This window comes from Delphinus delphis, chromosome 5 (assembly GCF_949987515.2).
Source record: "Delphinus delphis chromosome 5, mDelDel1.2, whole genome shotgun sequence".
NCBI classification, from domain to species: domain Eukaryota; kingdom Metazoa; phylum Chordata; class Mammalia; order Artiodactyla; family Delphinidae; genus Delphinus; species Delphinus delphis.
Window position 1 is genome coordinate 40,260,501 of NC_082687.1, and position 72,089 is coordinate 40,332,589.

The 72,089-nt window shown below is 39.7% G+C and overlaps 1 protein-coding gene across 5 annotated transcripts; it reads right to left on the reverse strand.

The window, feature by feature from the left end:
* Window positions 1–3,253: 3,253 nt before the first annotated feature.
* GPAT3 (glycerol-3-phosphate acyltransferase 3) lies at window positions 3,254–59,307 on the reverse strand. Of its 5 annotated transcripts, none has more exons than XM_060012235.1 (13): window positions 59,187–59,307; window positions 58,295–58,581; window positions 50,647–50,713; window positions 21,412–21,682; window positions 18,102–18,176; window positions 17,482–17,571; window positions 16,169–16,262; window positions 11,663–11,778; window positions 10,761–10,816; window positions 10,129–10,214; window positions 9,139–9,267; window positions 8,559–8,638; window positions 3,254–4,541 (listed from the first exon to the last, which is right to left on the reverse strand). In XM_060012235.1, exons 2-13 carry the CDS (start codon window positions 58,433–58,435, stop codon window positions 4,430–4,432), a joined length of 1,317 nt encoding a protein of 438 aa, XP_059868218.1. In that variant the 5' UTR covers window positions 58,436–58,581; window positions 59,187–59,307; the 3' UTR covers window positions 3,254–4,429. The 5 variants fall into 5 exon arrangements, with proteins under 5 accessions (XP_059868218.1, XP_059868217.1, XP_059868219.1 ...); XM_060012234.1 differs by having other exon boundaries at window positions 59,167–59,307; XM_060012236.1 differs by lacking the exon at window positions 59,187–59,307 and adding an exon at window positions 59,003–59,020.
* Between the last annotated feature and the right edge of the window lie 12,782 nt (window positions 59,308–72,089).

The window sequence follows — 72,089 nt, forward strand, 5'->3', positions numbered from 1 at the left end:
AAAAAATCAAATATAACTCATAGAAATGATATATATAAAAACTGAAATTAAAGACTCAATGATGGGACAGAACAGTAGATTAGAACTGAAGAATTAGTGAAATGGTACAATCATAAGATTGTCCAGAAAGAAGTCTAGCTAGAGGCAAAGAAATGGAAAATATGAAAAAGAGATTAAGAGACAGGTAGGATACAGTGAGAAAGTCTAATATTTGTTTAAGCAGACTTCTAGAAAGACAGGAGAGGGCAAATGGGAAAAAGACATTATTGAAAGGGATAACTGAAAATTGATGAAAAATACTAAACCACAGATGAGAAAACAACAAGTCACAAGGAAGATAAATAACAAGAAATCCACACCTAGATACATCATAGTGAAGTGGTAAAATAACAAAAACAAATAATCTTAAATACACTCAAAGAAATATTACCTTCAAAGAAGTAATATTTATGCCTGGTAGCTGACTTCTCAATAGAAACTATGGAATGACCCTTAATGTGTTTAGAGAAAAATAACTGTTGATATAAACATAAACTTCTATATCCAGCAACAACTTTCAAGAAGGTGTACAAAATAAATAAACTTTCAGAAAACAAAAACTGAATTTGCCACCAGCAGACTCTCAATAAGGAACGTGATCCCAGATGGAAGGATTGAGATAAAAGAGGTAAGGAATAAGAAAGAAAGTGGTCAACATGTGGGTAAACGCTGACTATATAAAATAACCAAAATGATGATGACAACAATGACTACGATATTTTGTGGGATTATATAAGTAATTAAAATGCATAATATCATATAAATTGGCAGGAGGAATGAATGACTGGAATTCAAGGTCCTTGTATTATTCAGGAGTATAAGGATAGTGATCAATTTTAGACTTTGATAAGTATGCAAGTTGAAATTTATAAGGTAACCACAGAATAAAAATAAATTAAGACCATTAGACTACAATTTAAGTAGAGAAAATGGATAAAGTAATAAATCCAGTAGAGGGCAAGAAGAAGAGAGAGATTTTTAAAAATGGAAGAAAGAGAAAGCACAAAACAAGATTAAAAATAAATCCAAATATGTTATTACACTAAATGTAAGTGTTGCTCTCATACACTGCTGCTAGGTTGTGTAAAATGGCACAACCTTTTTGGAAATGTTTGGCTGCTTCTATGCTAAAGGTGAAATGCTCATACCCTATCCTGGAGCAGCCTTAATTCCTACTATACAAACAACTAGGGAAACTCTTGCGCATACCTAAAAAGAGATATGCAAGCATATTTACAATAAGCTAAAAGGAACCCTACTGTCCATTGATGGTAAATGGAATAATAGTTTGTGATTTTTCATACCTTCCAGGATCCAGTCATGTTCTACTTATTGGCCTGGTAACAAGCATGCAGGTATCTATTTTTATCACTGCCCTTAAAGTGTACCTGCACACCTTCATATACATTTGTGTGTGTTCTAGAATTTCACAATAAATAGAAAGAAGACAAGTGAGAATCAGAGAAGTAAGTTGTCAAAGGCTGAAAAGCTGATGAGTGCTAGAGCCACAATTAGAAAATGTCTTTATGACTCTTTATCTCATCTTAACCATTACTCCAAAAAAACATCAAACACCAGTAGCGTCAATTCGCTAGAAACCAGTGTTAAAAAAAGACAAAAGCAATCATATAGCTTTTGTCAAGTTCCTAATAGGGCCCCTAGTTTTCGGTACCAATCCCAGATCCCATCCTCCCCGCCAGCCTCCCAGCACAAGCTACTCAGACCCAGCAAGAAGCAGGTTAGATCTGCAGTACCACGTTTAAGAAAGTACCATATTTCAGAAACAACGACTGAGAGCAACTCTGGTCAAGAGGCAGCCCTCATGACCACAGTAACTTTTCTGTAGTCACGAGAAACCAATAGCCCTTATCATATATTTGCAGGTATCAACAGAACAACCCAAACGCAGCATGTGCACCGAGGGGATAATGGCAAATCACTAAGACAAAGTTGAGTTGGCCTTGGAAAGTCTGCTTATACAAGAAAACTTTCCTTGCCACTGTTCTTTGTCCCAGGCTGTGATCTGGGACTATTCCCCCTACGCTCTGAGTGTATTTGCTGATTCAGACATGGCTGCTCTTCCAGTCCCGGAATATGCCAGGACATTTCAGAAACCCTTGGCATTCCTGAAACTCAATGTCTATAAATGTCACCAAGACAAAGGGTAGGACTAAAAAAAGGTAACCTCAAGGCTCAGTGAATGAATCTGTACAAGGGTTAGATGAAAGTTCTTACCTAATGGGATTTTTCTACTAAATCCTGCCTACCCTTGATATCCCAATACAGTTACAGAAGACTCAGGAATACACACAATATTTCGGGCACAATATTTCTAAAGTGGGTATAAAATAATATTAGGGAAGGCAAGTCCAAAGAAGGAGTATAAACTAAATCTGAGCAGTATTTGCTTTCTAAAAACATGTTTTCAGTAACACCGTAATTCCTAAAACAACCTGAAAACTAGTTGTGTAAGTCAAAGACCTACAAGAAGGTTCTGATTAAAATAGCATTAGATTTTCTAGTGAATACATGACAGCATTATTACTTTCACAGTGCCCTTGGAAAGATACATATTATCAGTGTCCAAACAAAACAGCTGTTAGTTGTTCTATCAGCTTTTCTGAGAACTGATCCAATTAATAAAATGGATTTATTAATTCAAGCTATATTGAATATGAAAAGGAAAACGGAAAAGGAAATCTTCTGAGAAAAAACAAATAAGACAAAGAGTCACCCCAACATACATATTTGGATTTGCTGATTTTCGGTCAAGTTCACCCTCAGGAGAGTTTTTGTTTGTTTTGGGTGGGGGCAAAGGTTAAAGCAAGAACAAAGGGAAAAGATGGGAGGAAGTGAGAAAAGAAGGGTAGTTGACCAAGATGGTCAACTGTTCCACAAATCTTCCCTTGGGATCAAACTCCTATAGCTTGATAAGAAGAATACTCACTGATAGCATTGGGGCAGGCCTACCTAGAGTCAGTTAAGAGAGAGTTGCCTGAGTTCACCTGCAAAAGAACGGAATCCAAGGGTCAGAGTCCAGACAACTAGGCTAATAAAAAAAAAAGAAAAAACACACCAAAACCAGCGGTTCATGTTTCTCATTTCCCAGATGTTCCAGCCCCAGAAAATCTAACTCTGTCATTGAAATGAAAAACAACAAACAATCCTTGTTTGTAATGGAAAAGAATTTAACTTACTCAAAATCAGAAGAGGGTAAGAGGGTAGAGGTGCAGGGAAAATAATGCAACAGACATTTAGAAATATAGAGTTTATTTATATTCACCGTAAGACAGTGTCACATTTTGTACATGGCTACCAGAAGAGGAATAACACTCTGATTGCACTAGATTGCTATCAATATTGCTTATTCTGCGGAGTCGGGAAACATGTATTTTCTCCTTTAAAAAACTTAAGGCTCAGTTTCCAAAAGGTAATTTTACCACTTATTTTCCTGTTTAAGGAACTGGGAAAGTTCTGAAATAAAGGACAAAGGGGTGGAGGAGGAAGGACAGTGCCACACACTTCACTCACTCCTACCCCCGCTGAAGACACTCAGTGTGATCTGTGGTTTTGTCAAAGGCTCCTCCTATCTGAAATGTGTTTAGTTACAAGATCAAACAAATCAGTAGATGGGAGAGGCCTTAGGTATATACCTTTAGTAAACAAACGGGAAAACTAAAAACTTCATCACTAGTTGCTGGCTAATGTATGTTTATTTGCAAGTTGCCTGCGGATAAGTGTGCACACATAGTCATGCGGACTCACTTTCCTTTGGTAAAGCTCACCAAACAGGATGTCTCTTCTAACACGCTAGTAAAAAATATTTAATTTCCTTTCAACTTTCAGATCAAGTGGCCACAAAGCTGTCCTTTCTCCTAAATACTGTCTTCCATTTTTCTTTTCAACCTTGTAGTAGAACAAAACCATGATAGTAACTCAAACTCGTGTGTAATCCCTGTTTCAGTGATTAAAGAGAGTGGGAGGAAAGAGCGTGAGAAAGCTAATCGTGAACAAAGTTTGGGGTATTTTCTTGAGAATTACCATATCAATGAGTTCTAAACACAACGAGTTCCCAAAGTGTTTTAGAAGCACATTTTCCTGTACAAATATTTCATTCAATCTACAATGACATAATCATTTTACAAAAGAGAATCTGTTCAAACTCTGTAAACTACCTTACAGTTCATGAGGCCAATGCTATAACAACAACAAAAGCCAAAAGGGCACCGTGGGTTCTGCCTCTGGCATCAAGAGGTAGAGACAATCACTGGGTAGAAAAGATTAACAATAAAAACGAAAACGGTAAAACAAAACAACACGCCCTCCCCCCAAAAAAATACTCCACCACATTCCATTTCTAAGGACTAGTTCTGGAAAGCCTGGGTGGCATTCAGTCTAATTCTGAGTTGAGAGATCCATTGCCCACAATCATCTTGCTGTAGTTCTTCTGCTGCTCTTCCTTAAAGGTGTCCTTCACCTTGGCTCTCTTCAGTCCTCCATCCCTGAGAACAGAAAGACAAATAAATAAAAGATACTCCCAGCAGCGATTTAAAAGTGTTACCTATTAATACACGCTGCACGGTGCCGTGACATTTAGCAGCTGGTCAGAGATTAGGCAAAAAAACACTGGATTTGGAAGCAGAAGGAACCAGATTTCAATCTCTGCTCTGCCACTCAATCAGACTTGTGTTACTTTAAGGCAGGAACAATCTCTCTGATGTTTGATTAACATAAAACAATCTCTCTGCTCAGTTTCTTTTTATAAGTTAGGGCTGCTATATTCAATATTTGGATACTGTATTAAAACTAGGATTGTTTACCTATCTTTTTCCCCAAGGAAAGTAAAGTACTAGGTATTTTTAATCTAAATCGACCTATATCTTACTAGAAAGCCATATGAAAAATTTTAAATAAACACACAAGAAATGGCGAGGATACTGAGTATGTGTGGGTAAATTCCTTAAAGAGAAATGGGTTCATCATTATTCAAATCTAATCCTATGTCTAACAAATCATGTTTTGATTCAAACCACTATATTTCAAGTACTATAATCTTCCATATTCCAAAACAGACTCAAAATAAAACAAGCAACAAAAACATAAACTGCATTCAACCAATAATAGTGCCTATGTAAGCAGCATTCCTTAATTCAGAGCCTGTGAATCTTTGAACTCTCTCCAGGGTGGAGAAAACAGACCTGCCTGGGTTATAAGTATTCTGTGCGCACTTCCTTCTTTAGACAACACAAAGAAACAACAAGCTGGAAGAGCTGGAAGGGGACTGGACTGTCAGGGCCACTCTCTCTCTCCTAATCTCATGTTTTAGATTTTAACTCCTAGGAGAGCATGGACCAAGAACTTGCTTACTTTATACTCTGCCTGTTTAATTTTAACCCAGCTAAGCATGAATGTTTACCAAGTGCTCTCTAATGATGATGAATGGATCATAGGTTAGCCAGTGAACTCAATGCCATGAAGACAGTGACCTACAAACAGACGGCCGCCTGAGACAACTGCCATGTCCTGGCCTCTAAAGTCAAAACTAAGACACGGCCCACCAGGAGGTCCTCAACTTAAAAATAGACTTCGGTCCACAAATCTTCCAGGGGGTCAGTTGTAGGAAATTTCCATGAAATAAGGTTATAAGTTGTCGTTAGGTCTCCAGAATTGTCCACAAGAGCCTCTTTTATCCACATGAGCTGCCTCTAACTATTCAGAGCATCTTTGTGAATTCTGAATAGTAAGAACTAGGGAAGGGAGGGAGAGACAGAAGAAAGGCCATTCCTCCTTTCCTGAGGTCCAGGCCAAAGCAGATAAAAATTCACAGTCAGCAACATTTGTCCTTGAGCATCCTGACATTATTTTTACACAATTCTCCCTCCCAAGCACTCCAGTAAACCTCATGCTGCTCTGAGCACCCCAGCTGTGACTTGCCACCCCCAGAGACTTTAAAGTTTTACCTAATTCCCCTTTGCAATGACAGCAGATCTTAGCTCTTAAGGAGGGCAGTAGCCATATATAAAAGCCACTTTAAGATGACACAATTAAATTCTCATTTAATCTAGGGGGAAAAAAAATCTAGACATGTTAATTCATATCCAAATGACAAACACATCTGGAAAGGCAGTGAGCCTATTTTCTTTTTAAAGAAGAGGCCAGGTAATTAAAAGTAACTTTTTATTATTAAACTGCAGATGGCCTGATAAAAGGAAATTTTAAAACTCTGAGGATCATTTGTGCCATTTTGTTCAAGCCAATCTGACTGGGAGTCTGTCCTGGAGCTAACTCCCTTAGGTTATTTTTGTTTCGAAAGGGTTTCTTCCTTTCCTTGGTATCTGAGACTATAGATCCAAAGCTCTAAGCTTTTCATAATGGCTTCAGGGCAGGAGCGGGGCTGGGATGTCAGGTAAGAGGAAGGGGGATAAAGAGTAGAGAACAATGAACAAGGAAGAGGAAGCCCATTACACATATGAACATGGGTGGGTCACTAGGACATCTGTAAATTAGGACATTGGTAAGCCTGTCATTTCATGATGGTAGGATGTCTGCAATTTAGTTTCACATATTCCAGTTTAGAGAGTGTAATACAAATATTAGTCTTAACCTGTCTTAACCCTAGTCTTGACTTTAGGGCCCTAAAGTGAGTTGCCCTAAATCAAGAACTCATACTCCCAGAGTGGTCAACTAGGCATTTAATCAGAAGGCCACCCTCCAGAGGTGCCACTATAAGGTTTCAGCTATCTTGATCTCCCATCAACCTCCCAAGCTTTGTTAATTAGCATAATGAATTTTAGAAATGGGTTTTCACTGTAGAAATTAGGAGTTTGTTCATTAGCATGACAGATGCCAGAGACAGGCTTTCCTAGGTGAAATTAGTTGTATTCAAGGTATGTGAATGGATAAAATATTTTAGAGACATTCCCCACCCTTGCATTAAAGCGTATATAAGAATCTAGCCAGCCCTTCTTCAGGAGGCTTAATCCCTAAATAGTCCTACGTTCCTCTGCGGGTTCAGAAGGCTTTGGTTGCCTGGCTGACAGCCTGACTTGGTGAGCCACATCCTGCTCCTACAACATTGCCAAAATTGCCTCCGATGAACTTTTCAAACACCAAAAAGACAGCAGGACTTTATTACACTTACAGGACTTGAAGTATGGACTATTTTGTGCCAGTTTGCAAATCCTATGTCTGTGTGTGTGTAAGAATCAATCTCCTATTATAACCCTCACTGATACAGACTAAATGTTTGTGTGCCCCCCAATATTCATGTACTGAAGCCCTAACTCCCAATAATATGGCATTTGGAGATGGAGCTTTTGGGAGCTAATTAGGTTTCAATGAGGTCATCAGGGTTGGGCCCTCAAGATGGGAATAGTACCCTTATAAGAAGACACACCAGGGCTTCCCTGGTGGCACAGTGGTTAAGAATCTGCCTGCCAATGCAGGGAACAAGGGTTCGAGCCCTGGTCCGGGAGGATCCCACATTCCGCGGAGCAAGTAAGCCCGCATGCCACAACTACTGAGCCTGCACTCTAGAGCCCGTGAGCCAAAACTGCTGAGCCCATGTGCCACAACTACTGAAGCCTGCACGCCTAGAGCCCGTGCTCCGCAACAAGAGAAGCCACCGCAACGAAGAGCAGCCCCCGCTCACTGCAACTAAAGAGAAAAGCCCGTGTGCAGCAACGAAGACCCAACGCAGCCAAAAATAAATAAATTAACTAATTAATTTTTTTAAAAAGACACAACAGAGAACTTCCAGCCTTCAGAACTGTGACAAAATAAATTTCTGTTGTTTAAGCCACCCAGTCTATAGTAGCTTGTTATGGCAGCCTGAGCAGACTAATACTCCCACCTACATTCAATCTTGCTCAAAGAAACAAAAAACTGAAGTCATAGATATCCATACCTAAAATATTTTGCTTATTTCCTGTCAAGTTTTTAAGTTTTCTTTAATATAGTTATAGCTGGAGTTAAATATGAACAAGTCTGTAAGTTGCCCCTTGCCTCCCAGGGCCCATTCCTCCAAATCCATTCTCACTTTCTTCTTCAGTGAAAGAACCCTAAATTTTAGCTTGACACGTGGCCATGCAGAACAAAGACTACATTTCCCAGATTCCTTTGCAGCAAGGTGTCAGTTCAAACAGATACAAGTGGAAGTGGCTTGTCCAATTTCCAGCCTGTACTCTTAAAGACATGAATGTGTCCTTCTTGTTTTAGTTCTTCCCTGCTAGCCATTTTGCTGTACTCACTGGGTAGAGGTGGAGCAGCCATCTTGGACCATAAAGTAGAAGCACACCAAGGATGGTAGACCAATACAGAATGAGCTGTTATAGCAGTCTAGACTGCTTATGTTTATGTATGGGAGATGAAATTCTCTCTTAGTTAAGCCATCGTTATGCTGTATGAGCCACTGTCAGTGTCAGCTAAATCTCCAGCTAACAAGCATAATAAATGACATTATTAAAATTGAGTTTTTTTAATTTAAAAAAAAGTGATAGTACTTCTGAAAAATTTCTTACCAGGGAAGCTCAGTCAACCCTCCTTGTATGGCAATAGCAGACTTAACCCGGTTAGCAAACTGGACTGCATCTTCTCCTTCCTGGAAAAAAACAATCACAAGTACTTTCTTAAGACAGAGTTTTCAAATAATGCTTTCAAATGTCTCACAATCATTTAGATTTGTTTTAAAGTATAAGATTCATATTTTAGCTCAAATATGCTCTATTCTGAATCATAGCAAGTATCATTTGTTCTATTAAGAAAATGCAGTGCTGTAATGTTTAATATTTTTATCACGTGTATATATGTTTATTATGCTCTATATTAGCCTTATTCAAGATACAAAATTCTACAATACCTGCAGGTTCAAGAAACCAATGGCAATTGTAAAAACTATTACGGAAAAGAGTCTCTGAATATAAAACCAGCTTGATTTTGAAGAGAGCTAGGTATATATACTTTTTAATGACTAATGCTGAGAAAGCAGAAAGTCCAACTGTAGCTAATGTGAGGAAGGGAGACACCCAGGTTTTCAGGTAAAGGTTTTCTTGCCTTTATCTGACTAGATAAAGCACCAAAGACCAGCTGTCTATGGCATACCTCTCTGGTCATGGGGGGCATGTACCACACATCACAGACAATTGCCCAGCTGGTCATCATTCGAAGCAGGTAGCTCACCATGTTGTATTTACTACTGTTCCAAAATGCATCACCAAACTGAGGATTATACTGAGAAAAGAGAAAAGAAAATGCATTCCAGTTAGGAATTAAGTGGCAGTTTCTCTTATCCATGTCAATGGATGATAAGCCAAACATCTCTATCAGACACCCCAAAAAAAAGAAGCTACTTTACTTGACAGAAAGGATCCAAAGAGCAAACTAGATGTAGAAAACAAATTTATGGTTACCAGGGGGTAAGAGGGGGAGAAAGAAATTGGAAGATTGGGGTTGACAGATATGCACTACTGTATATAAAAGAGTTAACTAATAAGGACCTACTGTATAGCACTGGGAACTCTACTCAATACTCTGTAATGACCTATATGGAAAAGGAATCTAAAAAAGAGTGGATATGTGTATTTGTGTAACTGATTCACTTTGCTATACACCTGAAACTAACACAACATTGTAAATCAACTATATTCCAATAAAAATTAAAAGAACAATTTAAAAAACTACACTCCATTAAAAATTTAAAAAACAAACAAACAAAAAACCCAAAGAGCAACCCAGGCCATATAACTGATCTGACTAGAGCCAGAGAGCACTGATACAGGAGGGTTATTGACATGACTCTTAAATATCTGTCTTCCCACTTAACTAGAAGGTGGGTGAAAGAAGGAACAGTATCTGTTTTGCTTATCATGGCGTCCTCAGTACTCAGACACTGGCCTGGCACACAGTACCACCCCACATATCTATATACATAACTCAGTAGAGAGAAAAAGTGATCAAGCAAATGGGGCAATTGGTCAATCTGAGTAAAGAGTCCACAAGTATTCCTTATTCTTGCAAATTTTAAGTTTGAAATTATATCAAAATGACATTACCAAGTCACTGCCCTCTTTTGGGGGGGTGAGGGCATTTTACCTTAATGGCAACTGGATATATGGTTCCTCCAATTTCAAAGCTTCCCTTTTTAAACATCATGACTGAAGTATTATTGATGCAAGTTCCTATAAGGAAATGGGAGAAGAGGGTGAATATTTTTTAAAGCAGCCATTTTTAAAATGAATCATTTTGATATAAAATAAGTTAAAATATTCAAGTCATATCAAATTACAGATTTTTTTAAAAAGAAAAAAAATTACAGATATTTTATTATCATTTTACAAATCAATTCCCGCTTAAGTAGTAGTAATTCGACAGTTCTAAGCAGGTTTAATAACGAACTTTTACTTTATTATTGGTTACTCTAAAGATACAATTTCCTCATGACAGGTGACAATTTCAGCACATCTTAAAATAAGGACTTTAAAAAGTTATGGACAATACCTTTCTAAGTTCATTACCCAGAAACAACTTCTAAGGTCAAAAAGGCACCAGGACTTCCATCAGATCTCAAAAGAAAGCAGGGAATTACTAGCTCAGAGGCCGTCCCATCCCTACAGGACAGCATAGATCTGAACTATGAATGCCAATTCTAGAACAATCCAATTCCTCATATACTTTCGGTACTTGTTAGCAACTATAGCGTGGTAATAAGCACTGTCCCTTCTTACCTTCAGGAAAGATTAATATGGGTAATTTTTTCTTATCAGCAATATGTTCTCTTAGTCTGTGAAGAAACAAAAAGGATCAAAATTATACCATAAAAAAGAGAGAGGTGGGAATCCTTTTTGGTATTCTTTACTCTCTACTAACACAGATATACTTGTAAAGCAATAAGGAGGAAAGAAATAAGATACAAGTAAAGAAAATAAACTCAAGTTGGTCCCTTTCTAAAAAATGTGTCAAGGTTGGTAAAGCTGAGATAGAGAGATTACAGCTGCCAGAGTATATACTGCTGCTCAGTAATCTCAAGATGGGGAACAGTTTTCTAACCTTAAAGAGATTTCAACAGGTACTTTCCATTTTACTTTTAAAAGCATGGCCCACCTTCATCTTTACAGCAATGATCAAGTGCCTTCAGTTAAAGGCCTCAGGTAAAAGCTGTTTCCAAACAAAGGTTTCTGGTAAGCAACTGTACCCCAAGCCCCAGGAGTTCCTTCTCCTGTTCCATAAATAGCATTAGCTCTGTCTGTCTCTACATGGATTTAAGTGATAACGGTCATTCAGCAAACACTTAATCCACCATCTATTTATTCAGCCAATGGTTACCAATTATTACCTTCAAGGTAGTAATTTTCAACTTTAAAAATTCAGTGACTGGACTATATCTAAGTCATGGCAATGTAAATGTATGGGCCTTCTAATCTCATCATGTATCCCACTATGATTACAGAATTCAAAAATTTTAAAATCTAGCTAAGACAGGTGATTCACCAGAAAAGGCCAACCACAAATAGAGCTCCATATGTTTTAGTTTTAACCTTTAGTACTGCTCTGCCTTCTTTGGCAGGAAGACCAAGGCTTGAAAGATTTTATGCTACCCCAATGGATACTGTGTAATGATGCTGCTTACCTCTTAGTAACCAGGTGTCGGTCCTTCATTTCTGAGCGTTCAAACCAGACATGTGGACAAGACTTGACCATAGCTCTCTGAATAATTCCCATCAATCCACCATGAACCTGGCCAACCTAGAAGGACCATGAGAAAAAAATGCAAAGGCATAGCTGTCCAAAGAAAGCCTTTTTTTCTTTTTAGTACCAGTAAGTTCCTATTCCCCACTCAGAGAAAAGATTGGCCTTCTTCTACTGATTGAAGTTCTTAGTCTGTTCAAAGGACATGACTGGCCAAATATTAGCACAAAGTATTCTTAGTAGCGCCTTTGAATTTTAAGCTATGTTGCTATACTAGCTTTACTCTAGCTTTAAAAAGTAGAGGTCTTTCAACTCAGCCAAGATAAGGGAAATACAAATTAAAACTACACTGAGGGACTTCCCTGGTGGTGCAGTGGTTAAGACTTCACACTCCCAAGGCAGGGGGCCCAGGTTCGATCCCTGGTCAGGGAACTAGATCCCACATGCATGCCTCAACCAAGAGTTCGCATGCCACAACTAAAGAGCCCAAGTGCTGCAACTAAGGAGCCCACCTGCTGCAACTAAGACCCGGCACTACCAAATAAATAAATAAATATTAAAAAAAAAAACTACACTGAAATATGATTTCTGACCATTCAAATCAACAAAGATTCAAAAGCTTGACAATGTGCTCTGAGCCAAGGTTGTGGGAAACAGGCACTCTCACACATTGCTTGGGATGAGGAGATTATAACACCCATAGCAGGAAATTTGGCAAATTTATCAAAACTACATATACATTTATCCTTCAACTCAATAATTCCAGTTCTAGGAATTTACCCTGAAGATATAGCTCCAACAAAATGGAAATATATATGCACAAAGTTATAACTGCATTATTTGTAATTGCGACATATTGGAAAATACCTAAATGTCCAAACATAAGAACTTAGATGAATAAACCATGGTACATGCACACAATGGAGTACTATACAGCTAGGAAAAGAATAAGGTTGATCTCTATGACTGATAAGGAGTGATTTCTAGGAGATATTGTTAAGTGAAAAAAGCAATTGCAAAAGAGCAAATAAAGTATGCCACTTTTTGTGTTAGATGGAAGGGGAAATATACACATGTATTTGTTTACCTCTACAAAAAGAAAACATATGCAAAACCAATGTAGTTGGAAACCTACAAGGATAGGAGGGAATGGGGTAGAATGGACATGGGTGGAGTGACTTCTATGAGTGTAGTTTTCTGTCTAGTTTTGACATTTCAAAACATATTAATGTCTCACAAATTTAAAAAATAAATCAAAAAGGATGCAACTAGCAAAATGAAAGCAAATTTAAACAAATGAACCCAACTGTATTTCAAATGAATAAAAGAACACTGAAGGAAGGGGGAGGAAAAAAAAAATCTAAGAAATTTACAAAGATAGTATTTGACCACATCTGCTCCATCTTGGGTGGGGTACCAAGAAATGCAAAATACCCTGATTCTTTTTACAACATATTTTTCTTTTTGTAGTAAAACAGGTGAAGCAATCCTGAAGCAATTTTAGATGTATTATAGGATTGAGAAAATGAGTAAACATGTTGATATTGTTGGGAAAAAGGGTATTCACTGTGAAGAAAAGGGAGATACAAATATAGGTTGCAGAAAACTAAGAAAGAACTTGATGAATTGAATGAATTGTTACAGACTCAGATTTCTAATATTATATTAGTATTACACATAAATATGACATATAAACATATTAAAAGTAGAAATATTTTACACACATTTTTACATAGAGAGAGAGAAAGCAGCACATGAGAATGTAAATAATAAAGCATGGCACAAAATGTTACCAACAGGTACATGTGGATAAAGGGCATATGGATGTTCCATGCAACATTCTTATTATTACAATTTCTCTCTAAGTTAGAAAATATTTCTAGATTTTAAAAAAAAAGTAGAGAGCTTTGTTTAGGAAGAAAAAAAAATTCTGAAAAGGCACTAAGAAGAGATCTTGATGTATAGTTTATATTTAGCCAAAAGAGGACAAATACAACCTCTGGAGGTTAGTTGTACAGTTCCTCCCACTTCTGCCCTCTGCTGCCTCTGATATAAATCTGGTTGGCTTAGAAAGGATGGAGATGGGGGGAAGGGGTTGTGGGACAAAATAGTTGAAGAGGATTAAGAGGTACAAACTTTCAATTATAAAATAAATAAGGAATGGTATGTAATATACAGCATAGAGAATATAGTCAATAATGTTGCAATAACTTTATATGGTGGCAGATGGTTACTAAACTTATAGTGGTGATTAATTCATAATGTATATGTGTTGAATCACTATGTTGTACGCCTGAAACTAACATGACATTGTACTCAACTACAATTAAAAAATTAAAACTAAAAAAATAAATAAATAAATCCAACTGGCTTTTGGTTTCTATCACTCAACCCATCAGAAAGTTCGCAGGTTCTATGCTTTTCTAAGCCTTGGCTAATACTGTAACTTATACAATTGTATACGGCACCTGTAATTGCAGTTATATATGATCAAGAAGCATGGAAAATGCTAACAAAATTCTGAGGCCTTCAGTCACAAATGAGTTATACTCAACTCTTTGTTGACCAGGACAGGGAATGAATATTGTATCAGAAACACAAAATCATGATTAGGCAAGTTGGTTAAGACGCTTGAACCTCTGCTTTCTCAACTACAACATCTCAGCCCTAACCCCTTTGGATTACAGGGAAGGTCAAACACAATGGATGTGAACGTGCTTGTCCACATAAATGCAAGGAATTATTATATACACCCAGAAATGGGTGGGGTCTATCCAGGATTGTTAACATGAGGGTTTCTGGACGGGCTTTCTGGCGTCTCTGGATGGGCTTTCTGGGATCCATAAACATCTTGAAATTATACACAAAATTTTGTTTGTATGATGCAAATGTATGTTGTTGTTTTTCTAAAAAAAGGATACATAAATATTAACTGATTGCTAACCTAAAAAAGGTTAAGAACTACCAATTCCCATTAAGTCTTTTCAGAGTGGTGGTTAAAGCTTCCTTAAATTCAGAAAGAGCTCCACAACTTAGAGAAATTTAATAACATGTTAAAATGTGTTTGCCCAAGAGTTATATATATGAACTTGTGTCTTAGATTAAATATCTGGCAATGAGCTAGGAGCTTTTACAAAGGTCTTCAAACCCCCCTCAATGACTTGTATAAGCCACAGATTGTCAGCTACCAACACACATGCCAGCACTCCCTACTTGCCTATCTGCAGCAGACCCTTAAATCAACAATGGCTCCCTTCATATGCCTTCCTTTCCAGGAAAGCACACCAGACCATGAGTATCAGTCATAGGAGGAGGGGACTCAGAGGTACAAACTACTATGTAGAAAATAAATAAGCTACAAAGATACATTGTACAGCACAGGGAATATAGCCAATATTTTATAATAACTATAAATGGAGTATAACATTTAAAAATTGTGAATCACTATGCTGTACACCCGAAACTTATATAATACTGTACATCAACTATACCTCAAAATAAATAAATAAATTAAATAACGGCTCCCTTCAAATGCCTTCCCAGGAAAGCACACCAGACTATGACTAACAGTCACTAGAGCTGACACGTGAAATAAAATCCATCTGTTCTCTCTGAAGCGCAAGCCACCACCATGAGATATGAAAAGAAGATTCCCCAGGATTCCTCTCTCATTATTCTATTCACACATCAGTTTAGGGCATATTTACCACCAGCAGGAAAGAACATCTTTAGTGATCCTCCAAATAAAAGAGAGGAAGAAAATCTTGACAAGTTCTTCAGGGTGACAGAAAACACCCTTTGAACTGAAAACATGCCAGAAATGCCACAAAAAGGTCTTGTGAGGTGTCTGATTTTTACTGTGGACTTTGTGGTTTGTTGATGGGTTTTTTTCCTTTTCTTTTCTTTTGCGGCTGTAGGCAAGAACTGAGAAAGGCAATGTGGTATATATATCTGCCTTCCTTGCTTGACCTTCATTAAAGGGACAGGGTTTTTTTCTTTAATTGCATATGACTCCCTGAAGGGAGACAGAACTAATTGGCTGGTAAGGGATTTGTACAGTTCTAAGGAGGAAGACTTTAACATCTCAAAGTGTCATTAAACATTGCAGGGATTTTTTTTTTAACTTTTTTTATTGCTTGTTAAACATTGCAGGGATTTTACAAGCAAGATGGCATCAACTTTATAAAGTCCAATCATGCTCAAGTATGTCTACATTTCATTAAGTTAATTTCTTACTACCTTAAATATAATGGCTGTTTTCCTTCTTTTTCTTGCACTATATATTCCTCATGTAAATATATTAATATTGATAACTTATATACTTACATAGTATAACACGTCACTTTCTAATATAAAACTAACTTTCTAATTTGTGCCAAAATAAAACAAAAGTTTGAACAATCCACAACACATGCAATTACTTGAAATATCAACGCGTTGTTCTTACCATAGCATAGCACCCATCCGTTGTCAAGATCAAAACATCTATCGGTGAAGTATGGTTGGCAACACAAATGCCTCCCTTCTGGGGTCTGTACTGCCTGCAATTACAAACAACGGTTAATACTAAATCTTGAAAAATGGGCACTATTTTGCAGAACAGCATGTAGAAATTCACGCTATTTTGTTTTTAAAAGTACACTAAAAAAATAAAGTTGCAAAGTATACGGGTTCATCTTAAAAAGGTTGTCTCCAGGCAGTATGATGGGAGGGGGCTAAGAGTATAGGAGGAGGGGCCCATGATTTTCCCTTTACATACATTTATATCACTTTTCTGTAATGATCATATTGTCCTTTTATGATGAAAAAATAATTTTAAAACATTAGACTGAATTACAAAGATTCCATAACTTTAATAAACTTTGTGATATGTAAGTTTTACTTATTTTACCATAAGTATTTTCACATTATTTCAATCTTCATAAGTATCACTTTCAGTGGCTTCAGGATGATCCAGAGTAAATTCACTGTAGTTTCCTCCCTCCTATCCCCCTAAAACAGAGGTTGGCAAACTCTTCTTATCACAGGCCAGAGAGTAAATACTTTAGGCTTTACAAGCCAGCCAATCCCTGTCAAAACTCCTGGACTCTGTGGTTTTGGCACAAAGGCAGTAACAGATAATACCTAAATGAATGAGCATGGCTGTGTTCCAATAAAACTTTATTTACAAAAATCAGATGGCAGGCCACATTTTGCCTACAAGCCCATAGTTTAGTGTGCCAACCTCTGTCCTAAAGTTCAAATGGTATTTCACACTAATGAAGCAAAGTGGTTTTCTTTGGACCCATACAGAGAAGAAAGCGAACCAAGTGCATAACAATGTTAGTATGTTTTCCTTAAAATTAGAAGTAATTCTACAATAAGTTGTGAACTCCTCTCCGTGTAATTAAAGCTCCTTTTCTGTAGAAGATGTTTCCTCTAATCATACTTTTCACAAAACATTTTCTTCTAATCCTCACCCCAAAACTAGCTATCTATTTTACATTTGGTAGTGTATATATGTCCATGCCACTCTCTCACTTCGTCCCAGAATGTCCTCAAGTCCATTCTCTACGTCTGCGTCTTTATTCCTGTCCTGGCCCTAGGTTCTTCACAACCTTGAAAAGTGTTTTTGTGCACTGTTATGTCTGTGACGCTCTAAGCAGTAGGGATGAACACGCTGAAAATACTCTTATTTCACCTGCTTCCTCCCACCCACTACTGTCAATCACATGCTGATTTACTTAGAGAAAGGCTGGCAGGAAGCCAGCAAATACTCACTTGTTATGATAATGAATGGTACCAGAGAGGGCACGAACACAGATCCTGCAGCAAGTCAGGTGCACCAGTTCACTCAGCCGGTTTCTGAGACTGAAGGAAAGAGAAAACATTTTATTGTGCAGCTCTGGGCACTCCTAAGAAACAATACAATAAAAGCTTCAATGTGCTCCTTGACAGCAGCATACAGTTCAATTCTCACTGTCTCGCTGAGGAATTTAGGACAAAACTCTAATGGAAAATAGCTTCCACCCTGACCAACGATAAATCCTGACCAAGGACTAGCATGATAAAATTCCTGCCCAAGAAAGCTGAAGCTTCTTTGGTCTCAGCCTCATTAGCTTGACAATACTACAAGACTCTCTGGCTTTCCTTGAGTCCCTCAGTCCATTTGCTTCCTTCTCTTCATTTCCCCTTTTGAAAAGCAACTTCTGTCAATTTAAATGTAAGCATCATGGGAAATCAAATAAGTACTATGAAGATGAAGTGAGTGGCATTTTAATACGCGTGCTGAGGCCATAAATTTGACGCAGTACATAGGAATCACACAAATATTCTCTTTGTGGACACAGCTAAGAAAACGGACAATCCTATTAATGGCTGGGAGGAAGGAAACAGTTCACCTGCTTTCTGGCAGCTGTCCAACCAGGGTAGTTCCTATAACCAAAAAACTGATCCCAATGAAAGCCAAGGTAACCCTGAAAAGGAAAAGAAACAGTAATGCAAAACCTAGTTGAACAGTAGGGGGAAAAGGGAAGGAATATAAAGTTCATAAAAAATTAAACTGTAAATAACTTGAGGAGCATCTACGCTATGCAATATGATGCAGCCATTCAAAGAATCGGGCAAATCTATAGATTCTGACATGGAAGAATGGTTCTTTGTACATTTTGAGAAAAAAAAAAAGAGCAAACTTCAAAATAATGTGTAGAGTATGATACCATTTTCAAAATAACACCAAGCACATAACCAGTCTATAGATGCATATAGCAGGCCTGGAAATTTGTTCACAAAACTGCCACGTTCAATCTATGCAATCATCAAAGGGTTAAGTGGGCTAGTGAAGAGAATAAAAGTCTTGCCCTTCTGCTTTTCTGAAGTATTTTTAAAAATTTTTAAAAATATACACATATTAACTTCTTTTTTTTTTTTTTTTTTATGCGGTATGCAGGCCTCTCACTGTTGTGGCCTCTCCTGCTGCGGAGCACAGGCTCCAGACGCGCAGGCCCAGAGGCCATGGCTCACGGGCCCAGCCGCTCCGCAGCATGTGGGATCTTCCCGGACCGGGGCACGAACCCGTGTCCCCTACATCGGCAGGCGGACTCTCAACCACTGCGCCACCAGGGAAGCCCTTAACTTCTTATATAATAAAAGAGTTTTATGCTGTATAAAGGAGTCATTTCAGGTTGAAAGTAGTTAACTTACTTTGTTTGAGATACTTTGGTGTGGCATGGTGAGGTTGTAAAAGGAAAATACCTTGCAAAGGTCTGAAAATAACTTGTTTTTCTATGCTTTTTAATGATGGGGGGAAAAGGGCACAATTCAAATTTTTCTCAAAGAAATTTATAGCAAATGACGAGAAAGTTTTACTTAAAGGCTCTTTCATAATAAGAGCACCAAGTTATATCACCATGTAGGAATCCTTCCATGCAAATCTAAGTGTGGTTCCTTTGTGTGGTTCTAGATAGCTCAGAAGTTAATAAACAAGGTGACAGACAATATCTCTCATTTCCACAGACACTTTCTCATTTTTGAAAAATGCTTTTACTTCCAAAAGGAAAGAGTCATTCTTAGAAATGTAAATAGAATTACTCAAAAAGAAAAAGCTGAGATTTTATACCTTTCAAAATAAATGGGGCTTCCTTATAAAGGCCTTGTTAAGTTGTTAAACCTTGTTAAAGTCTTGGTTTAACACCTTTTGACACAGCGATTTGAAGGTCTGATTCAGTTTTTCTTTGGATGCCATATTTTCATGTCAGTCACTAACGCAATAACTAAATGACTGCTTAATCTCATCCATCGATTACACAAAAGTTTTAAAAAAATGTTGTGCCATCTTGTCCTAATGAGAATCACTTGTTCCTACACATTAAATCAGAAGAGGTTATATATTTTAACATGTTTAACAACTGGGTTCAAAACTATTGAACATTTTTATTTGCTAAATTAACAGAAAATTCTGTTTTCCAGTCTCAGTGAGCCAACATGAGAGTTCTCACAGACGACACAAGTTTTCTGCCACAATCTGTGTTGCTTAAGAGCTTTACTGAGATACAATTCACATGTCATACAATTCACCATTTAAAGTGGCAATTCAATAGTTTTTGCCACATTCACAGAGTTATTCAACCATCAACACAATTTTAGCACAATCTGTTTTTTAAATGCTCACTTTGCAGCAACTGCTTCTTTTAGAAACATTTACAAAGCAATTCTTTCCCATGAAGAGTATGTACTAAGAGTAGGAGCCTCAATTCTGCCATTTTCTTCTTGTTCTTGGCTGCTTATATTACTGGATTATCCTAAATCTGTGGTTTCTTTGCAAGAATCTTTTATGTCACGTATCTATTTCATGAGCATTAATTTAAACTAGATAATAGAATCATATGACTATTTGGTGGGTACCCCCAGCAAGTGAAAGCTAAACATATGAGGGCATCTCAAGTACTCTGGGCTGTAAAATCCTCACTCTTTCTTCAGGTTGCCTTGGATACGGTGCCTGACCCATGGACCAAGTGAAGATGTAAGAGCTCATCTATATATTCAACTTTACTGAAATTTCATTTCTTTATAAGAATAAAAATAAAATCAATGGAAGCACTAATTATAAATAGACTAGAAACTTCTAATAAATAAAAGCTGAAACATTTCCCAAACACAACAATGGATAATCTTGTGCATCCCCAGAGTGCATGAACCCCACTTTGGGAACACTGGCTTAATGTTCAAGCAAGTGTGTCCTAATTTCACTTTGTTATCACAGCTGAAATGATTCTCCAAAGACATACCGCAACATCTACACAGTGGCAACATGAGCACAAGAAAAGAGAGAGAGCTTCTTAGAAATGTGCCTTTGCCTACACTTAAGCAATCTCTTTCCGCATAATAAATCGGAATGAGGCAAGGATAGGCCACCCTAGGGATGGTAAAGAGGTTTCAACTCATGTGCCAATTTTAGTCGGCTGGAAGCAATTGCCTGGAAGGCTGTATTGAGAGCACACCAAGGCCATGTCCAGGGAAATGAAGCAAGACAATCAACAGCAATATCATGCCTGGCACCCGTGCTACTACCTGCCATCACCACGCTAAACAGACCATAACCACTTCATCCCACTGCCCAGTGTCACCTCTTCAACTCACAATCCACACTGTGGCTCCAGTAAACTGGGCTTTGAGGCTACTTCCTCATGAGGGAGCACGCAAACTCAGAACCAAAACGGGGCCCAACTGGTGAACTTTTAATAAGAAAAGTGAGTGATCAAAATTGAACTAGGTGGAACAAATTCACCTTTCCAAATATCCCTCTCCTGTGTGGTAACCACTCTGAGGAATTTTTTTTCTCCTGTGCAGCTATGAATGGCTACAGACCAGCAAAGAGAGGCAGTCACAGTTTGGATGACACTCTGGTGAATGTGAAACTGTAAATACTCTCTCTTCTTTTTTCTAACTTCCTTTTTCTATCCATCCTCAAATTTTCCATGACTGAAAGAGCAACATGGATGCAGTTAACATATACTGGATTCTGAATACACACTTCCATTTGGGAAAAATGTGAGAGAATAATATGTTTTTGTGGAGGTCACGTTTAGTGGTGTTTTCTAAATGGGAAGGGGTGGGTTAGTATCATTAATACTCTCAGGTGGCCATTACATACATGATTTAAAAAGAAAGCTGAACCAACTGTACCATCAAGTTACTGGGCAGGAGACGTACCTCAGAGGTAGTAGGACACAGTAGCGCACTATGACGCCCAGCACCCACACCATGGTGAGCTTCGGACTGATGTACTGGAAATTTACATTGGTCCTTGTGAGGAGATTCCATGACACTAGCTCCTCTGAGGAGAACCTCTGGGTCACTTCGTCTTCCACAATGGCTTCCAATCCCTTCTTGGAGAAATAAAACACGTCAGACAGCTCAAAGTCCCTTCCTCGCAGACCAGACAGCCCTTTTTCCATGGGTGACTCATCTCTTTGGATAATACCTTAAAAGAAAGCATCAGGACATGAGAAAATGCCATAGGACAGAAGAACAACTGATCAAAGAGGCTACTTTAACTGTGCAGAAGACAAATAACTCTAATGGGTAACATGAAGCAGATTTCAGAAATAAAAGACAAGCAACTGAAGTGGGAAAAGAGGTAAAAATCCCTGAGTCTGCATGAAATGGCTTCTACCCAATGATTTCAATTCATTACAGAGGAATTTGGTCCTCAATAACCCTTTTGCTTGCATCTTCTCCCTACGAATCATTAGCAAAAGAACTCACAGAAACAAACTCTCCCCAAGTATAAATCTAGACTGTGTAGAAACAAATTTATGTTTTCCCCAGATAAAAACTATAAAGCCATAAAGCAACCAAAATGGCAGAAGGTATTATCACAAATAGCAAAAGTTTGATGTTTTTAATATGTAAAAATTATTTAATAAGAAAAACATAGGCTCCTGCAAAAAAGTAAGCAAAGTTCATGAACTGAATTCATAGAAAAAAGATAAATAGTTAATAAATATTTCAAAGCCTTTTTACTAGTAGTCAAAGAAACATGAATCAGACAGAGTGGCCTATTTGCATGATCAAATCAGCAACATGTTTCTTTAATGATAAAGTTCAAAGACAGAAATGACACAGGTACTCTCATACTCAATTTGTACGAGTGTGGAACTGGGAGCAATTTTGTCAAAATCTGTTTGGCATGAAGAAACTAAAAGTAGTTTTGCTGATGAGTCAATAATTCCAATTCTAGGAACCTGTCATAAGAAAATAATCAGAAACGCAGGCAAGAGTGTTCACTGTAGCATTTTCATTATAATAGATCCAGACAGGGACTTCCCTGGTGGCACAGTGGTTAAGAATCCGCCTGCCAATGCAGGGAACATGGGTTCGAGCCCTGGTCCGGGAAGATCCCCCATGCCGTGGAGCAACTAAGTCCAAGCACCAAAACTACTGAGCCTGTGCTCTAGAGCCCGCGAGTCACAGCTACTGAAGCCCGCATGCCTAGAGCCCGTGCTCCACAACAAGAGGAACCAACGCAATGAGAAGCCCTTGCTCACCGCAACTAGAGAAAGCCCGCTCGCAGCAATGAAGACCCAATGCAGCCAAAAGTTAATTAATTAATTTTAAAAAATAGACCCAGACAATGAGATATAGTATATCCATTAATAAAAACTATAATGTTAAGTGAAAAAAGTCAGGATCTAAAACTATGGTTTACTCTTAACTCTATGAAATATATATATAGTAAAAATGTCCAGAAGGAAACATTAAGTGGTTATCTCTGGGCAATAGGACTAGGTTTTCCTCTTTATACTGTTATTGTATTTTCCATAAAGAAAATAATTCAAAGATTTTTTTAAAGTAGCATAAGTTTAGTAGATTGAAAAATGACTACTGCCACCCAGTTCTACCCACTGAATAAAAATAATAGATGAGAAGATCTTCAAAATAAAAAGTAGCTATATACACAGTGACATGGCTATCCATTTGTCCCTATGGGGCATATCACAAATGAATTTACTTCTTACATTAATTAGAAAAGTCAAGAATTAAGACATTAAGTTCCCTGAAAGAAGATCCCCTTTGATTTTCTCATTTTTCAGTTTACTAGGAAATCAATGAGGAAAGTGGAGACAGCTATGTTATCTACCCTCTGGAGAACTTGGATGTGCCTCTGTAGGAGGAGCTGTATATACCCATTTTTTGAAGGAATGGCAGCATAATGCACTGGAGTAGAAAGTGAAGAGGATCTGGAATCCAAAGTCAAGTTCTGTTAGGACAACCACCAGCTTGCTCTATGACCAGGGGTAACCAATAAGTCACCTCACTTGGTGTCCTCCTTTATAAAATGGGGGACAGGGGGCTGGGAAAGTCCTTACAAAGGCTAAAGTTTTCTGATTTTACTTTTGAGTTTTTTGGTGGGTTTTGTTTGGTTTTGCCCACATGCAAAGCTAATACCTAACCACCTTAAGAAGGCCAGCACTAAAGTAAGTTCTTGAATGATCATTAGATTATCTTTTTCAGTAGTGTACTCCAAGTGGTTTAATCTCTCCTCATCTCTGCAAAGGGTTTAATCAGTATTAGAAAATAAACCAAATAGTTTTGCTACTGAATTACCCTCTTGCTCTGTAGGTAATGTAGTACCACTGAGAGCAGGTTACTCAATCCAAGCACTGGCCAATATTTAGCAGTGCAAGAGTTTCATTATTTAGCAATGTATAGACTTTTTTTTATTAAGTCTAGAAGGGAAGAGAAGAACAGTTACTTGGGAAATCGCTGAATGAAATACACTGGAGACAGGAGACTGTCCTTCTAAAAAAATAACCTTTTTCAGAAGGACCAGAGATAAAAATACAAGTTCAAGTTGCCTAATATTATTTAACTGAGCCAGGAGAGAAGAGATCTGTAAACAGAAGCCAACCCCTTAGCCACTACACATTTGATGTGCAATGTTTTCTCTGCCCTCTGACCTACTTTATTCTGCGTAACTCAAATAAAATATAACTCAATTTTATATTTTCCTTAAGCCTCTTTTGAAAAGTGTGTGGGTAACTGCAATGTGGGTAACTGACAAAGGATTCATTTCCAGAATATATTAACATACAAAAAATTAATAAGAAAAAGTCAAAGAACTCAGTTTAAAAAATGCTTAAGTATATGGCAAGGAATTCATAAAAAGAGTAAGCCTTAATGACTTACTTACTTTTAAATAAACATTTAAAACGATGTTCAGCTTCCCTATAATCAGAGAAATGCAAAAACCACAATGAGATACTATTTCATACCCATGAAGACCGATGGAAATTTTTAATTGAATAATATCAAGTGTTGGTAAAGACCTGGGACAATGGAATGTAATTAGCACAACCACACTAGAAAACAATTTGGCACTGTCTAGTAAATTTAAAGATATTCACAGCCCAAGACCCAGCAACTCTACTTCCAGGTACACCGCAGGAAGATCTGCGTTTAATAATTGCAAATATACAGAAAAACTGCAGTGATGGTTCACTTTACCCAGATCCACGAACTGCCAACGTTTTGTCACATTTGCTTTACTGTCATATCTCTGTATGTATAAAACAATACTATTTTCTGAACCACTTGAGAATAAATTGCAGACATCATGCCCCTTACCCCAAATATTTCAGCATAGATTTACTTAGGACATGGAGCTTCACTTACTTAACCACAGTACTTTTTTTTTTTTTTTTTGGCCTTGCCGCGGCGCTTGCGGGATCTTGATTCCCCAACCAGAGATTGAACCAGGGCCATGGCAGTGAAAGCACCAAGTCCTAACTGCTGGACCACCAGGGAACTCCCATAACCACTGTACAATTATCAAAATGAGGAAAGTTGACATTACTGCAACACTAGTATCTACAAACCTTATTCAAATTCTAACAATGGTACCAATATCTTTCACAGCACTTTTTTCCTAGTCCAGGATTCAACCCAGGATTGTACAATACCTTTACATGTCGTCTCTGTAGTCTCCTATTATATGAAAAGTTTCCTCAGCCTTTCTTTGTTTTTCAAGATACTGACATTTCTTAAGAGCACAAGCCATTTATTTTGTAGAATGTCTCAATCTGGGTTAACGTGATGTCTCTTCATGCTTAGATGCAGGTTGTACACTTTGGGCAGGAATACTATGTAAGTGATGCTGCATCCTTCTCAGTGCATCCCATGGGGAGGCACTGATGTCACTTTGTCCCATGATTTGTGACGTTTAATTTTGACCACTTGGTTTAAGGTAGTCAGTGCTTACAGGGTTCCCCCACTGTGAAGTTACTATTTTTCTCTTTTTGATTAATAAATGGATAATTATTACCTATAGGTATTTGAAACTACGGAAATATCCTGCTCCTCACACTTTCACCCCAAATAAATTGGTATTATGTCTCTTTTTTTTTTTTTTTTTTTTTTTTTGCGGTACGCGGGCCTCTCACTGCTGTGGCCTCTCCCGTTGCGGAGCACAGGCTCCGGACGCGCAGGCTCAGCGGCCATGGCTCACACGCCCAGCCGCTCTGCGGCATGTGGGATCTTCCCGGACCGGGGCACGAACCCGCGTCCCATGCATCGGCAGGCAGACTCTCAACCACTGCGCCACCAGGGAAGCCCTATGTGTCTTTTAAAATAGTATTTTCTCTCTCCTTCATTCCTTCCACATTTATTATTTGGTATTCCAGTTTAAGGAAGAGCTTTTCCTTATATTCTAGAGAGCTTCTTATAAAATTGTGCACAAACAGGCATATATAAGAACATCTTGCCACATTGTTTATAATAGCAAAATAGTGGAATCAATACGAAGGTTCATTCAATAGGTGGATATACAGCAATGTACACAAATATCGGGACTTCCCTGGAGGTCCAGTGGTTAAGACTCTGCGCTTCCACTGCAGGGGTCACGGGTTTGATCCCTGGTTGGGGAACTAAGATCCCACATGCCACCCACATGGCGTGGCCAAGAAAAATTTAATTTAATTTAATTTAAAAATATATATATACAAATATCGAATCATTATGTTGTACACCTGAAACTAATATAATGTTATATGTCAATTATACGTAAATAAATGGAAGCTCATATTTTTTAAAATGGATGTATGAAGTATATACTACACAGCAGTTAAAAGAAATTAACTAAAATTTACCAAATTAGATAATATGCAAATATCAGAAGGAACAAACATTTCAGAGTAATATGTGAAAGGTGATATTTTTATAGAGTTTGAATAATGCAAAACAATAAATACTATGTATTGTTTAAGAATACATACATGTATAGGGGAAGTATGAAAATATGCATAAAAATAATAAACATCAAAATCAGAGTAGTAGTTTCAGGTTTGGCAGGGCAATGGAATCAGGGAGGGATAAACAGGAGAATTTGTTTTGTAAAGCTTTATTTATTAAATTAGGTGGTGGCTACACATGTGCTATAACCAAGAAAAAGAAAAAGAAAAGTTACATGGAACTGACAGTTGTTCCCAAGATGAAGCTCTATATTGTAAGAGAGCAGGTACTAGCTTAAGAGCTCTTTAATAAGGCACACAAAATCTGAAATTAGGTATTATAAAATTAGATGTCAAAAGAAGCACTACTGAATTTATAATGTTACTTCCTTCTTAAATATTGACTACTGGAGGGTCAGAAATACTGACTGAATTCACCCTAAGTATGAACTTCTAACAGGAAAAAATATTCAATTCACTCCACATATAGGGGATACTCACTATGTATCAGGCATCAAAATACACCTTAGAAAAAGAGGAAATACTTCTTTTGACACCAAAAAATGATAATAAGTAGACCAAAAGTCTTCAAAATATAGATATAAGTACATATCAGGTTTAACTAGCACAGACAGTTTCTATACTGGTTTTATTGTCATTAAGGAAAACTCGTTATTATTAATAAATTAATCCTGATCCTTCAGAGCAACCCACAGATCTTAAATTGGTAAAACCCTGATTCTAGAAAATATTTCCTTTTGTTTCGCAAGTTAACCTCAAAAAGGGAAAGCCATAAACATTTGAACTTTGTCCTTAACCAGTGCTTTGGCCAACACGACAAGGTTCATGCTTGGATGAAAATAAAATTAGAACAATTATATCTAATGCAAGAGATGAATTGCACAAGCTGCCTGTGCCACCTGCCTTGAGCAAGTCACTGGTACATAAATAATACCAGCTATGAAAGGCCTGTTAAAAGAAATGGAGGCTGAAGTTAAAACCATCTCAAATATAATTAACTCTAAATTAGCTGAGTGAACTATTGGAATAACTGCCCATTTATAAATCACACTACTTTTTCCATCTTCCAGCTGTAAAGTATGCTTTCTAGGTCAGCAATTACGGAAAATCAGGGTCCACCACAGACCAAAGGTGGATACAGCAGGCTTATGTATAGAAGTTGATCCTTAACCTACCAATAGGCTATATTCCAAAAGTCAGAAGCTCAGAGTTTAAAACACACTCTCTCATGGAAACTTTGAATTAGTCTGTTTGAGCTAGAGTCCTATCCAATCATAAGCCTAATTAACCCAAAATATACGTGATCATATAGTAGCAGTACCATGAAATAGAAATCTCCTTTAGCACTATTTCCACAGGAAATTTAAAAATTAAATCTGGCTTGGAATCAACAAAAACAAAACAAAAAACTTCCTTGTCTTGTAGTGACTTAGAGGGGGCATTAGGGGCACTTTCTGGGACACTGTTAATGTTCTATTTCTTGATCTAGGTGAGAGGTCCATGAGTACATTTACTTTGGGAAATCCATCAAGTTGTACATTTATAATTTTATACTCTTGTCTATGTATATTATGCTTCAATTTTGTAAAAATTGTACTTGAGATCTGCTGTACAGTATGGCCTATAGTTAACAATACTGTATTGTACACTTAAAATTTTGTTGAGAGGGTAGATCTTATGTGAAGTGTTTTTACCACAATTTTAGAAAAAAAAAGAATTGAAGGAGACAATATCTGTTAATCCCCTATTTCCATGATTTACCTATTATAGGATTAAATAAATACTAAATAGTATTAAATAAATACTTAAATAAATACGTCCCTTAAAAAAAAAAGTTTACTCTATATCCCCCTACCCAATTATTAAGCAATTGGGCAGGAAGGAGTTTACCTGTCCCAGCTCCAACTAGTGGTGGCAAGGTCCTTTTTCTGCTATGAGAATCTCCTCTGAGGGTCTCCAGTTCTTGGCAAGAAAGCCAGACCTACATTCTTCCCTCCCATGCCCCAATATCCTTCCTGATCCATAAATGTGATTGGCCTGATTAAAGAGACCAGGGTAAAGTAACTGTAAAGATTAATTGTATGTGGGCTTCCCTGGTGGCGCAGTGGTTGACGGTCCTCCTGCCAATGCAGGGGACCTGGGTTCGAGCCCTGGTGCAAGAAGATCCCACATGCTGCGGAGTAACTAAGCCCGTGCGCCACAACTACTGACCCTGTGCTCTAGAGCCCGCAAGCCACAACTACTGAGCCCGTGCGCCACAACTACTGAAGCCCGTGCACCTAGAGCCCATGCTCTGCAACAAGAGAAGCCACCACAATGAGAAGTCCGTGCACCACAACGAAGAGTAGCCCCCGCTCGCCGCAACTAGAGAAAGCCAGCGTGCAGCAACAAAGACTCAACGCAGCCAAAAATAAGTAAATAAATTTATTTTTTAAAAAAAGATTAACTGTATGCGGTTGGGGCTGGGGAGTGGGGTGGATCAGAGCAGCTGGGATTAAAGAGCGGAAATATTCAGTGCCAGCCTCCGGAGAGATAAGACCCATGTTCAATCCCTTAGGCATAGTTCAAGGTCCTGATACAATTCTAACAAGCCAGAGCGAAGGACAGATCCCTGAACAGACCACTGAGCTCTGTCCTCATTCTTCTCCAGTTCATTAATCATCATAGATATTAACACACTAATGAACGCATCAACTACGCAGTCCCCCAACTACACAGGTTTCCAGTCCACTTTTTGCCACCTTTTTTCAAAATAATTTACCATCACAAGGCTAAGCTTGAGATATACCATGTGCAAAAAATTCCCTGGGCCGTTAGTCAAGTTACAATTTCCAGCACATAAATTAGGCGATTTGACTATGCTTATTTCACAGTGAATCCTTTGTGTTCCTGACTACCACTGTTCTCCTTCCTAAGTATTTTTTAAAAATCCAGTTTACTGTTATTAACTTAGTTAAGTGTAATAATGGTATCCAGATTATGTTTTTAAAAAGTCAGATTTTTGAGATGCATACTAAGGTACTTAGAGGCAAAATGACATAATATCTAGTTTTAAAATACTCCCACAAAAGGACATTCATTAAGGTGAGAGTACGGGGGATGGGGGTATGGGATGAATTGGGAGACTGGGGTTGACATATAACACTATTGATACTATGTGTAAAATAGATAACTAATGAGAATCTACTGTACAGCACAAGGAGCTCTACTCAGTGTTCTCTGGGTACCTAAATGGGAAGGAAATCCAAAAAAGAGGGGATACATGGGTATGTATAGCTGATTCACTTTGCTGTACAGTAGAAACTAACACAACATTGTAAAGCAACTATACTCCAATAAAAATTTTTAAAATGAGTCACTACAATTATACATTAAAATACATGACAGCACACACACAAAAAAGTGAGAATACAATGTTTCTGATTGCTTATCTGTATTCTCTGATTTTCGACATTGCTCACATACTACATCTGTAATTAAACTTTTAATTAAATAAAATACTTCCACAAAGAAAAAACTGAAAAAAAGGATAGCTAAAGCAAATTCTTGTTGAATTAGGGTGATGGCTATAAGGGAATTAACTGTACTATTCTCTTTACTTTTTAAAACTGAATACTGTATTTTCTTTTTAATCTGTTTAAGAAACTCATTTGAAATGTCAGTTTAGCTGGGAATCAATTTCCTCATCTAAATCTCATTCATTCGTTCATTCAGTCATTACAGAGAGAGTTCCAGGCCAGGCACTAAAATATTCAATACACAGATGGGAGAGGGAAAAACTCAGTAATTCTCAAGCATGGCTGCACATTAGAATATCTTTGGAATCTACAAAAGTAAAGACATCAGGGTCCAATCCCAAATCAACTAAATTAAAATAACTACACTTTTTAAAATATATAGGAATGGGGGAAAAACTATAAGGAAAGATATCAAAATATTAGGTCTTTTCTGGGTAATAGGATTTCATGTGGGTAACTTTTAATTTTCTTATACATCTGCAACGTCTAATTTTTCAGTAAAGTATATGTATTATTTTACATAGTGAGAGAAAAGTACTAAAAATGCTATTGTTAATAAACAAAACGAGGGCTTCCCTGGTGGCGCAGTGGTTGAGAGTCCGCCTGCCGATGCAGGGGACACGGGTTCGTGCCCCGGTCCGGGAGGATCCCACATGCCGCGGGGCGGCTGGGCCCACGAGCCATGGCCACTGAGCCTGCGCATCCGGAGCCTGTGCTCCGCAACAGGAGAGGCCACAACAGTGAGAGGCCCACGTACCGCAAAAAAAACCAAAAAACAAAAAAACCCAAAATGAGATATGTACTACTACTTACCCACCACATGGCTATAATTAAAAGGGCCAAAACTACCAAGCACTGAAGAGGCTATAGAATGCAGACACAGCTCTCAGAGTGTACAACCATTTTGGAATACCATTTAGCAGTTTCCAACAGTTAAACACACTTGTTTACCCTATGACCTGGCAATTCCGCTTCAAGGTATGTACCCAAGAAAAACAAGTAAACAGGTTCACAACAATGGTCATAGCAGTTTTATTCCTAACAGCTAAAAAATGTAAAATAACCCAAATGTCAATCAACACAATAATGGGTAAACAAATTTTTATGTATTTGTATAAAGAAATACTCCACAACAATTAAAAAAAAAATCCACTGATTCATGTAACACGGAGAAATCTCATAAACATTATGCTGCTTGAAAAAAACACAAAAGAGCCCATTCTATATGATTTCATTTATGTGAATTTCAAAAAAAAATAGGAAAAACTAATTGATAATGACAGAAATCAAAAGAGAGGTTACAATGAGGACTGAGGGATGAGTCACGCCTACTAGGCAGGGCCTGAGAGAACTGTGAGATCATGAATATGTTCGGCTGAATCTGGGTGGTAGTCACATTGGTTTACAAGTATGTAAAAATTCATCTTGTTGAACAGTTGATATTTGTGCAGTTTAATGTATGTTAATTATGCCTCAATTTTGGGGGGGAACCAGAAAACTGTTACAGGGACTTCCCTGGTGGTCCAGTGGGTAAGACTCCACGCTCCCAATGCAGGGGACCCAGGTTCAATCCCTGGTCAGGGAACTAGATCCCGCATGCTGCAACTAAGGGTCTGCCTGACGCAACAAAGATCCCGTGAGCCGCAACAAAGACCCAGTGCAGCCTAAATAAATAAATAATTTTTTTTTTTTAAAGAAAACTGTTACATTTAAGAATCTTCACAACTTTTAGCTATAATCCCAATTAGAGGCTCTAGCCAATCATACCTACCCTTCCCACGAATAATTTTTGTCTTCCTTCCTAAACTAAAAAGACAACTGACATTTATTGAATGCTTCCTGATGCCAGACTGTGTGCTAAACCCTTGACATGTACACTCATGTAATCCCCATAATCCTATGAGGTATTGTCTATTATCCCCATTTTACAGACTAGGAAACTAAGGCTCAGGATGATTGGGTAACTTACCTGGAGCCATGGGGAGAGAAAGGAATAGAACCAGCATTTGAAACCAAGTCTGTGACTCCAAAACCAAATGTTCTCTCATATTCTAAACTTTCAAATTCCATGTCACTCTGTCCAACAGTTGCTCTTTGACAAACCTCAAAGATGTAAGATCTTTCCCATCAACTCCACATCAGCCCCAGTTCTTCCTTGCTAAAGAGAAGCCCTGAGTAGCACTTTTACTGAGTATCTGTCCTACCTTTGAAGGAAGAAATGGAACTTTGATATGGGAAAACCTATAAGTGGCCTCCATCTGTCATTAATCTGGACACGCACTTGTCACTGACTGATTTAGGCTTAATCATCCCTCCCAGGAAGCAGGAACTCAAGTCACTGGTTTTTTTTTTTCATCTGGGGCAGGAATCTTTTACAGCCTGGAGCACACCCCATTAGGTCTTCCTACAATAAGCCCAATAGAAAACAGCACCTGGGCAGTGGTCCATTTAATACTCCCTCAGTTTGTAGTTCAGCCAGGTCCAAGTTGCCCAAGGAGGTTGTTCTGTCCAATCTGTGATTCAGCACACAGATGTCCTGCCGGTATCCTTCCTCTTCAAGTCCTCTCTGAGGCAGAAGCAGCTGCCCCAGGCATCTTGCAGGCTAGTCAAGGTTTAGAAGGGATAATCACCCTTGACGTTTTATTGTTGTTACTGTTAGGGTTTATTCTAAAGTCATTTACCTCTGTTATATCCTCATTAACCTGGACTGTCACCCAGCCAAGGTTTGTAGAAAACAGCCTCTATACAACCTGCTATATCCTCAGCCATGACTCTACATTGAGTTCAAGGTCTCTGAGCCAAAGACAGATTGACTGTAAAACTAAGAAGGTTAAGCTTCAGTCTCCTCACCTGCACGGCCCCTTCCAAGCTCCCACACCTAATTTTGTGTATTCTTTTTCTTAAAGAGAGTCTCCAAATTGTATAAGCTTCAGGCCCCCGCAACCTGGATTGGTCCCCACCTCTGAATCAAAATATCATTTTGTTGCTACAAGCGACAGATCTATGTTAACCCCTCACCCTACAACCTAAAATGATTTAGAAGAAGAAATACTTAGGATGAGAGAAACATGTTATTACCAGCAAGTATTAGAACACTGAGAGTTCACAGACACACATTAACATCTTTCTGCTTAGTTTCACCTATTATTGATAATATTTTATCTATTTGATTGTCAAATTAGCAATATACTTGTAAGAGGGGTTGCTGTTGGCTAGGTCATTTTTTGGTTGCTGTTTTAAGGTTTGAAGTTTATCTCTTCTTGGAAGTAGAGAGATCGGTAAGGATGAAAAACAAAAATATGAATACAATGCAAACTGAAGGAAAAAAACCTCACTACATAAAAGTTTCACAAGTGTCCCTGCTTTAGAATGAGACTTGTATGTACCATACAATAGGTCCATAAAAAGAAAAGGGGGCAAAATCAGCAGAACTATCATGACCCATGATATACATGAAATGTGCTCAAAATAAATACCGACTTAGCATCTCCTTTGGTTCCCTAAGAGCTACCCAATCATGATTGCCTAGTTTTTAAAAAAGCTTTAGAGTTATGAAACTACTCGTGCTCCCCCCCCCCAGTAATGCTTCCCCAGTTGGCACATTTAAGAGTCACATTCAACTTTTTTTTTCACATGAAAACGGTAAAGTTTACTTTAAACACCTACACATCCCACTAGTTAATCCAAGTAAGAAAAACAAAATAAGGACAGGGGAGAAAGTCCACATAAAATACAAAATAAGAATTTACAAAGAAGAAATAACATAAACAGAAAAGTATAAAAATCATAAGAAACAACGTTGCACAAAGTCCTATGCAAATGAATATAATAAAAAGCTAGTCAAAGTGGATAGCTTTCTAACTAAGAAAACATTACTAATACTGACACCAAGAGATGAATGCTCTAAACGATGGGGGGGACGGTTCAGGCGGTAATGTGAGTGCTGGGGAGCAGCAGATGAAGCTTTGCGCGACCGCCGCTCATCTCTTGCTGTGCGGCCCAATTCCTAACGGGCCTCATACCCGGGAATTGGGGACCCCTGCTCTAAAGAGAACCATTTTCACAAATGCAGTCATGTTGTGAGGAGTAAGGAAACTTTACCTGTCCCAGACCCGAACCGTTTTACAAGGAATTTTACCAAACCTTTAAATCTGAGAAGAAAGGGCATAAAGGGGGAAGAAGGGAAGTAAGTAGGTAGGTAATACACTAATCTCAAATATAAGGATCAATTGCAAAAATCCTAACTCCAATTTTGGCACAGTTTCCAGCACCATATTATGACCAAGCAATGTTTAGTCCATAAACACAAAGATGACTCTAATATTAAGCTATTAATGTAATTTACCATAATATGCCTAAGGGGGTGGGAGGAATACTCATCACCAAATATGCTGAAAAGCACGACAAATTCAACATTCATTCTTGATTTACAAAACAAGCATCAAGAAGTATTTCCCATAAGATGGAAAACTAGATCAAAGCCAACCTGACGCTTACAGGGAAGACGCTGCAGGCACTACAGCCTGTCCCCAGCAGGAACAGTAGCTAACACCACTGCTAGTCAATGCTGTATTGGGGTAGCAGCCAGCACAATTAGACAAGGGAAAGAAATGAAGTATAAACTGGAAAAGAAAGAAAATACAAACTAAAGTTGAATAAGAAGTGGTAAAACTATCACTACTAAGATAAAATAGCTGCATGCCTGAAAAAAAAAAAGGAAATCTGAAACCTACATAAGTAGAATTCTTACTTTTTTATATCCTTCTGCCTTACTAAAATCAAAGCTTTCCAATATACAAACAACAATCAGTTAGAAGATATGATGGAAGAAGAGACTTCATTTATAATATCTACTGGAATTATAAACTTAAGAGGAAATGGACACTGTCTAAGGAAAACTTTCAAACACCTCTGGAGGGTACAAAGAAACACCTAAACAAATGGAAAGATGTAATGTTCTTGGAGAAGAAGACTCAACACAGATAAGGTCAAACCACCCTCAGTAAACTTATAAATTTACCACAATGCCAATAAAAATAGATAGTTGTATTTCCTCTGGAACATAGACAAGCTGAATGTCAAGACCATACGGATCATAAGCAAGAATTCACAAGACAGTTCTGTAAGGAAAAGCAATGAGAACAACGATCCCTGCCAGATATTAAAATGTCAATAATTAAAACAACGTACCAGTACATGAGAAGACAAGTAAACACTGCAGAATAGACAGTTCAGGAATAGATCCAAAACTATACTAGAATTCAGGAACTTATTAAGGTTGCATCACAAATCATCTGGGTAGAGATGGGCTTTTTAATAGACAGTGTGGCAACATCTGGATAGCCATCTGGACAAATACACCAGAATAAAAGAATCAAATATTTAAATTGTTTTTTTTAAAGCCATAAAAGTAGTCAAAGAAAACACTGGAGAATTCCCTTAAGACTTGGCAGAGGGAAGATTTTTCTACTAAAAAAACTAAAAATCCAGAAGCTATAGAAAGAAAATATTGATAAATTTGACTACATAAAGATGAAAAATATCGGACTTCCCTGGAGGCTCAGTGGTTAAGAATCCGCCTGCCAATGCAGGGGACATGGGTTTGAGCCCTGGTCCCAGGAGATCCCACATGCTGTGGAGCAAATAAGCCTGTGCGCCACAACTACTGAGCCGGTGCTCTAGAGCCTGCGAGCCACAACTACTGAGTCCGCGTGACACAACTACTGAAGCTCGCATGCCCAGAGCCCGTGCTCCACAACAAGAGAAACCACTGCAATGAGAAGCCCGCGCACCGCAATGAAGAGTAGCCCCCGCTCGCCGCAACTAGAGAAAGCCTGTGTGCAGCAACGAAGACCCAACACAGCTAAAAATAAATAAATAAATTTATTAAAAGAAGAAAATATCTGCATAGTAAGAAGCATGATAAGCAAAGGGGAAAAAACAATTGCAAACTGAAAGCAGTATTTTTATCTCAGCACAGACAAAAGCTAATTAATCACTTTAATATATGAGAAGGTCCCAGAAATCAAAGTGAAACAGAAATCAAGAGAGAGAGAAAAATGGGCAAAAGAAAAGAAAAATTGCCAAAAGACAGTTTCCAGAAAAAGAAATACAAATGGCCCTTAAGTATAAAATGTGTACCAAATCACACTCTCTATAAAAGAGATGCAAATTAAGAGTAACATGAGTTTCCACTTCTCACCCATCAGACTGGTACAAACCCAAAAGTTTGACATACATTTACAGCATTGGTGAAGCTGTGGGGAAAGAGGCACTTCCATACATCCCTAGTGGAAGTACAAATAGTACAACCATTAATGAAGGGTGATTTGGTCATCAATCAAAATTACAAATGCTCTCTGACAGAGCAATCCCATTCATGTCACAGATTTATGTTACATGTATTTCATATTACAAATAATGTGAATCGCCACATATTTTTTGATAGCAAGAGGTGGAGAACTACAGGTAAGAAACCATTTGCATTGATGTAATGAAATTTCTTGTAGCTGTTAAAAAAAAAGAAACTTTCTAAGTAATAATATGGAAAGGACTATAGGCTATAAGTGAAAAACTGGCTCAGAGTAGTGTTTACTGTACATCATCTTTGGTATTAGCAACTGAAGAAAATAACAAACATTTCCATTACAATAGCACGTTTGAGGTCACATAAAGAACCACTGGAACATCCATAAGACACTAAAATGGCATAGAGGTAGAAAGTAACGGCTAGAAGCTACACGTATCAAAGCACATGTTTTTAAATTGCTATGATTTTTGTACCATGTGAATGTAAATACTACCTATGCCAGAAAGTTTTTAAAAGATGTGTAAACCCAAATTTAAAATGTTTACACAAGAACTTGCACACACATATCCTTTGTGTGTCATCTGCTGGCTCTCCCAGAATCCCATCAGTCTGATGGCTCAGCCTATGCAGAACTGCAAAGATGCAACAAAGTGAAACCATACTACGATCACTTTCCACATAAACCAGTGTCATCCCTGCATTTCAAATCTTACCCTAAAATACGTAATTTCTACGTTAGCTTTAGAAGTCCCTAATAACCCCACCACCACCTCACATGTGTAGACACTCACAGAAAAGCAGTTTACAGATAAGGTATTCACTGTTTTTATTTCTGAAAAAGAGTTGATAGAAAACATCTATTGAAAAATATAGCACAAAAGAGTATCAGTGGACAGAGGAATGAGGAGAGAGAAAATATAGAGTTAGAACTCTCTCTCCTCTGAGTTTCCACTCTCTCTCTTTTCCCTGGTTGATCTTCATCTGGTTCATTTATCTCTTCCTGCCCCCCTTTTTTCTCTAGCCTCTATAAATGTCTTTCACTCAGTGAGTTCATTCAATCTACCATTTCAACTTCCACCCTCTGCAAATAATTCCCAAATGTACATCTATAGTCCTGACGTCTTCCCCAAGGCTCACATGTTTTTTTTTTTTGCTTTGGTTTTTTTTTTGTGTGTGTGGTACGCGGGCCTCTCACTGCTGTGGCCTCTCCCGTTGCGGAGCACAGGCTCCAGACGCGCAGGCTCAGCGGCCATGACTCACGGGCCCAGGCACTCCGCAGCATGTGGGATCTTCCCGGACCGAGGCACAAACCCACGTCCCCTGCATCGGCAGGCGGACTCTCAACCACTGCGCCACCAGGGAAGCCCCAAGGGTCACATTTTTATATGGCTGCACAGACCCTCCACCTCTGCACCAGCCCCATGGCTCTGGTTCAAGGCCCCAATACCTTCCAGAATGGCTTTCCATCTACCACCCTCCTTTCTCCACTTTCCCCACCCTCTTCCTAACCTGCTTCCAAAAAGCTACCAGATTTGTCCTGAATTTAATTAAGTAATTTCTTGGCTTGGAATTTCAAGGCTTTTTAGGATTGAAATATCCAATCTCGACACTTTGCACCTCCAACTCATCTTCATTCATCCTAGCTCCAACCAGACTAAATCAGTTCTTGGGCCCCTAATATCTCTTAGGCTCTCCTACTCTCCTGCCTTTGCTTACAATTTCTTCCACCTGATACCCCTTTTTCTAAAATTACTCAAGATTCTTCACATCAGCAGACCTCCATTTTCCCCTTTTTCATTTTCCTTGAGCCCATGAACCACCAACCCCCATTCACTATATGATGCAGGAGTTGTTTTAACTGATTATCAGCAAAGACAGGGAAAAAAGTCCATGTTACATCAAACTTACAAAGTATCACTTATAAGTTTCTAAAATTAAATCAGGCTTACACTAAAAGACAGAATGGATGACTTGTCCTATGAGGGTGAGGGTGAAATGGCAAGGCAATGCCCTCCCTTAAAAAAAAAAAAAAAAAGATGTTAGTTCTTTTTTGTTGATTACAAAATGCCTGTTTTTCTCTTGTACACATACCCTGATACACATGCCTCTGTATTGATTAGCAATCTTGGGCACAGGCTCATTGAGATAAGCATCAGAGGCTGAGCACCGTCACACGCTGGGATTTCGCAATGCCTGCTGGCATCACACACAATGTCTGTTGTCAAGGGTCATGCAGGTTGACCACTGACTGGCAAGGAAATTCACTGTTTGGAACATGAGTCACTGAAAATGAGGACATTCATTTAGTCAAGTAAATTTGTGCTAATGCTGTTGCAGAAGCAGGAAGAGGAAAGGATGCATCTGCATGATACACTAACAGATACCAACTTAATTTAATAAACAAAAAGCTTACCACACTTTGAAAAAAAGAACATACACCTACCCTTTGCAAAGGCTTGGAGTACTTTACATAGTCTACCAAGCAGGTGAACGCTTGAATTAATCACACATAGCCAACGTCTGTACTCTCTATCCAATCTTGATCTCATTTTCTCTCTCTCTCCTTTTTTTTAAGGGATGGTCTCTGGAATTCATTATCAACTTCCCCTCTGCTAGTTAGCTATTTATGTATGTATGTATGTATGTATGTATGTATGTATGTATGTATGTTTGTTTGTTTGTTTATTTGGCTGCACCGGATCTTAGTTGTGGCACGCAGGATCTTCATTGCTGTGTGCGGGATCTTTAGTTGCGGCATGCGGGATCTTTTAGTTGCGATGTGCGTGCTCTTAGTTGTGGCGTGTGGGATCTAGTTCCCCAGGGATCGAACCCGGGCCCCCTGCATTGGGAGCACGGAGTCTTAACCACTGGACCACCAAGGAAGTCCCTCCCCATTGCTTAAGTCAAGAGAATGCCACTGGTTTCAAAGGGATACCTGAAATCACTGCCCTTAATGCTGTTTTCTCTTGCAACTTGAAGAAGGTTGTCATTTGCTACGTATATGCACTGTCTCCAGAGTACCTTAAATTTTGTAAAGGCCTGAAGCCATGTTCCTCCAAGTTGCTGTCCTCTGCATACAATGCATTTTTCCAGGTATCCAAAGATAATAAGGCCAAATGATCCACCGACGAAGTTTGTCCATGGCATCCCCTGCACCCTCAGGCATCAGGGTCCACTTCTATTTCCCAGGTGAAATTAGCAGGTGCAGGCTGCCCAGTGCTCAACACCAGAGAAGCACAGAGGCAAATCCTGTTTCCAGAAAGAAACACCTGGAAAGGAAGAAGGCTCTAAAGCCCTAACAGAAAAGCATCCCGTTCTTTACTCTCATTCACCAGGTATCCCAGAAGTTACAGGAGACATAAGGGGTCTACTGGTTCTGCTCCCTGAGAAACCTTCGGAAGATGGGCTAGGGCTCCAGGGTATAGAAGCTCTTCTCTAGCCAGCCCAAGCTTTGGCGGAAACAGAGCTTTTGAGGAAGAGAAGCAGAGATACCAGGCACCTGACCTAGAAAAGCGAGGGAAGGGGTCCAGAGTAGAGCTTTTCATCACACTGTTCTGAGGTTGGCACACCAAGGAGGAGGGCCCTGCCTAACAGTTTGCTCACCCCCAGGGCATCCAGACATCACTGGCTTCTTCCTACCCCAACCCATGAAAAAAACTGTCTAATCACAAGTCCAATGGGATCTCTCCTTCCTCTGAGCCCAAGAGCCTATTCTCAACAAACGTAGAACCCACACTATCTGCTCCCTATCTCCCCCAACTTGCGTGTACGAGGCGTGTTTTGGTGCCCTCGCCCCTCACTTTCTTGTTGGTTCGAAAACTTATGCTGCCCCAAGTGCTTCAGCAAAAAAACAGAAAATTGGGAAATGCTATTACAAAATCTCTTGAAGAAAGGAGAAAAGGTGAAGAGGGCTTGAGGAGCTGTTGCTACTTTCTGGCAGAATAAAAGAACTGATGAAGAGCTTTCTCTACCCATAGAGCCAGTGACCCACAAGCAGACACCGATGTTACAGAGATAAACACCACATAAAGACAGATTGAAAACTGAAATACTTAAAATATTTATAGGGAATTTGTTACAACCAAGACAAAAAGGCACTGCTAAAAAATGAAAAGAGTTTTGTTATATAATTTATACCTCTCCCAAAATTCTCAATTACCTATCCAATTTGCAAAAAATCTCTATGTAATCTACCTACTAGTCTGGTCCAGTTTTCATATCCTTTTTTGCTAACGAGAAGTTCTTTCTTACATCTATCAATTTTTTACTTCAATTTAAGCCAATCTTTTTATTCCATCTTTTATGGATATGGAGGAAAAGTGGGATGGCTTCCTCTTTCTAATAATTAACCAACTGAAAAATGTATAATCCCTCAGCTTTTTTTTTTTCTTTTTCTAAATTCAATAATCAACCCTCACAGATCTCATTAAACCCTTTATACAGGCTTCAGAATTTCCTCTTTACCACCCTTAATACAAACAGTAAACCTCAACTTACCTGTGCCTTTATATCACATCTAAACTGCTTTGCATTTGAGGCCCTTCATAACCTAATCTTATTTCTATCTTTTGTCTCTTCTATAAACTAAGCTCACTCCCATTGTTATTTAAATGATTCCCTCATTTTCCCAGTTTAGAAAGCCATCACCTTAGTTAACCTCAATCCACCTCCACATGGCCAGTTCAACACCAAACATCCACAAAAAACCCTCTCTGATGTCCCCCATCCAAAATGATCTCCTTTCATGCTACGCTCATTGTTTCTTCCTCAAATTTATTATATTTCTATGTTTGTGGACTTCAATAACACCAGTGCTGCCTGATTCTCAACTGCCACATGGATATCCGGATCTTGGTGATATCTCCTTGACTAGGCTAAGGGTTGCTTGTGGGCATAGTTCCGAATATAACGTAGGCACACGGAAGACACGCAGGAATCACTGTTCATGGCCAAGACCAGGGCTAGTGATTCAAAGCAGCGCATCACTGTGTAGTTAAACATGCTGGCTCTTTTATGCACTGCAGCATCAGTCTAGGTTCTATGCCCTGCTTTCCACTGCCTGCTTATCTAAAACTCTGCCTGTGGCTTTCTAAAGGGGCCAGTTCCTATCATGTATTTAACCAAGCCTGGTTTCTTATCCCATTTTGGAGCATCCTCCTTGGGTAAAGGATCTTGAATGTTTTCCTTCTCTCTGGTGGCTCATTCATCAAAACCATCAAGGTTACTTTAAACTCTATTCCTGTTTCCTAGGCTGTTTAAAACCTGACTAATTTAAGAGCATTCAGTCCACCATACTGCACTTCAATGATGTCAAAGTCATCAACGTAACCTCAAACAATACAACCAAATCTAAGCCAAACCCAATTACTCAACAGGTTCCCTTCCTTTCACTTAGTGGTCCTCTGATGAGCAGTGTGAGAAGCCCCATCTAATCTCCAGATCAGGAGTGTGACAAGGTTTCATCAGGAAGGCCAACCCCAGGTCAGTTGGTAGTGAGAAGCTGTCTACAGGTTTGTGCTAAAGAGGACTTTTGAGGCCACATCTTGGTTCATGACAAAGACGTCATCAATTAGTGATGTCTGTCAGGGCCATGGGAAGGGTAACAGGTAGAATGGATTTGTTGACTGTGTTATTTGGGATTAAGATAAAAGCAAAAGCTTTACTGAAATAAAGCTTCTATTTTCCTGATTTCTACATGGTTTATATAACTATAATAGAATAATTTGCCTTTTTTGTATTGTGAGTAATTTTCTATTAGTATCTCTCAGTTATCAAGACTAAAAGTACTAAGCTAGAAGTACTGGAGATGTACTTTTAGTCTCTTGAGAAAGGTGGATGAGAAAATCTACCTTCTTTTTTATCATTATTTACCCCAGTTAGTTCTCCAGAAACTTATAAAATAATCAATGCTGATTATAAAATGAGAGGATTTTAGCCCCAGATATAAATATTAATCACAGAATTAAATATGTGTGTATATCCATTTTAAAGCATAAGTGGGGTGGAAGTATGGACATTGCAATCAGTTGCCAATCAACACTGCAGAGAAACCAACAGGCATTTAGAATAACAGGCAAAGTTTCATTTTAACAATTAACATTTTAACATCTCATTCAATACACTGTTGACCCATATCTTGACTGACATCCACATTAACTTCGTTTATTTGGACATAAGTAGTCTGATTAAACAAGAAATCCCACAACACAGAAGAGTCCATAAACTTCATCATCAAATGAACCATCAATTCAATTAAAATGTCAACCTTATGGTTTTGCATTTATGTACAGTATCTTTGATCATAATGCTTGATAGTCTTAATGGATTTGTTTTCTTTAAAATTTCTGTTGATGATTTAGGATTGAAATGATATGAGTTTCCTAGGATGTGACAAAGCCAACACTCAGCAGAGGAGATTCCATTTGTGGAAAAGTCACCTCAACCTTCAAAGGGAGAATTAGAAGACACTGGCCAGAGGGGCTGGTAAGGAAGGCATGATTTAGGGTAGGGAGTGGTGGCGAGGGATTCTGAGTAGGAAAGACAAATTGGGATTCCTTTTCAGGCTATCTTTGACTAGCGATGTGATCTGAAGCAAGTTATTTGACCTTCTTCACCTGTAGTTTTCTCATCAGTAAAATGAGGATTAACAAGATGTTATCCTCATGTAAATAATGTAAATTAATTTTGCACAGTGGAGTTGGTGTATAAGAAATAGTGGTGATTATTATTATTATTGATAGGTTCTTATCTATAAGGCAGAAACAAAATAGAGAAGCTCTGGAGTTTTGATCAGGGTTTTCTCTGTGGGGTAGGGTGGCCAGAAGCGGTATGGTGAATGGGAGGTTGGTTTTGGGAACACTTTTTTATTTATTTATCTATCTATCTATCTATCTATCTATCTATCTATCTATCTATTTATTTTTGGCTGCGTTGGGTCTTGGTTGCTGCGCACGGGCTTTCTCTAGTTGCGGCGAGCGGGGGCTACTCTTCATTGTGGTGCACGGGCCTCTCACTGCAGTGGCTTCTCTTGTTGCGGAGCACGGGCTCTAGGAGCACGGGCTTCAGTAGTTGTGGCGTGCGGGCTCAGTAGCTGTGGCTCATGTGCTCTAGAGCGCAGGCTCACTAGCTGTGGCGCACGGGCTTAGTTGCTCCACGGCATGTGGGATCTTCCCGGACCCATGTGCCCTGCATTGGCGGGCAGATTCTTAACCACTGCGTCACCAGGGAAGTCCCTGGGAACACTTCTAAAATGACAAACTGGATTTTGAATTTGATGGGCACCTGAGGAGATGTCTGCTCCTCCCAACAGTAAAGACAACTCTAAATAAACAGGGGATGTGTTCTCAAGTTGACTGTCCTATAATCTGATCCTATTATCTTTTCACTCTCAAAGAATCCTTGTGTCTTAGTTTTCACCCAGCTTTTTCAAACCTCCACAGTTCTGAGATGAAGGTACCCTCTTCTAAACTACTGAGGTATTTGGGACTAAGAGAGCTAAATCACCAACAAGATCCCCAACTAGTTACTGCTGAGGATAGAAAGATTTAAAACCTGTTTATATTAGGTACATTTTTTTAAAAACTAATTTCACAGAAAATAGGGACAGGGCACAGGGCAAGTCATCCACTTTGTTACAGCTGTATGAAAAGAAAAACAATCTGAAAAACAGTAGAGAGTATGTTTTATGGGCTAAAATATACCGGAAAACCTGGTTTATTAGCATGGGAGCCTTTCTTTCTGTGACTTACCACTTAAATTGCTCTTTCTCCACCCATCCCTCACAATGCAGTTAAAAGTATTAGTCTGCTCTGACAGTCTGCCTTCCTCTTTCCTGCCAGAACCACTCCATCTCGCTTACTCACTGTTGGCCAGAATTACATGCTAAGTCATCTACTTTCAGAGGTGAGAGCACATACTCATATGCAAGTCTCTAACCCACTCTAAAGTAAAGTTTCTCCTAAAGAAGCAGTCTATTTTCCTCGGATTACGAGGTGAAGTTTGAAGTTTGTCTCACCTCTACCTTTCCTTAAGGAACATGCCTCCTCTGCCACCATCCAGAGACCCTGTTAACACTGTGATTCCCATGCCTTACCTTGCATTCTATCTTCCCCCAAACCAGCCACCAAAAACTGTAGAAATCAAGTTCTGCTCCTTCAAGGGGCTATTAGTTAGAAAGCTAGAATAAATTATGCATAATTATGCCAGTGAGAGTGGCATAATAGATTAATGCATTATTCACTCAGAGAGGTGGTTCCCAAAGGAATGGTCCCAAAGGAGGGGGGGGGTGGGAAAGAGGAGGGTTTTGCCCCCAGGGGACAGTTGGCAATATCTGGAGACACTGTTGGTTGTCACATTAGGGGTGTGCTACTGTCATCTAGTGAGTAGAGACCCAGGACACTGCTAAGCATCTTACAACACATAGGACCTCTCCCTGTGACAAAGAATTATTCTGCCCAAAATGTCAGTAGTACTGAGGTTGTGAAACCCAGCTCTAGGAGGTAATATATTTCAGTTAACAACGCCTTTGTTCCACAGGTTTAAGTTTCTATTCCAGGCACTAGGCATGCTGACTAGAGATGTATTTTGGAGCATGTAAGCATCAATCACACCCCTGAGACAGGTACCTATTTTCTATTCATATGAAACTAGTTCCATTTATCAGACTACAGACTCTAGCTGAAGGCTTAATGATATTTTATTTGGTTGGTTTTCTTAATGTTTATGTTTAAAATACAAGTTTAACCAAAAAATATGAGTTCAACAAAGAAAAAATTCCATTGTCATATCTGCTTCAGATATTTTTGAAGAAAAAAATTATAGGTACAGTTAAAGCCCACCTCCCCATCTATTCTCCTCCCTCCTAGCAGATATATCATTTCCACATGTATTTTATACTTATCTACATACATCTACATAAATATATAGTTATCTGTTTAAGGTACTAAATTTTAAATGAATGTTATTATACTATACATTTCTTCTCTCTCAATGTTTGTCCATTTTGTTTTCTTCATGTAAATCCAGTTAGTTCTTTTTGATCACTGTACAGTACAAATAAAGCAGCTTACATAATTTTCCTCCTAAGGAGTGACTGGGTCGTCTCCACATTGCCACTTTTTGTATGCACCTGTAACACGTCTCCTAACACACACATGCTGAGAGTTTGGGTAGGTCTGGTATCTTAGGAGAAGTGGAATTGTGGGGTTACAGTGCTACGAATCGCCAAATTGCTCTCCAAAGTGTCCCTGAACTAAGTTTTCATTATATTGCACTTAGAAATGCAGATGACTGATCTTACGGTTTTAAAACAAGCAAACAAAAAAGAATCAAACCTTTGCCTTCTGCAGAACTATATTAACATATGAGGATTAAAATACATGGTATGCTAGTGAATTTTTTCAGAAACACCTTCTATCAAGTAATTTTGTTCCAAGAAGAGAAACTGTACTCCATATGTCCAATAAAGGCAGTGTCAATAAATAAATAAGCAAACGTATTTGTGGACCATGACTGAATGTCAAATCAAACAATCAGTTATCAAACCATTTTGAAACTGTTACAGAAATTTATATATGGACTATGTATTAGATGATATTAAGAAAATATTAAGCTTGTAAAAGGGATAAAGGCATTGTGGTTCTTTTTTAAAGTCCTTTTTTAAAAAATGTATAAAAAGATGAAATCTTATATCTGCACTGAATACTTTAGCAAAAACTGAGGAGTGATAGATGAATCAAGTGTGGCAAAATCTTGACAAAAGTTGGCTATATGGGTTATCACACTAAGTGAAATAAGTCAGAAAAAGACAATTATATGACATCACTTATATGTGGAATCTAAAAAAATAGCACAAATGAACTTATTTACAAAACAGAAACAGACTCACAGACATAGAAAACAAACTTATGGTTTACCAAAGGGGAAGCCAGCGAGTGGTGGGAGAATAAGTTAGGAGTATGGGATTAACAAATACACACTACTATATACAAAATAGATAAACAACAAGGACCTATTGTATAACACAGGGAACTATATTCAGTATTCTGTAATAACCTACAGTGGAAAAGAATCAAAGTAAAAACGGATAGAGATATACACATATATACATGTATAACCAAATCACTTTGCTATACACCTGAAATTAACACAATACTGTAAATCAACTGTACTTCAATTAAACAAACAAAAAACAAAAACAAGTTGGCTATATGGGTCTCATTATACTATTTTTCTACTTTTGCTTATGTTTGAAAATTGTCATCATCATCATCGTCACCATCAGGCAGATAGACTAATAAAAGCAGGTAGACATTTGGCTGTGATAAAGAAAATCTCAACCTATAACACTTCCATATCCCATAACTGGATTATTTTTCTCTCTGCAAGTAGTCAGACACGTTCTAGGATTTTATGAGCAAGATAACCCCATTAAATGCATTAAAGTCCATATCCTTGAGGACAGCAGGCACTGATTTATATTCAGAGAACTTACACCAAGACAATAGTACGAAATCAACTTAGCTGATTTAAACAGACTATCAAAAACGGCCCGCCCAAGACAAAATGAGTATAGAACATGACACTCCTCAAATTTCTGTTACAACGTATTATCCCACATTTTCTGTGAAGTTCACAGATCTGCTTAATATTGATGCAACTAATATTGTATTGGCATCAACATGGCTAGTCAATTCTCACAAAAGAATCCCAAATGTAGGGCTTCCCTGGTGGCGCAGTGGTTGAGAGTCCGCCTGCCGATGCAGGGGACACGGGTTTGTGCCCCGGTCCGGGAGGATCCCACATGCCGCGGAGTGGCTGGGCCCGTAAGCCATGGCCACTGAGCCTGCGCGTCCGGAGCCTGTGCTCCGCAACTGGAGAGGCCACAACAGTGAGAGGCCCACGTACCGCAAAAAAAAAAAAAAAAAAAAAAAGAATCCCAAATGTAAAAGTAGAGAGAAACGTTAGGCAGCCTAAATTCTCTCTGGACACGTACAACATCAAAGGCTTCACCGTAGCATTTTGTCCTTTGTGTGTGTTTGAGGGGAGGAAGAGGTGGAGGGGGCTGAGGGCAAGAGATACTGGGCAGAAGAGAAACTTAGCCCAGGGGCTTAATTAACGGTGGGCCAGGTGATCCCAAATCCTTGCTGGGACAGGGCAACGTGGAGGACCTGAGGAAGCAAGTGCATTTCCCACTGCCAACAATGCGGAGTCCGGCCAGCAACACAACCCAGGGAAAAACACCGGAAGGACTGAGCCACGGCCTCTACTTATCTATATTGTTTAGGACTCACTCCCCGGGCAAGGGCACCTTCAGGCCTTAACTCCTGCCTGTCGACATACAGTCGCTAATCACTGTGATGTCCTAGCATCGCAATGCAATTACAGTGGCATTAATCCTGAGTCATGAAAATGACATAATTAATTACATTCATTTCAATCACAATTAAAATTACTGACTCATTCAAGTCTGACAGCATAAGTTCTGGAAATCAGGTACCCAAAGAGCGAGACTGGTGGCTTCTTAGAGTCAAACGGTCCCTTGAACTAGTTACAGCAGAGTAAAATGAAAGTTGCTAAAATCTCCATCAGACCACAAGCCAGGGTCTGAGAAGATGCATTTGTTCTATGGCTAGAGTGGTAAAAGTACAGCTGATGCAAAGCAAAAGACCCAATACCCTTTTCTCTTCTTGTTTTACCACACAGTTCTCAGGGAACAAAAACTAGGGTAGAGGGTAACTGTATTCTCCACTGAAGTTGAATGCTTACCTATAACACAGTTACTTGAAGGGAGGAGAAAATTTATATTCACCACTGTATTAACAATGAGAAAAAGTCCTTAAACCCAGAAGAGGAAGGTACAATGATAGAGCTTCTTAAAGAGCTTTTATTCATGATCATATCTGAATCTCAATGAGCTGGACAGTGTTTTAACAGAAGACATGGTAGAGTACAGCCAAGGACAGCGAAGAAGTATTTAAGCACAAAGATAATAATTCCCGAGGTTCAGCTTTCAGTTGGCTTATTCAATAAAAGCACAGAAGAAGTACAACACAAGAGGGGTTTAACTGGAGAGGGAGACTTGAAAACTGTTTCCAGAAATGTGCTTCACCAAGTAGAAGAGCAGCAAAAGGAATTTTCTGGTGCAGAAAATAAACATAACTCTTGTCCCTCTTTACCTCATCTCTCCCTCTCAATTCCCTAAACCTATCATCAGCACTGTATCATTCGACATCTCAAAATTGCACCCACACCCCTGGGACCCATGGTCTGCCAGTGACCCTTGCCTAAACTTTGGCCGGCTCAACATTGACTTGTGCTCGGTTGGCTGCGGTACAGAGACACGATGCTCTGAGGGCAGGCGACTGCACCAGCCAGGCACACAGGTGCTCAGTGTTTCATCACCCTCTGCCTCTGTCTAGGACTCTGATACTACCTCTCGGCTGACTCTAAACACCAGAATGTACAGGTGTTTAGAGTCAGCTGAGACTGACTCTCAACAGGGCACACACCCTGCCACAGGGCGACTCAAGCAGGATGTAAGTCAGGATGGGAGTAGAGGTGCATACCATGTACAGTTGAGGTATTAATACAGATGAAAGCAGCACATAGCAGAGCCTAAATGAGATCTCACCTCACCCTTTGCTTATGCCACTATTTTAGCATTTATCACAGTGGCCTATCAGATGCCTGTCTCCCCACAGGAGCCATGTCTTAATCATCTTGGGATCCCCTGTCAACCTCACAGGTAGCAAATGCTCAGTAACTACAATAGTCAATTCCCAACTGCACAGGCTAAAAGGGAGAGCAGCCACTCTGAATGAAATATGATAAATTCTGTAGGCATTAGCCACACTCTAAACCATTATTATATATATTTTCTCCTCTTACTCACTTCCACTCTTTCCTGGAGGTACCAAGAAAAAGGCAAAGACCAAAAATAGAAAAGACAGATGCATGATTAAAAAAAAAAAAATCCAACAAGTGGAAATATTCACTCTCATTAGGCTGAAAAACCTAAAACAACGCTACAAACACCCTCAGCTAGTGGTTTTTTAATCCTCTTAACCTACCAAATTGAAACACTTTGTGCCCTTTTAAATTCATGGCCCAAGACATGCGTCACCACCACCCCAACCTGTAGGGTCCCATAGAATTTCACCCAAGAACAATGACAGCCCAAAATCTCACCAAGTACAACAAAAAATCAGCAATAAAGTTTGTTCTCTCCTTAAATCACAAGGGCACACATTTAAAAAGAACCCAGAAAAAAAATTTAGTAGATCTGCTACACCTGAGAGAAAGTATCTCTCAGGTCAATAAGAAGAGGACCAAGTAGAGCCAGAAATATCCAATCTTGGTTAACATGTTATTGGTGCTAACCCTTTGGTGTTTAAGTGGACACCATGAAGCTCTACTAGTTGCTTTAATCATTTGAACATAACAATCTAATTACACAAAAATGCACAGATGTTTTCACTCAGATTCTTTATTTCCTAAATGCACTATAGCATATAATTTCTACAATTCCTCTTAGACAAGCCTTCAGAAGATAAATTCCTTCTAGTGAAATGTTTGACATTTTGACCATCTTTAACCCTAAATCAGATGGGCACAAAATTGTTTCTATATTATTTTCGAAAAACACATAAAGCCTTAATCTTTTAATTAAATCAAGGGTTTATTTCTCCTTAATTTCACAGCCAGCACTTCCACAGAATTCTACTCTCCTTTGAACCCAGTGTCTTAAAAATTCTTAAAATTCTTAACCCAAGTGAAAGGGTTTATTGGGACAAAGGCAAAGCACACATATAGAAGCAGGGACTGCTTAGCTTGGCTGACTTGTCAACTCACTTCTAACAAAAATTAAGTGAGTTTCTTTACTACAGGACTTTTCTGAGCCTTTGTTACTATACATTATTAGTCTCCAAAAGGAATGTGTAGCATGTGGTGATTCCCAAGCTTATTTCACAAGGGAGTTATTTTTTTCTTTCATGCATTACTAATTAGTTTTTAGCAGGAAAGAATATTTTGAGGAACATACTTTGAGAACCACAAGTTATAAGGTGCTAATGAAACCTCAAACATAGGTTTAACTTAACACCAGGTAGTCCGATTAGCCTTTTTTTTCTTAAGACCATTAACGACCATGGGCAACCACCTTTAAATACATACCTTTAGAAATACCCTATAAGAACATGTAGATGAACCAGCACATATTACATCTTTACAGTAAAAACTCATCCAAAAGTCAGAAGGCGGCTATTTTGCATAAAGGTCAGAATTATGAACAATCCAAGGCCCATAAAATGTACTACTCTATGCATATTTGAAGGATACTTTAACCATTAAAATGAAAAGGAAGACTTACCAACAGAAGCTGAGCTTTTAAGAACTGATTCCTTTGAGACTCCTTTTTCAATTCGTAACGTGGCCCACTGTTCAAAAACAACAAATATTAATGTAAACTGTGCCACAGACACAATGCAAGATATTTAAACCATGCTTATATAGACATGAAATTAATCATTAAGCCCTGGTGTTATGTGAATTGAAGAGATACCCCACTGAATCTCTGATACAATAGTATTCCAAATCCCAGGTATACTCTTATATTAGTTACTGGTAATGCCCAAATAAAAGGAGGAAAAGATCATGTTTACCCTATTAAAAAACCCTCACACACACCTGGTACCCCAATAAATTACTCCTTGGAAAAGTCAGAAAGCATGAAGGGCAAGAGCATAGACTATGGCATCAAGTCTATCTGGGTTTAAAATTACTTAATCCCTCTCAGCCTCAGTTTCCTCACCTGTAAAATGAGGATAATAGTTCCTATTCCATAGGGTTGCTATGAAGATTAAATGAGATTAACACATGTAAAGACATAAACACAGGGCACAAAGAATATTATTTTCATAAGAAATTAGGCATTCAAGGATGAGACACACTCAAAGATGCCTAATTGCCTGTATCAGACAAAAGCTTTCAAAAGGAGCAGTGTGAGACTGGGAAAGCTGGAAAGGAATCCATGAAATCACTAACTAAAACGACATCTGCCAGGAGACTAGATTGACATATACACACTACTATATATAAAATAGATAACTAATAAGGACCTGCGTATAGGACAGGGAACTCTACTCAACACTCTGTAATGGCCTATGTGGGAAAAGAATCTAAACAAGAGTGGATATATATATATTACTGATTCACTTTGCTATACAGCAGAAACTAACACAATATTGTAAATCAATGATACTCCAATAAAAGTTTTAAAAACAAACAAACAAAAAGTTAAAAAGACATGTGGGGGCTTCCCTGGTGGCACAGTTGAGAATCTGCCTGCCAATGCAGGGGACACGGGTTCAAGCCCTGGTCTAGGAAGATCCCACATGCCGTGGAGCAACTAAGCCCGAGCGCCACAACTACTGAGCCTGTGCTCTAGAGCCCACAAGCCACAACTACTGAGCCCACGTCCTGCAACTACTGAAGCCCGCACGCCTAGAGGCTGTATTCCGCAACAAGAGAAGCCACCGCAATGAGAGGCCTGCACACCACAACAAAGAGTAACCCCCACTCGCCTCAACTAGAAAAACCCGCGCACAGCAATAAAGACCCAACGCAGCCAAAAATAAATAAATAAATAACTTAATTTTAAAAATCTATATATATATTATGTAGATGACTACAATTCTAGAAGCTAACAATGTCTAAATTGACCTTATTTGGGGAGGTGGGAGAAGAGCAAAACAAGAGGTAAAAGGCACTATAATTATAATTACGACTTAGGCACTCTTGAAGGGGCAAAAAGACAGAATTTATTAAATATGTCAAGGCAAAAACCCAGTTGTTGCTGGGTTTGAAGGGCTCAAGCAGAGAGGTAAACATTTTTTTCTCAAATAAATAAGAAAATAAGTAGTAGAGAATAAATAACCTAAAACATGTACACGAAGGTCAAGGAGCAAAGCATGATCTGACTACGTCAGGACCCCTGCACAACATCCCAAAGAGCAAAGTAGGAACATGCCATGGGTGCTTAGAAAACAGCCTATGAATAGAGGCTTAATCTTCCCAGCTTCAAGTGGCAAGTCACAAATGATAATAGGTTCAGAGTCTTAATCTGGTTGCGTCCTTTTCTCTTCCTTGCTGATCTAGGCAGGAATTCTCAAACTCCAGACTTTACCTCCCATCTCTTCTCAATAGAGGTAAAGGTTTATTTCCACAGTTTTTCACTTTAAAGCCCTGTTACCTATTATCAGTTGTAAGGAGACCTAAGACATGATTAAGATAAAACTTTGTCAACAATCAATCATCCTTATCCTGGAGCTCACTTTTTTCATTGTGGGCATGTGATTTTATATTTTATATAAATGGTAATTACCTTAGACTAGAACAATTAGTCCATGCTTATAAGATGGAAAACATTAGTATTCTTTGGCTATTATGGGTTGAATTGTGTCCCACACAAAGCACCCCAAAAATTCATGTGTTGAAGCCCTAACGCCCAGTGCCTCAAAATGTGACTATATTTGGAAACTGGGCCTTTAAAGAGGTGACTCAGTTAAAATGAGGCCCTTAGGGTGAGGCCCTAATCCGGTATGACTGGTGTCCTTATAACAAGAGGAAAAGAACCAGGGTCATGTACAGAGAAGACAGACCATGTGAGGTCACAGCAAGACAGCACCATCTAAATCTAAGGAGAGAGCCCTCAGAAGAAACCAAAGTTGCTGACACCCTAATTTTGGACTTCTATCCTCCAACACTGTGAGAAAATAAATTTCCATGGTTTAAGCCACCCAGTCTATGGGACTTTGTTATGGCAGCAAACTAATATGGGGGCATTCCTCCAATAACATGATGTGCTCCAAAGAGCTCCCTGTGCCATCATCAGAAGTTTCAGAAGACAGACCCTCTCCTGAAATGCTAACTCTGAGGTCTATCCTCCAAAATGTAGTTACAATGTTCAAGATTAGCAAGTTTTAAGGTTGGAGGAGAAGTCACTTAATGCCAAAAGGAATTTGTGCTGGAAAACGGTTTTCTTCTTTGGGCTAACTCTCCAGTGAAAATGACCAAGTGCCTATGCTCTGCAGCTGAACAGACAGAAGTACACGTGAACTGCAGTTCTGCCACTTCCTTGCTGTAATCATCTCAGACAAGACTTTAACCTCCTGGGGTCTAAGTTTCATCATCTCTGAACAATACCAAGGGTTGTTGTAAAGATTAAAGGAGATAATCTATCCAACGACCATCACACAATCGGCCACAAGGTAGAAAAACATTGGCTTTCTCCTCCCTCCCTACATCTATATAGGTGCCAAAATGATCAGTTTGTTTTCCAGACCATCAGTGCATCTCCCAATAAATAGATATTTCTCTTTCACCACGCCAGCTTCTCTAGCTGATCAGGTAAGCCCAAATACAGAGGAAGAATATCTCTTTAGAGGTTCTAAATCTCTTGAGGTATCTCAGGACACATCTACCTCAAGGCACCAGGAAAGACGCAGCTCTGTCTGCAAAGGGCCCTGAAGATAGCAGCTTCGAACAATCCTGGCTACCACTCCCCATCTCACTACGCCTACCAAGAAGGATGACAACTTTCAATCCGGTTTTCACCCCCACTTAATTTCAAAATCCTCTTGGAAGAAAATAAGTAGCTGTCCACAATTCACCAAAATAAAGGGTTAAGTATAATTTTTAAAGCTTAGGCCAAAAGCTTGCAAAAATGAGACACTGTCACCTAGACAATTCAACTTTCAGTTTTCACACTAAAAAGACATTTAAGAATTCACTAAATAGAGGGAAAGGAAAAATGTATAAAATTATATAAAAATTCAAAATATTAGGCTTACTCAAATAATAGCTGGCCATCATCTGTAGCAAAACAAAAGTCTCTCAGCAGAGTCTGTCATTTTAGCAGAGTAGAACTCAGATTCAGATTAAAATCCTGATTCTACCACTGACAGCTGTATGCCACTGTCCAGACAAATCACCTCTCTGAACCTCCATTCTCCAGTCTATCAATGGGAATAATAACAGACCCTAACCCAGAGAGCTGCTGTAGAATTAAGTTATCTGAAAAGCATATTGCTTTGGTAGCTTTTATTATTACTTTCTGTCATAAAGAGTCATGGCCTTCTAGCAGATTTATTATATTTCCAACACCAGGGATAATACCTGAGTGTTATAATAAGAGGTGTTTATCATCTGAAAATTATTGACCTGCCTTTTTAAAATGACGGAAAACTAATTGGTGGATGGAGGAAATGGTAAGGGAAAGAATAATAACTAAAATAAAAGGCAGGAGTAGGCTATTCTGAGTATGTATGTGTGCTGACCCATCAAAGATCTGAAGGTAGGTTAAACCTTAGCCACACAGGAGCAAAAAAAACCCCCAAAAAATACAACCAAAGAGTGTTCCAATTCAAACTCCACTAAGATTTGAGCACCTACTATGTATCAAGTGCTTTTATTCACCTTTCTTCATTTAATCTGCACAATAACTCTGTGAGGCATATTCCTGTACACACATGTAGAAACTAAGGTGGAGATGTTGAGTGATTTGCCCAAGGTTACAATGCCAGAAATTTGGAGTAAGTTGTTCATGCATCCAATTTATTCCTCAAAAGTTGAGGGAAAAATCAGTCCATTAACATTTATCTTCTCTGTCTATTGTTTGTATTATCTGGTTAGATTAGATAATTTACATATCATTCCCCTGCCTTCTTCTTCTCCATCAATCCTATATTCTCTTCCCATTCTTTATTTCCCTCTATGAACCTTAGGCCAATGAATAGCAATCCTTAGGTCAATCAATAGGAAGCATCATTAACCTTGCAGGGCTGAGAACAGCATATTTCAACCTTTAATCCATGCTCCTGTTTGACAAACATAAAAAATTCACACACACTCTCCCAGAGATTCAGATATATACATCCCACCATGCAGATGGACTACCCTCTACAAATCCTCTCAGCCAAAAGTTTTACTTTTCATGGTTTGTATTCCTAAAACAATTTTCCCTAATATACTGCTACCATATTGGCATATATACTCCTAAGAAATTGTTATATACCCCTTGAAAATCACTGGTTTAGAGAATCACTACACTTACTCTAGGCTAAGAATTCAAGCCTTACCCTCAAGCAGCTTGCCATATCAGGGACCTATGAACACATCTAGAGATATTCAGCAATGCAGAAGGCAGCATTCAGTAGGTACTCAATAAATAATTATTACCTGAACTGATGAGCTAAGAAAGGGCCCCAAGAAGAGCATATAGCTGGCTGAGTTACTTGACAATTAGCAGTTACCACAGTCAGCTATTCTGAAGGCACCCCACACACATTGCAACTTCCAGAATTTGAGTTTATGATCACAAAAAATCTAACCATTGTCAAGAAAACTTATCAAAGTAAACACATCATGTACCAAACTAAATGACCTTTTAAAATGGTGTGTAAATTGTGACCAAGGAAACCTGTGAAATAGCTAATTCCAATCAAAGAGCCCAAAGAATATTCTTGGGACTGGAATGCAAAAGAAAGAAAGAAGCAAATCAGTTGAGAACATACTAAAGAATAATGAGTAGCAGAAAGGCGGGGCCTTGAATGGACTCTACAAAAAGGCAGGGTATGTTTCCAGATCTAAAGATGTTCTAATATTAAACAACCAGCACACTTTTTAAGAGAATTATCCCCATAGTTGGCAAAAAAAAAAGCAATCCACTGTACCAACCTCTGCCTAACAGAAATGTCTCTGAAACATCTAACGCTGTTCTGGTTAGAGGATGGAAAACCCTGGGTTGCCATCTCCCTCTTCTGTGCCTAAAGCAGATATCGCTATGGAATGATAGCTCTTTCCTGAGGGGCCCAGCTGCTTCCAAACACAGGCACTCCAGGCAGCTACCACCAAGTCAGAGTTGGCTCACAAAATGAATCCCCATTCTAATTCCATATATGCCAAGCATCTCTCTGACCTAATAACTTTGGTCTGAGCTAAGAAGATGGTTCCTTATGCTGCCATCTACCTGGTTTCCAAGCTAGGTGGTGTATCTCCCACTATAATTAGAAAACTAGCATTCTTGAGAGTCTGATTAACAAGGAGTGCACCTCTAAGTCTCTTCAAGTCTAGATGGACAAAAATTAAAACTTGAGGCCCTGCCACACTGAAGCCAGACCCTGGACTGGAGACATCCCTTCAAAGTATAATAGTTATTTGCCAGGCTAACAGCAACTAGCAGGCCTCTCTCCCTGACATCTCTTTAGCTGTATCCTGACTTACTCAAGCAAGCATATAGGAGTCAGCAGCTGGCAGACAGGTGTGCAACTTACTTTACTCTATCCTCACTTGGGGTATCAATTCCAAAAGACATTGCTACATGGGAGAACAGTTCAATCATTTCAGTTCTGAGAAAGAGTGAACACCAGCTGAAGAGGATCAACTGCTACGGGGAGAGTATTCTGAAGATCTAACAGTAAGAGGTAGCTAAGAAATTCACAGTAGAGTGTGACCAAGTTCAGAGTGTGACATCAACAAGATAAGTTCAAGACTGTGAAATATCTCCCAAGTAGAAACAACAGAACTTTTAAAACATGAGGGCTGAGGATGAAGAATCAAATATAACTTCAAAGACTAGACAGAAAAATAGCCACAAAGAGAAGTACAACAAAAATGTGGGGTAAAACAGGAGATAAGCAGCCAGAATAGATTTGCAGGAGATTAGCTGGTGGGAGATCTGCTGGTAATCTCCAGGTAAGAGATAAAAGATTAGAGATGTATATCTGGGAGCCACCCTCCTGCCTGAGGGAGAAGAGCAAATAAAGCCACGCCTGGGGGCAGACATAGAATAAGGGCAGAAAACTGCAAACCGTATTAGAAGGTACTTTAGTAGCTACAGAAACAAGGATGCTAGAATCTAAGTAATAATATTATTACTTTATTATTACTTTAATAATAAGAATAATATTATTCTTTTAATAGTAGCAAACACATACAGATACCATTCTAGGATGCTTGACATATTTTAACTCACTTAAACAACCCTATGGAAATAGTTGTGATTGTTACTCCTATTTTATAGATGAGGCAAATGAAGCACAAGAAGTAGGTGACTTCCCTATGGTCATATACTGAGAAGCAGAGCTGGGATTTTGGTACCAAATCAAAGCAAATCTGCATCCAAAGTCTGCACTATTAACCAATAGCTGCAGGCCCTCTCCTCAGTTAAGACTCCTGTCTCCACCACTTAATTCAAGCAAACCACTGAACTTGTCAGAGTCTCAGTTTCCCTACCTGTAAACGGGGGAATAACACTTGCTCTCCCTACCTTCCAAGGCTTTGGGGAGCATCTGATGAGAGGATCAACAGGGAACCCTCTGTGATTTAATAAAGCCCTGTATTAAGGGTAAGCTGTAGTTGTTCCCCATCAGGCCCACTTAGAGTTGAGGTCAAGGAATGTAGATTTTCAATGACATTTCAAGTGCCATTGGTTCGATTAAATTTCCATGACTCTGTTAAAATATAATCAGACTTCTTTCTACCATCCAGCAATTGGTGTCTTATATTGAGCATACACTAGAACATGATGCCTTTCTGGACAGGATGCCTTAGTCCACGAAAGGACCTCTGAAACGTGGGGCTGTAAAAACTAAGGACACTGAGGTGACAGCTGCCCCGCAGAAAGGATATAAAGAAATTCGGTGATAGAAAAGGTGGTTGCATTGATATTCTTATCAGTAAAAATCATAATAACAACAGCAGAGGGGGGAGGTAATTCTGCCTCCAACCGCAGCAACAACAGGGTGGTCCAGTGGTTTTAGTCCGAATCCCTCCAGCTCTGCGGGAGAGGAGGGATGCAGCCGCGAATAAACTAAAACGCACACCCCTCCAGACCACTGACTTTACTTACTGGTCCCCTCGCGTCTACTCGTCTTTCAGCTCTACCTTCGTTTCGCATCGCCCCAGGATCTCCCTAAAGCCCTCGGAGGAGGGGCCGCGGCATGCCCCCATGCGCTCACCTCTAAAGTTTTCACCAGGATCTTCATGTAGAGCTCGGAGATGCCCAAAGACAACCCAAAGGCCGAAGGCAGGAGTATGAAGCCGAGCACCAGAGTAAGCCAGGTGTAAACGATCTTCCCGGCCAGCTCCGCGCTATCCATGGCTCGGCGCACCCAGAAGGGGTCCACGGAGGAGGTCCGAGCGCGACAGCTTTCCCTGTCCCCAGTTAGTCGGTTGGCAGCTCCGGGAGCAGAGGTGCGGGGCCCGGCTCCCCGGAGTCAGCGCCGCCGCCGCCTGCCTCTCACCTCTGCAGGGAAAACAAGAGAGGACGGGAAAAACTTTCAGGAGGACAGCAATTTCCTTCCTCTAAGGGCTCCACCTCGCCGCGGCCGGCTGACTCTTTCTGGGCTGGAGGCCCAGGCCCCCTGCTGCCGCTTGCGCAGACCTGGTAGCGCCCGCCAGGCGACCAGGGCTGGGGGTGAGCGTGGAGACACGCGAGCGCAGCAGGGAACGTGTCCCACCCTGTGCCTGATTTCAGTTGGGTGGTGATTGGGGCAACTCAGCGTTGAGTCACGGAGGCCCTCCCGGAACGAGGATCCCTGCGGCGCCGTGCACCGCACCACCTCACACCAGCCGCTGGCGGAACTGACGCCTGGTCCAGGACTGCGCTGCTGGTGGGCTGGCTCGGACGCCCAGCGCCCAATTTCTGCACCCTGCCCTCGCCCCACCTCCTCCGCCACCCAACGGGGAGCTCTAGTAGGGATCTGCACGGAAAGCGCCGCAGCCTCCCGGGCGGCCTCCAGTCTTCCCCGCGCCCCGCCTCGCCAGCACTCCCAGCGGAGGTTCTTCAGGGAACAGAGTTTTCATCTGCAACACGTTAGAATTTTCTCACCCCCGGAATGAACTACTGACGTGTCCGGAACGCTTGAGAAGGTCCTGCTTGTGTGTGTATAAAACGACCTCTCGGCAGGGCTGTCAAGGAGAGGGAAATGCCCGCGGCGCTACTGAGCTGCGGCTTCCTCCGCTTCCAGGTCTCCCACTCCCTCTTCTCCCTCCTCCTTCCCCTCCCTACTCTATGGAGCTGCCGGGCGAGATCTTGCTCTTCCTGAAAGTGGAAAGTTTTCTCCACGAGTCGCCTTGCCGGCTCAGCCGCCGTTCCCTTGGCACAGAAATCCTTCCGCCGAGGGTCGCTCTCTTCCTGGGGCAAGATTCCAACTACAGCTTCCCCTACCTTTCACCCAACACGATTCTCACAGAAGCCACAGAAAAACACCAGGCCCCCGCAAGCTTCATCCAGCTGACGCGCGCTTCCAGGGAATTCAGTGCCCGCATCGCTGCCTCGTTAGCCCTTCTTAGAACAGTAAAGGGCAAAAAGCTTGTACGGGTATTTACTTCATTGCGGTTCATGCCTCTTAGAAACCTGATCTGTTTTTAAGAGTAAGCATAAGAAGGGATGTTGAGATGTAGTAGATAAGAAAATCAGGCTCCCCCCGTTTCCAGATCGTCACTGAATGGGACCAAAATCTCGTACGGGTCTCTTTCGGGTGTAATTTCAAGCTAGAAAAACTGGGACGGCAAGCAAACTGAATTCAAAGAGTGTTGACAACAAATACTGCGAAAGAGGCTGCCTCGGCCCAGGGTGTGGAGGAAATGGAGAGCGGAAGAGAGGAGAACCCCCTGCAAAGAATGTAAATGTTTGGCTTCTGCACCTCCTGCAAGGCAGGTATCACAACTCCTTACCCCACTAGGAAGGGAAAAAAACTGTAACTTGGTCCTAAAAACCAAGCTGAGAATGAAGAAGTGTCAGGCGCTTGGCTTCTCAAAATTAAACCTCTTCATAGTCTGCCATTTTACGAAAACAAACAACAACAACAAAAAAACACACATGCCAAAATTCGTCCAAAGTCTTTGCTGGAAACAAACAAATATTTAGCACAAAACTTCAAAGGTTATATTGACTCATTTAACACCATACATTCAGGCAAAGCTCTTACCCTCCTTTTATTTCCTCAAAGGAAGATGACTAAGGAATGCTGAATGATTGTACCAAAGTTTACCCAACAAGTCTCAGTGCAGGTAATTTCGTTTAAGGATGGCCTTTTTCTGCCCATCCAGACAGAGGAGCTGAGTGCCCACAGTCTCCAATGATTTCTTGTTGTTCATAACCAAATTTCATGAACGAGGTTTACTTCTTTGGTTTTGGTTTTGGTTTATTCTTTATGTAAGAATTATTGTCCCATAAGGGACTTCCCTGGTGGCACAGTGGTTAAAAATCCGCCTGCCAATGCAGGGGACACGGGTTTGAGCCCTGGTCTGGGAAGATCCCACATGCTGCGGAGCAACTAAGCCCGTGCACCACAACTACTCAGCCTGTGCTCTAGAGCCCGCGAGCCACAGCTACTGAGCCCATGTGCCACAACTACTGAAGCCCGCATGCCTAGAGCCCGTGCTCCGCAACAAGAGAAGCCACTGCAATGAGAAGTCCACGCACCACAACGAAGAGTAGCCCCTGCTCGCTGCAAGTAGAGGAAGGTCACGCCAGCAATGAAGACCCAATGCAGCCAAAAAATAAATAAATGAATAAAAATTTTAAAAAGAAAAGAATTATTGTCCCATAACGGAATGGTGGAATGGTAATAACGTGGAGTCTGAAGTCTTAGACTGACTCCAGACTGACACAGACACTTGTAAGTTTGAACAATTCGTTTAGTCTTCTGTGCTTCAGCTTTCTCATCAGTAAAATGGATTCTTTTTAGTGTCAAATGTGATTATGAGTTTGAAATTGCTCTGTTAAGGACAAAGCTCTGTGCAAACATCGAAGGCAGCTTGGTGCAAGTGTAAAAGCTCTCCACCTTTTTTTTTTTTTTTTTTTTTGGCTGCGTTGAGTCTTCATTGTTGCACGTGGGCTTTCTCTATGGCGAGCAGGGGCCACTCCTCATTGCCGTGTGCGGGCCTCTCACTGCGGTGGCCTCCCCCGCCACAGATCACAGGCTCCAGCCACTGGGGCCTCAGTAGTTGCAGTGTATGGGCTTCAATAGTTGCGGCTTTCAGACTCTAGATCACAGGCTCAACAGCTGTGGCACACGGGCCTAGTTGCTCCTTGGCATGTGGGATCTTCCTGGACCAGGGCTCGAACCCATGTCCCCCACATTGGCGGGCAGACCCTGAACCACTGCGCCACCAGAGAAGCCCAAGCTCTCCATCTTTATCTCACCTAAAACACAGGATAGCCAAGATAGGTTCACCTCTGCAGTGATGAGGGAGGGAGAGGGAAGAAGTAATGGTGGTGGTCCCCAGGCTCCCTTTCACTCACCTCACCTGCCCTTTTTTGCACACCTTAAGGCTCTTTCATTTAAACCTAGGAAGGATCCTCCCTCCCTTCCTGCACTTACAACTCCCTTCATTTTATTAGTTTCCTAGGGCTGCCATAACAAATTACCACAAACTTAGTGACTTTAAGCAACACAAATTGATTCTCTCAGTTCTAGGAGCCAGAAGTCTGAAATGGAGGTGCCTACAGGGCCAAGCTCCCTCCAAAGTTTCTAGGGGTGAATCTGTCCTTGCTTCTTACAGCTTCTTGGGTAGCTACCAGTGTTGCTTGGCTTGTGGCAGCATACTCACTGCCTCAGTCTTCACATGGCCTTTTCTTCTTTTATCTTATGAAGACACTTATCACCCTGGATTTAGGGCCCATTCTAATGCAGGATGATTTCATCTTGAGATTTTTCACTTAATTATACTTAATCTGCAAAGAATTTTTTTTTTCCAAATGAGGTCACATTCGCAGGTTAGGAGTTGGGCATATCTTTTAGGAGGCTACAGTTCAACCCCCCTACTCTTACCATATCTGTAAACTGGGGATAATAACACCTACCTGGAGAGGTTGTTATTGGGACTTGAGATTATACATTTAAACTTTAGCTGATAGTATATACTCAGTAATGAGGTTGTTCAAGACAATCCTGTTTTTCACCTGTTGTCCTGGCATATGTGTGTGTGTATATATATATATATATATATATATATATATATATATATGTTTTGTTTTTTGGCCGCATTGGGTCTTTGTTGCTGTGTGCAGGCTTTCTCTAGTTGCAGCGAGCAGGGGCTACTCTTCGTTGTGGTGTGCGGGCTTCTCATTGCAGTGGCTTCTCTTGTTGCAGAGCACGGGCTCTAGGTGCACGGGCTTCAGTAATTGTGGCACACAGGCTCAGTAGTTGTGGCTCGCAGACTCAGCAGTTGTGGCTCGTGGGCTCTACACAGGCTCAGTAGTTGTGGTGCCCGGGCTTAGGTGCTCCACGGCATGTGGGATCTGCCAGGACCAGGGATCGAACCCATGTCTCCTGCATTAGCAGATGGATTCTTAATCACTGAGCCACCAGAGAAGTCCCTGGCATATATTTTTAATGACGCTTCCTTTCACTCTCAAAAATGTCCTGGTTTGAGTGAAAAATCACATGGTTCCCTTATTCTTACATAATTTCTAAGATCCCTTCCAGTCTTAAAATATTAGACTTTTGATAAAACCGTCAAGTCCATGCATGACCCCTTGTCAACATCTGAGGCCAAATGAAGTTGTATAGGAGAATGAAGAAGAGGGATTAGCAGGTAGTCCAGAGCTTCTCAAACTTTAAAGTGGGTAGGAATCCCTGGGGCTCCTGGGATTGAAGATTCTTCCTAGGGCTGGGATGGGGCCTGAGATTCTGCCTTTCTAAGAGCTCCCAGGTGATGCTGATGTCGTTGATGTACAGACACACCTTGAGTAGCAAGCCCTTAGAGTTCAGACAAGAGGGGAGTTTTATATTTAACTAATGACAAAAGGCCATGGGAAAAACAAACCTACGGTTACCAAAGGAGAAAGGTGGGAGGAGGGATATATTAGGAGTTTGGGATTAACAGATACACACTACTATATATAAAATAGATAAACAACAAGGACCTACTGTATACCACAGGGAACTATATTCAATGTCTTGTAATAACCTATAATGGAAAAGAATATGAAAATAGAATATGAAAAAATATATATATATTACTGAAACACTTTGCTCTACACCTGAAACTAACACAACATTGTTAGTTACTTCATGAATAAAACTAAATAAATAAATAAACAGGAAAAGACCGTGGGAGTCCAGGTAATTCTCCAGGAGCCAACGCAAGAAGAATTGATTCTGAAGAGCTCCTCCTTACCTGAGGACTTGTTGTATTATCTGCATCTTTTTCCATACCCCTGCTTTGACAGCAATTGTGAACAGAGGAGTTTAGGCTACAAAGCTTTGAGCGAATGTCAATACTCTCATGAATAGATGCCTATGGCAAATAAGATGTCATAGTTAGAGCCAAATGGCAGATATTGATTTAATTTAAGAAGGAGGAATCCACACTGGCAAAGGAGAAATCTGGGGGTGTAGCAGATTGCTGAAGCATTTTTTGAACAGACAAGTCTTGCATTTCTTGTCTGCAGTCTCTGTGTGAGACCTCTCTTTTCTCTCATTTCACACCTTTCTTGGGCCTTCATCATACCCCACCTTGATTTGTGTATTTGCTTCATCATCCCACTGTAAACTGCTTAATACCAGGAACTGTGTCATTTATCTGTAGCTCCTTCCCACTCTTCTGCCCCTTCCACCTGCACAGAGTTTTACTTCATGCCACACTCTTGTTCAAAGCCAGCAGTGACTCCCTAATGGTCACAAATTAAAGTCCAAATATATCAAATATCTTAGGCTGGATCTTAAAGCACTCCAACTTTAACTCCCTGACATTCCGGCAAAACCTTTCTCACCTTCCCCTGGTTTCTGCAGAGCTTCTTATCTGGTTGCTTGATCACATCACAGTGCCCCAGCCCCACTCTCATCCTCCCACACCCTGCCCTTTGCACACCAGTCTCCTGACCTCTCATCCAAATCTCTCACTCCACAAGTTTGGGATCCAACATGGGGATCCTTCCTGTTACTGAGTATGTCTATTCCAATTATGCATCCCAGAACTGGGGAAATAGCCACAGGATGGATTCGGGAATTCATTGGGCCCAGTGTTAGATGCACCTGAGCTAAAACACCATTGTTCACCTGACATCCACAAGCTCCTATTTTCACTGATAGACCAGAGTGACATTTTGGGTCTCTAGCAGTTAGTGTCACTTCAGAAATAGTGTCCAGTAATCCCTGAAAAGTCTGATTATTTCCCTTTCTTCAAAGAGCAGTCACCCTGATAAATGGCCTTAGGTCCCTTTGTAGAAGACTGGGAAAAAGAATAACATTATAAAACTTTGGCAGTCTTCAAGGGGACCCGGCCTCCCCTTCTTTCAAGTGGTTCTGGGTCTGTAAACTGGCTAAAGTTTGTGAATTAATCAAGAGATTGTGACTCTTTGGGGATTTGAGTTAGACATCTGTTGACTAACGTAGAACTTTTCCACTTATACAACTGAGAATTTAGTTGATTGCCATCTATTTCTTTTGATCAGTTATTCAACGCCACAGGTTTCTTTGAGTCGGACTATTCTGATTACTCTATACTTTGACTCTGCTGCCCATTACAATCGTACTCACTTTGTCTTTGGTAATCAAATACAGCCACTTGGTACCTGGCTTCTTGGAGTCCTGTTATCCTCATTGCATTTAGGGACACTAGTTGAATAGTAGCAGTTCCCACTGTAAATTCTGACCTACAGAGAAGAGCAACCACCGAGCTCTTCAAAGATTCTGGGGCTCCTCTCACAAACACGTTTCTCAAAGCTGAGGTAAAAGGTATGTCTTTGGACCTTCCCAGGGTGAATGATCAGGTCTTACATGATAAACCCACTCTAACATTCCATCTCCCTAAGCCTTTGGATGCTTCCTCTACAGTATACCAACACAATTCTGGCATTTGAACTTATTCAGTGTAGACCACTTATGGATCCATGTTTCAATAACAAATCAAACTGTTAGAGTTCTTTCTAACCCCTTGAGCTAAAACGCGAAATCTAGAATTTCTGCTTAGTGGGTCCATCTCAATAAATTCCACCTGATCCAACTTTCTATTCCTCCCACCATGCTCTCACACCCTTAATATCCATTTCCATGCAGAGTCCCTAGATTTCTGCCTGTATAAACTGGAAAAATCATTCAGTTCTTTTGGAGCATAGCTCACCTTCTCATGGAGGTACCTCATACTTTGTACCTCACCTTTCAGGGCCTGCCAGGACTTGAGTTTAATTACAGTTCTAGAAGCAAAGAGTGACAGAGTTAGGTCCTGAGGAGGATCAGCAGTGTCTTGCAGGGCAAGTACTTCAGGGGAGGCCATTACAGGTTCTTTGGACAGAGGTAGAAAGCTGCTTCTACTGGCAAAGATGACTCAGCAGAATTTAGGGGAGGAGTTCGGTGTTCCTAGCTTCATCAGGATCTGCCCATAGATGTCCCCATGCCAATTTTCAGGATCCTGTTTCTTCCCAATCAATGCCCTCACTTTTGTGTTGTAGTTCAGCCACTGAAGGATGAGACTCTAGGTTTGGTTTTCAGAAATCTTGGCCAATGTCTATAGGAGATAAGAATTTCCTTCTGGGCAGATAAGAAGCTTTCAGACCATTTATGTGAAGTTCAACCTGAGAATTTGAAGGCTTTTTCTCTTCCCTGCTGGAGGGCAGTTAGGAGCAACTAGCCAATTTCATTATATTCCTCGGTTTGACTAAAATGTTCTAAAATAGCTAATACATGATCACCCAGAACTTTGCCTTCTCCTGCTATTGATTAGAAGTATCCAATGGCCATATTTTGGGTATCTCTTACATATTATGAAATGGACTACCAGTGCCCTTTCTAGCACTGAAAATAGAGGCATTAGTGTCTTTAAGTCTAGTTGAATTAGAAAATGAACTCCAGAAAACTCATTCTTGAGATTCTGTTCTTCTTTAACCAGACCCACCCAGGTTATCTAGAATAATCTCGCCTACTTAAGTCAACTATGTACTTTAATCACTTATAAAAAATAATGTCACAGCAGCACCTTGATTAGTGTTTGATTAAGTAACTGAGGAGCCTGACCAGGTGTACACATCAAAAAGACCGTCAATCACACATGTGAGAAAATAAGAGTAAAAAAGTAAAATAACCTCTAAATATTACTATAAAAGCAGTTGTGACTTCATGCCCTGTAGGGATTCAAGGACTTCTGGAGTCCCTGAGCTATCCTTTGAGAATTACTGACCTACATAAAAGTATTTCTCCAACAAAAACATGACAGTGCATGGAGGCACATTACTTAAAGTGAAGCTGCCTAATACCTCATGCCGTACTTTATGTCTCATTTAATTTATTTGAATTAAATTTTATGACTAAAATAATGAGAAGAGCCAAAATTGAATAGTAGGTAACATGTTCAGATGAGGAACATAAATCTGCTTTTCCTTCTGAAGTTCTCAGTTCCTGGGAGGTCTCTAAAAGTATGAACATTTCCTCCACTGACTGTGATTCTGCTAGAGTGCATGTTTTTAAGAGCTTAGCCCTGAAAGTCAAGCAACTAGTTCATCTGTGCTCAGTCCAGGAAACAATGAACCTATTCCAATACTGAAGGAAAAACTGACACGGTGATAGAGTCTATCAGTCTCCATGATGGAGCATTCCCAGGTAACTTTTCAGGGATAATTTTGACATACCCAACTTTTTCTTTATGGATGGCCTTAGAACCTAATTCTTGGATCCAGGATGTGACCCTCTGAATTCTAATCTACAGTCTGATTGGGAACCACTGTGATAGGACGTGATATCTGAACCTACAAATGTTCAGATCAAGTCTCCAAAGTAAGAACCAATGACAAAAATGTTTCATCCCAGGGCACACTGTTATGATATAGTGATATATTCAATGCACACTTGCTAAATTGAACAGGATGCCCCAAAAGGACAAGAGTGTGGCTTCAAGGATTATGTACACTGACGGAAAAAAGTCTCTGACAAGAAAGCCCAGGCTCTCCTCTTCCCAATCCATTTATTCACCGGTTATATGTAAATCAGCAGTCAGAAATCAGAGGGCCTTTACAATGATCCATACAATGTTTTTTAGAAAATTTGAATTGATTGCCCACATATTAAAATATTCACACTAAGATTAGAATTTCTGGATTCTCTTAGAATCAGGCAGCACTGAGCCATTCCTATAGGACATAACCTCTCCTGTGTACTCTATGTCCATCCCCCTTGTGGTCTTTTGTCATCACCATGGCACTGATGTATTTCTTATGGTAGAGTGGACTTAAGAAGAAAATGACATGTACTTTTTACTTAAGTACTTATCAAAATTTTTCTTAATCCCAGCCTACTTCCTCATTTTCATTACCTGCCCAGCTTCTTTCAGTAGTTATTTAAATTTGAATATAGTTAAATTTCAGCTATTCCTGATTAGTCAGAATTTCTTCCACCAGGAATTCTATTACCCCATCACCACCAAAGCTTTAGATTCCATTATTTAGATTTCAGTATTCATCATTATTTAGATTTCATTATTCATCATTATTTAGATTTCATTATTTTTTTTCTTTTCTCTTCTTTCTTCCTTTCTTTCTTATTTTATTTTTTGTTAGAAAGATTAGAGAAGGAGTTTGATGGCCAAGTGCCCTGTGTCTCCAAAACAATATTAAGACAGAAGATCTCACCATAGAATTTGGCACCTCTGGGGAAGGGGAGAGAGATGATAACAAAGGAAAATAAAAGTGGAGGATAATAAGAATGTTGGCAAAATTTTCCATTAAGAAATGGTTCACTTAGGGAGGGTCTTCTTCCTCAGACAGTTGTAATCACTTTTATCCCCAGTAGTATCCATAACTTATCAATCTTCCCAAAATATGGCTCCAATTTTGTAAGGATCATTATATTATTATAATAACCACTAAAACCTTTAACAGATTTTTTAAATTGACTTTATATTTGAATTTTCTGGATAATAACAACATTTTGCTCAGATGCTGATACATCATCTAGCTACTCTCTAGAGAGAGTGGGTAAAGTACTCATCTCTCTGGTGAAAGTATTGCACCGTATCTACATGCACACACATATATGCATGTACATAGGTCTTGCTTGTTTGGTGATTCCAGGCATGGTTTCATGATGTATAATTCTCTAATGGTCTAATCAATCCCACACTGAAATTCATTCATGACTGGAAAACTTGTCATAGAGATTGATTTTCTGTCTCTTTCCTTAAAGTATTCACATGTCAGGGAAAATTTTTTAAACTTTTAAAAATAAAAAATTTAAAAGACCAAAGGCAGCTCTGAATTATATATTTGGGCAAGTGGTAATAAATGGAAACTAGTATTTTAAATATTATTCGGGAACATACCTTCCCTTCACTAAGGCAGAATAAAAATAAGTAGGTTAGTAGTTAAACTGTCACTCTTATCCCAGAATTAGTCTTGGAGTCTTCCATTCTGCATGTTCATAAGTTAAAACCTTTTCAAATCAGGAACGTTTCCTTTAATTAATGAATGGCTGTCACCACCCTGTAATATATAGTGCTAAAGTTCACCTCTGCATTTTGAGCAGAGAGCAACTGGCTGACAAAGACAATAAAAAAGAAAACAACCTGCTGACTAACTAATAGCTTCAATGCACTCTGGCCTCTGTTAAAAATAAAATCTTTTCAACTACCATGATGACTGTTATAACACAGTCCGATTATTTATAATGCTTCACCCACTACTCTTTATCTGTCCCCTCCCTGGAGTCCTGAAGAAAAACACGACCCTTATCAAATCAGAGTTTAGTTGAGCAAAGCTTGATAGAGATAATGGTGCCAAGCACTTCCTGATTGATTTCTAGGCTTCAATAATCTCCACAATTCTTATTGTTATTTTAACAAACCAAAACGTTTTTGTTTTATTTACATTTTAGTCTGTCACATATTGCTCTCATTAAAAGACTAACAACACATTGGGCAGAACTTCAACCTAAATGCAAAGAAAACTGGTCACTCAACTTTGTCCATGAGTAAACAATCAGGTGAAAACCATCGTCTCCCCAGTGCTTCTCAGATGGAGTCCCTGGAACCCACAGGGGACACAGACATATTCTCAGGGGTCCATAAGTCCTCTGTGAGTAAGTAGTGGCCATCCACTTTTTTTTTTAATTGATTTATTTATGTATTTATTTTTGGCAGCGTTGGGTCTTCGTTGCTGCGGGCTTTCTTTAGTTGCAGTGAGCGGGGGCTACTCTTTGTTGTGGTGCGCGGGCTTCTCATTACGGTGGCTTGTCCTTGAGGAGCATGGGCCCTAGGCATGCAGGTTTCAGTAGCTGTGGCATGTGGGCTCAATAGTTGTGGCAAACGGGCTTAGTTGCTCCACGGCATGTGGGATCTTCCCGGACCAGGGATCGAACCCGTGTCCTCTGCATTGGCAGGTGGATTCTTAACCACTGCACCACCAGGGAAGCCCTCCATCCACTCTTTTATTCAACGTTTCTTAAATTAGCCTAAACAAACATGTTAGAGATCTGAGAATTCTCTGGTTTGAGTACCCCAAGAAGATGGTGATATGGTTCTGAGTCTGATGAACTTAAAACCAGAGGAAGTATTCTTTGGAACCAGGGAAAGCCCAGCCTATGAGTCTGTCACTAAAGACCTTAAAAAGCAGATGGTTCACCTACACACGTGTGTTGAATGAGTTAAAGAGAACATCATCTTGCTTACTTTTGACTGAAGCTTCAGCCTCTTAGATTTTCCTATTGACCTGTCTTTACAAAAGTACATCTGGTGGGGATTTTTTCCATGACTCCTACCTGGAAAATACCATGACCCAGTCTCCCCAGACTTCCTAAAGCCAAAGCCACGCCAATGACTCCACAGCAGAGATTCAACAAGAGAGTCTGGGAATGAGCTACCCTGAGGAGGCAGGCTCTTCCCATAGCACTCCGATGGGGTTAGAGAGGATGAGACAGAATATCAAAAATGGGGACCCACCACGACCTTAGTGTGATCATCTCCTTTTGAGACAGCTAAAATGGCCTTTGGTTTTAAAGTCAAAAGCTTGATTTGGTTGGGCTTTTGTGGCCAGTTCATAATAATCAGATTCACAGGAGACTGAGGTACAAATCTGAATGCCAAGTGCCATGTACGATCCTATATATTTTTTTCTAGTAACCAGAACATTTTCAAAATATAGTGCCTCTTGCTTCAATGTGTCAAAGGGATGGAAGGCCAAACTCACAATCAAAAGAAATGAGAGCAAGAGAGCAGTATAGCGTAGAAAATTTTTTCATCCAGGGCCAAGAGAAACCTGAAGCAGAATCACTACTGTGGAGCTGACAGATGAGTGACCACCATCCAGTACCCCCTCTGGTCAAGCTGCATGATAACTACGTGATGACACCCAAGTCAGCCTCTCTGGTTTCTTTTCTTTTCCTGATTTCACCTGGACTCCTTGCCTTCCTTCTTTAAACCTGTTTCTCAATAGTCAGTGAGGTCACAGATTCTTTTCACATTAGTCATTTTCTGGTCATTCTTCTAGGACGTTTACTCTAGTCACCTTCATGGATGTTCCCCACATCTCTTTGGCAACACGTTGACTGTTTTTTTTTTTCTTTTTTTCTGATTTATCTTTTTTTTTTCCCCGCTACCAATGGCTCACTATGCATGGTTTCATTCATCCCCTCAAATCATTTTTGGAAAACAGTGAGAATAAGAAATCAAGAAAAAAAATGATGAGCAAAGAAATACATACATATATATATATATATATATATATATATATATATATATATATACACACACATTATTTTCATTCTCAAAGGATGTTCTTATTTCCAAATTCTGGTGATCTGAGGATGTCTTACTCCATACTCTACATAATGACCTTTAAAATAATTTCCTAATGAAAAAGTCCATTCATTCAATAAGCAAATATGGAGGGCATACTATGTATATGCCAGATAGTATGATAAATCTTGGAAGTTTGAGGGGGAATAAAATAGTCCAGTGCATGCGAAGAAATTAACTATCAAGGTCCATAAGTACAGAATAAGCGAGAATGAATCCACTTTTGTCCCTCCCGATCCGTTCTCCGCTCTGCTATTGGAGCAGTCATTTTGAAAGCAGTCATCAGCATATTTGGGGTTATGCAGTCTTAGAGTCGTGTGTATGGTATCAGCATTCCAGCACAGATAAGGTTGTACTAAGTCCAGGCCTCTTCCCCATTACTGTCTCCTCTAGCATAAGGTGAAGGTTCTGGCTCTTTGGCCCTGGGACAAAAGCTCTGGATCTTCTGCAAGCAATTCTTGAATAAGCCCACACCCACCTCCTCAAGGGTAAGCCCCCTTTGCTGTAACCATCAACTCTAGGTATAAATAAAATCAAGAAACATTTCTCACCACAGAAGCAGATGAGTCTCCGTATGCAGTAATGATTCCACTATCTACAACTATTTAGAGTCCAAGCACTGACTAAGACTTCCGTCTAAAACATCTACATCCTTGTTTTTCTTTCAGTTCTCTCCTAAAAGCAAAGGGTAAGTACTTGCTTTACATTTGTGTAATCAAAGGGTTCATTCAGGTGATATCCCAGAATAAAGAAACATTTCACAGTTGAGTCAAAATAAGATTCCAAAATATATATTAGTTTTCTCTCTCAACTCAGATAACCCTTTCACCAAGTTTTGGTCAGGACTCCCACACCCCTGACGTTCCTTTGCCTGAGCACTGGTTCTTTCCCCGGCCCCTTTCCTTCCAATCTTCTAGGTCCTTGAGAAGACTTTTCCTGATCCCAACACTAGGGGGAGTAGGTACCTTAGCTATCCTTGCCTCTAGCTTTCTATATTTTTCCTACAAAGCGTTGATCAGAATT

Coding starts and splice junctions, on each gene's coding strand:
- GPAT3 (XM_060012235.1), bottom strand. CDS start 58,435: ATGGATAGCGCGGAGCTGGCCGGGAAGATCGTTTACACCTGGCTTACT. Junction 50,714..58,294: donor TCCTGGTGAAAACTTTAGAG/GTGAGCGCATGG, acceptor GTTTTTGAACAG/TGGGCCACGTTACGAATTGA. Junction 10,817..11,662: donor CGACACCTGGTTACTAAGAG/GTAAGCAGCATC, acceptor GTTTCTTCACAG/ACTAAGAGAACATATTGCTG.